We start from the raw sequence: 72089 nt of genomic DNA, 5'->3' as shown, positions 1-72089 counted from the left end.
ACATGTGAGTGGAATGAGAAATCCAGAGCCTCCCCATGAAACAACCTCCACCCTTCTATCAGACCCAATTCTTGAAACAACGAAGCAAAGGAAATTGTATTCTTGAAGTCTAGTCTTGATGCCAGCAGAGACTTATCCATTAAAGGGTTAGGCACCAGACTGTAATTCCCCCACACCCCCAATCACAATTTGACCCTCCACAAAAGCTGCTATTTGTGAGAGAAAACCCTGAAGGAAGCGATCCTGTCCTGCATTTGGAGCATATTGGGATATCAGCATAAACATGCGCTTCCACAGGACACCTTCGACACATCTGTATCTCCTTTTAGGGTCCCACAAAATCTTAACTCTAGTCATCGGTACATGATCCCCCACCAGTATCACCACTCCCCATTTTTTCTCCACCGCTGAAGCAGGTAAGCTCTACCATACAACTGCTTGTCCTCCTGCTGGAGAGCAGGTGGGTTTACAGAAGGAATGCAATGGAAAGGAAAGGGACATTTCCCCCAATTTCTTAAGAACCAACTTCCTCTTTACTGGGGAATTCAGCCCCTGGACATTCCTCACCCCCTTCAGAATATGATCCTCCCCCTTTGAATCCAACTCACCCCCCGTCATGGTACCCAAACAGCCTAGCTTGGCTCACCGAAGGCAACCCCTGCACCGCTCCCCCGCATATTGTAAATATGCACATAGTCTTCCCCACAGTAACATTTTGCATCTTACCCACCCCAAACCACTCCTACCCTCCTAACAACTAACCAATAAACAATCCCAAACTCGTGTCGTACGTCCACCCCATGGACTCATGGTATGGGAATTGAGACTTGGAGGGAACCTTACCTCCACATCAAGAAACTCCCCCTATGCCACCGCAACACATAATTCCGCCCCATTCATCACATATTACTGCCATTTTGCATGTTCAGCGTGCACAGGAGTGCCTAACACACCATATAGGAAAGCAACGTGGGCCCACAGCAGCTGCTGATCTGGCCCATCAGGTTTTCCGAGATGGGCCCATACTTTTCTTAACCCTTCCCACTTTCAACCATTTCTTCGACCCTGCTTCGCCTGGAGCTGAGCTCGGCCCCTCCTCTTCACCTCCCTTCCGCTTCACTTCCCTTCCGCTTCACCTCCCTTCCGCTTCACCTCCCTTCCGCTTCACCTCCCCTCCGCTTCACCTCCCCCTTCCACTTCCCCTCCCCTCAGTAAGCACTCCCCTTCCTTCAGGTTCCTGACATCCCAGAGCTTTTCTTGATATGAGAAATAGAGCGCCGTGAGAAACCCCCATCAGAGCTTTCTTCCTTGTTTCTCAATCATTCGGTCAAAGGCTGCAGTGCTCTTCAGTCTTGATACTGTGTAAGAGACATATTGCAAAAGGCGATTGTCAGAGACGTTCTAGCTGCAGCCATTATGTGCTCCTTCATCTTAAAGAAGTGTACCCGGAACAACACATCCGGGGGTCTGTCCTGGGGAGACGTAATCTGGCGTCACGTTCAATGTGTCCTGTCCAGTTCAATGGTCGAGTCATCAGGAAGGCCCAAGATGAATCAAAAAAGACTTGTAACAAACTCTGGAAGAACATCATCCTGCACTGCCTGTTACAGCTGTCCACTTGGATCCCGCTGCTCCTTGTCTCCAGGTTTCACTTCCCGCTGTTCGACTCGGAATTGGAACTTCCAACATGGAGGTACCCGAAACTGCAAGCAGAACACCAGTTGTTCGAGTTCACCGGACCGCGCGGGTAGCCCCGCCCCCGACTTCTGGAAAAGAATATCCGGCAGCTGGAGCTTCGGTCCTACGCGTTGCTTCTCTCCTTAGAGTCGCGCTGCGCATCGTGAGTTCGCTCTCTCCTATTTTCAGCTATCATAGATTACTGATTCCAACTTTCACTTTTACTTACTTCTTCCTTTGTTCTGAACTGTAGAAATCTTCATTGCTATCCTTGCCATCCGGATCGAGTAGACGAAACCTTCCTGTTTTCACAGCTACGTTTACCGGTAGTGATTCCTCTCTTTCTAACATTGAGTCCGGCTTTCTTGTGGCGGTCTCTCATTTTTCTAATCTTGTTGTTTGTATAAACGCCCATTAGGACACAACATTCTGCCTTCAGTTTCTACTAGTGTTAGCCTCTCATTCTGTGCTTATCTATATCTCCCTGGGGCTATTCCTGTGGGTAAGATCCATTCCAATTCTTTCAACTTCTATTCTGAACGGTATCTTATTACATTCTCTAAATCTGTTGTATTTGGCAATAGGAAACCGTTCTGCATTTCCCATCAGATAGAAATACAGAAGCCTAAAAAGGAATAGGTCTTCAGGGTAAGCCTCCTCCTCTTTAACTTCCCTTCTTCTGGATTGGAAATCTGGACCCAGACTTACCTTTACCTCTACTCTTCTTACCCAGAATCCTACCTGATAAGACTACAGACAACATTCCCAAAGGCGTGATCCTTCAGCTGTCGTTACAGGAATCCACGCTCTCCAGCAGCACATCACAGGGTTTTTTCCCTTCGGGGTTTCCCCTGGAGATTCCACTTCAGCCTAGCCTTTTGGCTGGGTTTAAGAGGGGGTTTCAGGTAATTCCCTCTAGCTTCTATCCCGAGAGGGCTGATTGAAGAGAAGATAGGTGTCATTCACAATTGCCAAAAGATAATCTGCTTTCAAGTGCTTTATTTTTATAGGGTTATTACACTGCCAGAGAGATCCCACATATGCGAATGTTGTTCCTGTGGGAACAATTTTCTCCATCCTCCTTTTTCTCCTCAAAGGCTTCACACTGGGCTTCCAGCACTTCTATTTTGTTGGAACATTCTCATACCTCGTACGATTGCTCACAGAGAGTATCTTCCACCTCCGAGACCCTGCGCTCTGCTTCACACACCCTCTTATAAAGCACCAACATTTTGTGGGACAGTTCCTTGGTACTCTTGTGAATTTCCTTCCTGATCTCAGCCAACAATTCTTGCAAGTCCGACTTAGCAGACATTTGAGTAAGCAGGGACGGGAGTGGGTCTGCTGCATGGATCTGGGCTGCCACCACTTTACCGTTTTTGGTCTTGTCCACTGACTGCAGCATCGCAGAGATATCACCCTGCTTCCCAGGTTTAGGTGTTTTCGCCATGGTGCTCAGTCCACGGCCGCAATTCAAAGTGAGTTAACAGGGTGCAGAGAGCTTAACTCCTATGGAGTATTTAGGAGAGGCCCTGCCAACTGCCTCTACCGCGACTAAGCAACTGGCTCCCACTCCCAGGGGACTTCTGAGTCGCTTCCCCAGGCTTGATGCTGCCTGGTAGCTACTGCCTCACCCTCCATGCTCTGGTCACCATACAGGTCACCATACAGGTCACCAACCTGCCCCCCACCCCCGCATGAGCACCTCTCTGGGCACCCTGACTTCAAAAGCGACCCGCTCGCTCGGGCCCGTCCGTGAGTCGCTGAAAACAAATGCAGCAGTTCCTCGGCTGGTCTCACTGGTCCTTCACCCTGCCTCCTAATCCAGTTGGCGGATCACCCCTCCATACGACGCGGCCCAAGCACATTCAGGCAGGACAATTCTGCTAGAAGTGACGTGCTGCTGGGTGATAGAGCGGCACTCTTTAATCCCCCGATGGCACGCACACAGCAAGGACAGGGCTCCGGCGAGGCTGCTGTCCACGCTTGCGCCTCCAGTCGGCCACTCGTTACGGGTCCCCTCCACTGCTGCACAAACTGCATTTACTGTGCCTTTGCCCACTGAGACGCTGCCGTGCCAATCCACACCCACCAGGCACTCAAATCCACATCCCGAGGGCAGGGGGTGCCTCACGACCTCCTCCATGCTGCAGCTCACCAGCATCCTCAGTGTGGGTTACCCCGCGCTAGTTACAGTGGGTGCCACCATTTTGGGACCCCTCCGCTGCTTATTTCTGATGTGCCAATACTCAGCGTCCGGGGATCATGGGAATCCAAAAAACACACCAGAGGCTCCCCACCACACTAGCAGGCACCCTCCAGTTGCATCTTGCAGGAAAGCCGTCAGGAGAGTAGGTTTTTCCCTTTTTCTGCCCTTTCCACGCTAGAGGCACTTAGGGAGCCATCTGCACCAATGGCACTCCTATCCAGGCCCCCTTCTAAATGGTCTTAACTACTAAAACTAGAGTTACAACTCTCCTTAAGAGATGCTATTTTTCTTTTTCAGTTTTTATGATTTATTTTTCAAGCTTTAGTCATAACTCCTAAAAAACATATACATATGTTCGGAGGCATGAACATGAAAGTGTTTGGCTTGGAGATATGCACTCCTCTTTCTCTCTTAGTACACGCTGGCGCAGGGAAGACATGGCACAGGATGTGCACTCACGCATGGTTACGGATATGCTACTCCTCCACTGAAGATGCTTCATGCTGACCCGCGGTAGGTCCGCTCTAAACCGTGCTCGCCTTGCTATGCAAATGCAGTAGAGCCTCAAAGTTCCCCAGTAGAACACTCCCCTCAACTGCTTGAGTCCTCAATGTGCTTTAGTATCACTCTTGAATCACATACTCCCAAGCTCCTGTAAGAAAATAAAGAGACAGATCCGATGTCTTGCGTCACTTTGATGGTGTTTAATTGAAAATGTGTTACAATACACAGATTTGTAAAACAAAATTGGCTGAATTTGAATGTGATTTCTCGATCCTGTTGTTGTGATAGCTCTTTTTTAATATTCTTGTGATAAGGATATGTCTCAATATTTCTAGATTCGGTCTTTGTTTAGAAATTGTTTCCCAATATATCTTCGTGAAATCCGTAATTAGCTTTTGATCTCTATATAAACCTTGATCTCTGAATCGACCTCTTAGGGTTCATAAATGCTCTTTAGTTCCCTCGACACGTGTTTCTCCGTCATGTAATTGTAGGTGGTTCATCAGGAGGGTTTATAATTGTCAATGGTATTGACTTAGTATGATGAGTGAACCAATCCAACTGTTGTGCTTTCTGCACTGTCCTCTTTCTAATTAGGTTAACACTCGATTATATACATGATGGAATCTTCTTTCTTGAATTTTTATTGCGTGTAAGGTTTCCCTTTTCTTTTTTTTATTTACATTTTTATTTTTGTCGGCAGAGGTTCACAAGGCACATACGTCAAGGCAACAAACAATTAAATCAAGCATAGCATAAAACATCGTAATGGTTACAGAGTACAGTTCCAACAGTGGATATAGAGCATCAACAATACAGAAGTACACAGCAAAAATCACGGTGCATGGATAGAGACCGGAGATGAGCCAGAACCGGGCGTGTTCTCACTTTGATTGTTGAGATATGTATTAAATTCGCTCCAGATGTTCCTGGGGCGAGATTGGGCGGGCAGCATTGTCAAGTATTCCTCCTCACAGTTCCGCGACCATGTGAGCATACCCAGCCATTTCTGAGAGGCCGGTGGGGAGGAGCGCTTCCAGTTCTGAAGTATACATTTTTTGGCAATCATGCAGCTTATATTCAAAAACTTTTTCAAGCGCTTAGTTTCGTCAGACCCCCAGACCCCAAACAGAACCGCCAAAGGATAGGGATCAATTACAGTTTCAGTTACCGCACTTAGTGTATGGAGGACACTGTCCCAGAAACTGGACAATTTGTTACAGGTCCAGAACATATGCAAGTGATCAGCATCCACCGCCCTACAGCGCGGGCAGAGGTGCACCTCAGAGCGAGCAAACCCCGATGTCCTGCGTGGTGTATAGTAAAGCCTATTGAGGAGCTTGTATTGCATGGCACGAAACCAGAAATTGAGAGACACTTTTTGTGTGTGGCAGCACATATCCTCCCACAATTCATCAGAAATTTCTAGACCCAGTTCAGCCGACCATCCGTCGCGCGCCCCAAGAGTAGGAATGGGGATGATATCTAGTAGGATTTGATACAGTGAAGAGACGACGCCACGTGCACCGCCCGAATTGGCGATGTAGGCTATCGCCGGGTTGTCTGGGGGCTCATCCGGAAAGGAGGGCCACATGGTGTGGAACGCGGCGCGAAGCCTGTAGTATTGGAGAGTCTCTAGGGGAGATCTGGTGTGCCCCGGTCTCCAGGTTTGGGGGCCTATGAATTTGCCCTCGGGATAGAAGTCGGACAGGGCCCGATACCCCAGTGCACCCCAGTGTCGAGCCAAAGCGGTATCAAGAGTGGGCTCCAGGCCCGGAAAGGCCCACACGGGAAGCTATTTGTAATATGGGGGAGGGCCCACTTGTCGAGTGTAGCAGACGTGAGCAGGCATACAGGGTCGCAGCAATAGGGTCAACAGGGAATCAGATGTGTAGCGTCAATGTAATATCAGGGACATTAAGTTGATACCAGCGGAGGCAAGCCATTCCAGTTTGACATGTGGCGCATTGGGGAACCCGGGTACCAATGAGTAGCATGCTGGGCCTGGGCCGCGATCCAGTATAGTTCTAGGTCCGGAGCAGCAATACCACCCCGTTTGTATGAAAGTGCCATGTCAGTCCACTTCTTGCGCACCGCACCGGAGTGCCAGAGAAATTGCGCTGAGAGCGTATGCAATTTAGTGAAGTAAGCCCTCCCGGGCCATATAGGAATGTTGCAAAAGGTGTATAAGAGCTTGGAGAGCAAGATCATTTTAATAAGGGATAGACGACCAGCGACGGACAACGGGAGGGTGCGCCAATGTGAAATTTTGGTCTCAACTGTTCGTGCTACAGCTGAGTAGTTATCGGCAAGCAGGGTGGGCTTAGTGAGGGACATCTGCACCCCAAGGTATCTCACACCCTCAGGGGCCCAGTGCAGGGGATACTCGGTGGTGGGCTGCAGGGTAGCTTTAGTGAGCGGGAAAATCTCCGATTTGGAATAATTAATCGTAAATCCGGAGTGGGTGCCGATCCGGGAGATGTCTCTCAGTATGGGATCCAGTTGGGTTGTGGGATCTCTGACGTATAATAGGACATCGTCAGCATATAGGGATATTATTTCAGGATCGTCAACCAATCGTACTCCTTTACGCGCGTGCCGTGCTCGGATAAAGTCTGCCATCGGTTCTATCACCAACGCGAAAAGGATCGGGGAGAAGGGGCAGCCCTGTCTGGTGCCTCTGAATAGAGTGAACATCTTGGATGTTAGTGAGTTGATACGTACCCGCGCAACGGGGGAAGTGTAAAAGAGTTTAATGAACCCTATCATGTCAGGGCCGACGCCCATTGTTTCGAGGACCAGCCACATATATTTCCAGGAGACCATGTCGAAGGCCTTCTGAGCGTCCAGCGTAACCGCTACGGCCTGGACGTCTTGGTCTATACTGGACATGACATTAAATAGTCTCCTGATGTTATGGGAGGTGGACTTGCCGGGGACAAAGCCTGCTTGGTCCTCTTGTACCAAGTGCGTCATGATGGGCAGAAAGCGGTTAGCAATGATCTTAGCAAAGATCTTTTTGTCTAGGTTCATGAGGGAGAGGGGTCTATAGGACCTGCACTCGTCCTCAGGTTTACCTGGTTTGAGCAGTACCGTGATGGCCGCTTCCCACATGGAAGGGGGAAGTATAGCGGCTCGGAGTGCCTTATTCCATACCTCCAACAGCCGGGGGGCCAGAATAGCCAAGTGCTCTCGATAGAAGTCCGCCATTAGGCCGTCAGGTCCCAGCGCCTTGCCTATGGGCAAGTCTGAGATAGCCGATACAATCTCGTCTAGCGTGAACGGGGTATCTAGCTGGTCTCGGGTCTGTGGGGAAATTTCCGTGGTGGGGATCTGGTCAAGGAGTTCTCGCATATGTTGTTCAGTGTGCTCTACGGGCTGGGAATAAAGGGATCTATAGAACTCGGTAAATATATCAAGTATTCGATGGTCCGCCCATTGAGCGTCGCCATTCTGATCTTTTATGGACGTGATCTGCGTACGGCCCAGTTCCCCCCTCACAAGTGTCGCAAGTGTCTTGCCGGGTCTGTCCCCCTCTCCATACTTCCTAGCGGCCTGCGGGCGACTGAAATAATGAACTTCACTGGTCACTAAAGTGTTAAACACCTGGAGCTCGTCAGAGATTTGGGCCAGAGTGGTGGGGTCAGACCCGGAGGAGCAACATTGCTCCAACCTTTTCAGTTTGGCCTCAGATCGCCCAAGGGCGGCTCTAATAGCCTTCAACACCTCTGCCTCTCGGGAAATAGACATGCCCCTAATGTAAGCCTTAAAAGCCTCCCATCTGACCGCGGCGGTTGTGTCTTCAAGAGAGTTAAGCTCAAAGAAGGACTCAATGTCCGCTAGAATCTCAGATTTAAACACAATGTCTTTTAGAGCTTCGGACTTAAAGCGCCAGGTGCAGAGTGTTGGGATGCGAATTCCCAGCCCCAAGGACAGTATGATCGGAGAATGATCCGAGAATGTGCGGGGCAAAATGCGTGTATCCTCCACCCTGCCCATAACCTCCCTCGAGACCAAAAACAGATCTATCCTGGGTGAACTATTGTGTACAGAAGAGTAATAAGTGTAGTCCCGCTGCTGGGGGTGAAGTGTCCTCCAGGCGTCACAAATATTGAGCGACTGCATGCGGCCATGCAGCCCGCGCGCCGCACCAGACAGGGCTCTGGGTGTAGTGGCAGTTCTGTCCAGGGCAGTGTCCAGTATAAGGTTCAGGTCCCCCCCATATGATCTGCACCCCCACGAAGCCCAGCAGTATGGTAGTTACAGTGTCAAAGAATTCCGGAGAGTCTACATTGGGACAGTAAGTGTTAACCAGCAAGTACTCTTTATTGACCAGTGTGCAGTGTATTATAACATAACGACCCTCAGGATCAACATAGCTTTTATGCAGCACAAACTTAATTGATTTGTGGATCATTGTGAGAATGCCCCTAGATTGTGTGGAGTAAGAAGTAAAGAACCCGGCAGAACCCCATGATGGGGCAACAGCCCTCGGAATGAGGCCATCGGAGTGTGTCTCTTGTAAAAGCAATATCTTGCAATTGTGTCTGTTAGCATATGCAATGATCTTGCGGGCCTTAGTGTGGTTGCTCAGCCCCCAAATGTTCCAGGACATTATGACTGTAGCCATTTCAGAGGTAGGTATCTACAGACACAGTACCCATAAATCAGTGAACATCCCAGCTCCTGTGATGGTATGAGCTCCCAGAGTTGGAACAGCAAGTGGGCATGGGGCCCTTCAGCATGCGCGCCGTGAAACCTCATGTGCCTTTTTGTAAAACAACCCCTTTCCCACCCCCACCCTCACCACTAACCATGGATCAGCAGTGTAAAGATCTCCCACCCCTAACAACGCACAGTTGGGCCGTCCCCAACCTGACCCAATCTTCCCTGAGGCCCAACTGGGGCCAACACACACCAAAGAATTGAGAAAAAACAGTGCAATCGCAATGGGGTGCGCCGTTGCCGTGCACCAGCACGCTTGGAGCCAAATGGCTCAGTTGCAAAACGAGCAGTGGTGGCGGACTCGCGGCGCAGGCCCCGCCCGCTAAGTGGGTAATCGGGGACCGCACACGAGCCCCTGCGGTTCCGAAATAGACCAAAACAGTTTCGACAGTCAAATATCGTACATCCCCTCAACTCAAATGCGGGGAACGGGGTATATAACTGAGAGATTAAGGACCTGAACAATAGGAGGACAGAAATTGAGGTAGGACAACAGAACAATGTGAGACCAGCTCTGTGGAGTGCGTGGTAAGGATGTGTGCACAAACGCTGGGACTGCAGGGGCAGAGCGTCGCAGTAAACAGAGCAGCCTTACCAGTACCACAGTGCAGATTGAGTAAACAAGTTCAATAAGTGTCCACAGTCCGTGCCAATCACAGTTGAGTAGCGTCCACTCAGCCTTCTCCAGAGCCCTGAAGCGGTATTTGCACCTCGATGATTTTCACCGCCTCGTCCGGGACTGTGAAAAAGTACAATTTGCCATTATGAGTGAGCTTGAGACGAGCCGGGAATAAGATGGCATACAGTACATTGCGTTCCCTGAGCATTTTCTTGACGCCAAGAAATTGGCGTTTCTCCTGCTGCACCGCCACAGAAAAGTCTGGGAAGAGCCTGATGACATGAGACTCCAGTCGCAGCTCCCGTTTCTCCCGCGACAGGCGAAGAATGAGGTCCCTGTCGCGATAATTAAGAATCTTGGCTATAATGGGTCTGGGGATGTCGCCAGGTCGGGGTCACAGGGCAAGGGCCCGGTGAGCCCGCTCCACCATGAAATAGGGGGAAAGGTCTGGATCCCCCAGCAAGTCCTTGATTAGTTGTCCGACTGCATCTTCCATGCGCCCCTTCAGGGCAGTTTCAGGGACCCCAATGATGCGAAGATTGTTTCTGCGGGAGCGGGACTCCAAGTCATCGCATTTTGCTTTAACACTCTTCATGTCGCGCGATAAGGTGGCTACTGTGTCCTGAAGTACGTGTATCGCATCTTCATTAGTGGAGATCCGGCTTTCGGCCTCAGTGATTCTCGATCCAGCCTGATCTACCCGGGTCTTGAGCGAGGCGACATTCGCATTGATATCGTCAAGCTTCTCATGAAAGGAGGCAAAGTTCTTAGCCATCGATTCCATCATGGCAGTAAGGTCCGGCGCCGCCGCCCCTGGATTAGGGTCATTGTCAAGTTCTTCCTGCGGAGGCGACGTGTGGCCCACCTCCGGTCGAGGGACCGTCTTAGTGAATTTGTCCATAGCACCCCCTCTAGCAGATCCTTTGGAGCGACTCGACATGGCCGGAACCAGAGGGCATGACAAAGCTCGGTCGATGAAGCCAGTGAGTCGGGTATAGAAGAGAACCCGTGAGGGCACAAAAGCAGTCCCCGCCGGCTCGCGCCAGGCAGCCCAGCCCAGGCCCCCCGCGGTCGCAGATGGGGCACTGGTGCGCCTCGGTCATCAGCGGCCTAGGCCCCTAGCGGAAAGGACCGTCCGGCGGGACCGGGGCAGGAGTAAGCCGGCCCACGAGTGTAGTGTGTGCCCCAAGTTACCAGGGGCAGAGCAGCCAGCAGCGAGTCCAACGGGGGGCTCCCGGTCAGGTCACGATGAGAGCAGGGCCCAGTGTAGGCCCAATGGTGGCGAGGCACAGCGGGACAAGGATCTCCAGTTCCGAGAGTCCGATTTCTCCCAGAACTCGACGTGCGGATAGAGCTCGATGGCCACAGTGCAGGGATCGTAGCAGGTACACAGGATCCAAGGCAGAACCGCAGATGTCAACGAATAAGAGGCGGCTAGGCACGGAGCTTTTACGCTAGGCAGCCATCTTGCAGGCTGCTCAACAGCACCCCCCCGGTTTCCCTTTTCTTTCAGAGTTTTGTAGTTTGCCTCAAAGTCCAGATACCAAACCCTGTTGCAGACCTCCAAAGTGAGTACTAGCACCAAGAGACTATCAAACTAGTATCCCGATTTTATGCAGGAAGGGGGGGGGGCTATGGATAAAGAGTACCAGTGATACTATGTTGAGTAACTTTTATGTACTCTTTAGTCCCATCCCCTGTAAAAGTACAGAAAAGTTACTCATCATAGTACCACTGGTATTCTTGGTCCACAGCTCCCTTTCCTGCATATGTACCCCCACCCCCCACCCCCCCTTGTATCCCGTCAGGTATGTATGTCTGTGAGAATAGGTTGGAGGAGAATTTATTAACAGGGGATGTTTAATTAACATTACTGTTCTAGTTTAGGTGAAATGATTGGTTGATTGAAAAGAGAACATATATTTAGTTTGTTGTACTTAACTACCTTTGAACAGAAGGAGAGTTGACCAAGCCATCATGGAGGAGATGGATCTGCACACTGATTGGTGGAGAGAAGGGCGTCAGGGCTTCACTAACATTCTAAACTGCCTTTCATTGTTCAATCCCAAGTATGAAAGGCCCTGTTTTAGTCAAGTTCCTGATTTTAGGCCCAACTTAGAGTTTCATGATAAGATTTGGCGGCGAAAACATTGAACCTGCTGTTCCAGTTGACCTATAGCGACGTGGGACCGGTTATGCTGGTTACTTGGTGGGAGCGCAGCGTTTTGTTCCAAGTGAAGAGAGAATGACCTCTTTCAAGTTTCTTTTGACTTCATTAGGTATTTAGAAAGTTAGTTATGTAGGTTGTTGCAGGAAGGTCTCTACTAAAGATTTCTTCATTTTTGTTTTTGCAGAAAATCAAGATTGATATTAAATTGGATGACACTCGTTTAAACACGTTGTGTATTTGAAACTCAAGCTGTTCCTGAGAGAGTTTTTAGTTACTACAGAAGCGCTAACTCATTCCAAGGCTGAGAGCTGTTCATGCTACTCTGTACTTCATAGAAGTTAATTTTGTTGAAGAAAATTTGAAAAGTTACGTTCACGTTGTGCCTGTTTGGGACTAGCGTCTCAATTCTGACTGAACGCTGCTTGCGCAACCGCGAGTGATTAGCATTTGACTTATCTGTTTTTTGATTGAGCTAGACTGCGCAGCTGCGAGCGAACAGTATGTAGTCATCTGTTTTCACGTTAACTGGAACCTCGCAACTGCGAGTGAACAGTATTTAGTATTTTTAGTTTCTTTTAAGTTAATCTGCCTCATGCAACTGTGAGCGAACAGTGTAAAAGATGTCTTTCCTGTGTAACATTTCTCCCGCAGTCGCGAGGGAACAAAGTCTGTTCCTTCTTTTGGCCTGAACATATCTGTATAGTTAATAGAGTTTGGCTTTCAGAAGAAATAATATCTGGCTGAACGCTAAGAGTAATTTCAGATTAACGTTTTGTTTGTTTCCTATGGTCTAATAGGTTTATACAGCTATGATGAATTAGTAATGACATTCTTACGCGCATGCGTAGACAAGCCAAGTCATTGCAAGGAGCATCAATGATTGTTAACACATAAAGAATCCAACTGCAATATCTTAAAAAGAAGTGAAAAGACCCTATGTCCTGATTTGATGCCAGTTTCTGAACTATTTAAGTCTCAATAGAAACTTAGACATTGCTGGTAGTGCATTCACACACAGGCAAGAATTGTTGATTCTAGAAATGCAATATTGTGATTCTTTTTGTGTAGTCAATCTCAATAGACTGACAAAATAATTCAGTCTTTTTGGATTCAGATTTCAATTTTGTATACAATTACTCTTTATTCAAGAGTTAATAAGCAGTGCCCCTTGCCGATGCATCAAGGACTTGACGTACTTCCTCAGGGCGGGCTCTAAAAAAACATTAACAGAAATGGGGTTAGCATCACCCCTTTCCTCATGGAATACAAATACATAACATGTCACTTTTTTTCAAATTAAACATACTTCTTCATATCATCAAGCCAAACATACCTGTCAACTTATTGGATGTTCTCGTGCCTATTATATCTTTAATTTCCCTTTAGACACATTTGACCAGTCTGCATGCCTGTAGCTCAAATATTTCTGGCACACATCTATTGTGTAGGTCCAATGCATGTGTTTTTTTTTTTTTTTTCTGCCCCCAGAAGGGTGAGAGGGCTGGAGCCCCTCATTGTCCTCTACGTCTACGACCGACGCGATCGATCCCCTGCAGCAGACAGCAGAGCAATCCATGATGCCTGACCTGCACACATCCTGCATCGAGCATGATTAATATATATGGTGAGGCTATTCACTTAACATCTAGCCCCTTCACGCCTGCAGTCCCTTCAACCTGTTTTGCTGTGGCCCCAGAAGCTCCGGTAGTGCATCTGCACACGTTGCCTCCTAAGCACCACCATCTTGTCCCGACTTCCGGCCTGACCCCAAAATGGCGGTCGCGATGCGGCACGAAAACGAGGCTGCCATGAGTTGCTAAGCAACTATCTCGATCTTCTATCAATCCTCGCCGCCGGTAGGCGGAAGCCGGCACTCGGAAGAAGGCCCGAAGAAAAAGGCCCTGTTCCACCCTGTGAGCTTCACTTCGTCTGCCCCCAGAAGGGTGAGAGGGCTGGAGCCCCTCACTGTCCTCTACGTCTACGACCGACGCGATCGATCCCCTGCAGCAGAGCAATCCATGATGCCTGACCTGCACACATCCTGCATCGTGCATGATTAATATATATGGTGAGGCTATTCACTTAACATCTAGCCCCTTCGACGCCTGCAGTCCCTTCAACCTGTTTTGCTGTGGCCCCAGAAGCTCCGGTAGTGCATCTGCACACGTTGCCTCCTAAGCACCACCATCTTGTCCCGACTTCCGGCCTGACCCAAAAATGGCGGTCGCGATGCGGCACGAAAACGAGGCTACCATGAGTTGCTAAGCAACTATCTCGATCTTCTACCAATCCTCGCCGCCGGTAGGCGGAAGCCGGCACTCGGAAGAAGGCCCGAAGAAAAAGGCCCTGTTCCACCCCTGTTCACCCCGGGACGCCAGGACTAGGCGACCTGATTACGCCAGGTGGCAGACCTGCTTAAACCACCTCCTACACTGCCTGAATGCCATATACTGCTGTCGCACCTCCCACACTGACCAATGATCGACACAACACTAACTCTGCGCGTCGCTCTCCACCGTCGGTAAGCTGCGTGCTAGGAACGGCACAGCCTACAAAATCTAGCATTGTTATACCCTTCCACATTACTGCCGATCGCTTTTAAGCGCAAGTCTATTTGGGTAAAGCGCATGCTTGAAAAAGAAATATAACGTTGCATACTTTCATGAACAATCCATTTGCTCTTAATGCTAAACTTCATCTGATAGTCACATGACCTGTATGCATGTGCACAACTTTAAAGTGATGACAATGTGTGAATGTACTCACTGCTCTTAAATCAGACAAAACCTACCTGCCGATGTGTATTTGCTAAAGGAGCGTGACCTACCCACATTTGATCATCGTGATGTCTACATAGTATGATGTATTATTTTATTGCTAAGAATTATCAAACAACTATTGTCACACTACACGGATCAACCAGTGGTCCCATTAGACCCTATATCCATAGTCATTAGACTCTAGGCTTACTACCTTTAGAACACACTTTAGCTTTGTAGCTTCAGGCACGACTCGGAACTCAGTTGCTGCCCTTTCTGCATTATTAGCTTAAGTGTCCTACCCGAACCAAGGCGATGCCTAACTCCTTTTCAGCTTACGCACTATTGTGCACTCTGATGCCACCACACTGCATCAGGTGTTGTGCCTTATGGTCGCCTACAAGACCACATTTGATTGATTAGTGTTGTGCCTTATGGTCGCCTACAAGACCACATTTGATTGATTAGTGTTGTGCCTTATGGTCGCCTACAAGACCACATTTGATTGATTAGTGTTGTGCCTTATGGTCGCCTTTAGACCACATTTGATTGATTTGTGTTGTGCCTTATGGTCGCCTACAAGACCACATTTGATTGATTTGTGTTGCGCCTTATGGTCACCTTTAGACCACATTTGATTGATTAGTGTTGTGCCTTGTGGTCGCCTTAGACCACATTTGATTGATTTGTGTTGCACCTTATGGTCACCTTTAGACCACATTTGATTGATTAGTGTTGTGCCTTGTGGTCGCCTTAGACCACATTTGATTGATTTGTGTTATGCCTTATGGTCGCCTTTAGACCACATTTGCAACCCCTGCTTACTAGCAACACTGCCCACATCATGTATTGGTGCCTATCTACTCTCATCCACCTACTGTATATCTACACTAGACGTCGTTGGACTAGTCAACCTAATCCATTTCCTAGTCAAGACACTTACACCTGCACACTCATGTTAACCACCACCCTCACCTCGTGGCCTATCACCATGACACCTGCTAACCCGTATTTGGATGATCCAGCACTCTGGATACGCCACTTTGCTACCAGACCAACACCCAACCAACCTTGTACTACGGCCGTTAGAAACACTAGATTGAATTCTAGAACTAGCCCACCTACCTACCCATGCTCCCACCACCCTAGCATTTCTAATAGAAACATTAGATTGAACTCTAAAACTAGCCCACCCACTTTTCCATGCTCCCACCACCCTAGCATTTTAACCAGAAACTTTAGATTAAGAGCCCGCAGTATGAAACACTCGCATACTGACCACAACCCTGCCAATTCGACCACTGACTCAGTCAAGTTAGCCCATACCCATTTGCACGACCTACCTGTACCACCTGAAAAATCTTCCCATAAAGACAAACTCATTAAAGCAGCCTTGGTGAATGCTAGGTCTCTTCCTGCCCATGCTCTCGACATCGCTGACCTTATATCTCACGAAAAGCTCGATTTCCTAGCAGTCACAGAAACTTGGCTTAATGCTGCCTCCGGTCCATCCCTGGCCCTTGCTATACCTAATGATTATGCTATTATTAGATGCGACAGAAACACCACTCAAACGAAGGGAGGTGGACTCGCCATCATATTCAGAAATACTTTCGACATCAAAGTCATCCAGGACGCTCAAATCCCCTCTGCTGAATCCTTGTCTATTAAGCTACCTCTATCACCTAACCACACGGCATCTTTGCACCTTATTTACCGACCACCAGGTCCCATCTCCTCCTTTATAGAGGACATTGCATCACTCATAACCACAGATACCAAACCCAACTCTCAAACGATCTTACTTGGGGACTTCAATCTTGGTTTTAACGACCCTAAGAACACTAACGCCCATGACCTAGCTAACACCTTATCGGATTTGGGTCACACGCACATTATTCACGAGCCCACTCACATCAAAGGCAGAACACTGGACTGGATCACTCACCTCAATTGCTCTATTGACCTTCTATCCAATGACCCATGCATTTGGTCGGATCATCACATAATAACCTTCTCTATCAAAGCCAATACACCTCACCTGGCGCCTATCATCGCCCCAGCCACCAGCACGAGAAATAAGAAAGATATCACACCTGACAAACTCTTACCCATACTACTCCCCATCCTGAACAATATCGACCCAGAGGTTGACCCCACAGTCTCAGTGGATATCTACAACCAGGCTATACTTAAAGCACTGAACACCATTGCCCCCCTAAAATTGCGGAAACCCAAACCACAGCGTCACCTCAACACTTGGTTTACGCCGCAGCTAAGAGAATTACGCAAAGCTAAGAGAACCGCAGAGTCACATTGGAAAAAACATCCCACAGAATCCAATAAGACTGAGCTAACCCTAGCCTCCTCTAGTTACAAAGAAGCCATCTTTATTGCTAAAAAGGACACATATAACAAAAGGATTACACAAGCGGAATCCAACACAAAGGAACTCTTTAAGATTTTGAAAGAACTAGAATCCCCCATTGCCCCTATAGACAAATGTGTTACAGATGCACTATGGTGTAGTAATATTCAGAAGGCCTTATTAGATAAAATAGCTCGCCTACAATCTAAAATCAACGCAAAAAAATCCCTGCTACTTGCTGACCCGGACTACAAACAATTACCTAACAAATCACCTACCTTCAAATCAACTTGTAAACCTTTCAGCTTCTCACCCCTCTCAATCTGGGAAGTAGAAAACATCATCAGGAAACTTAAGCCATCAAATTGCCAAGGTGATGCCTGCCCTGCCCCGATCATCAAAGCTGTTGCGCACGACCTGGCACCATTCATAACCAACCTCATCAATGCCTCCTTCAAAACTGGAGTAGTGCCTGATAACCTAAAAGATGCGTGGGTCATCCCACTCCTTAAAAAACCTACTCTTGACCCAGCCAACCCGTCTAACTATAGACCGATAACAACTGTACCTTTCTTATTAAAAATATTGGATAGAGCAGCTTACTTACAAATACAGGCCTACTTAGAATCAAACAATCTCCTAGGACTTAGGCAGTCAGGTTTCCGACCGAGACACGGTACGGAAACTGCATTAATAGATCTCACTACCCAGATCCAAATCCTGAAAGACAATGGTAAACTTGCACTCCTCTTATTGCTTGATTTGTCAGCAGCTTTCGACCTGGTCAACCATCAAACACTCTGTCACCACTTGAAAACTGCAGCACACTTCTCAGACGCAGCCACAGCCTGGATCAGCTCCTTCTTGGAGAACAGAACCATGAGGGTCTTCTCTCCCACTGATTCTGCTGAACCTTCACCAGTACCCTGCGGAGTCCCGCAAGGCTCTTGCGTGTCCCTGACACTCTATAATATATTCACAAAGCCCCTCTTTGATATCCTTGACTATCTGGGTGTCACGTATACCAATTACGCGGACGACACCCAGATACTCATTCCTATCTCGGGGAACTATGAAACAGACAGCAAAACCCTTAATGAAACCTACTCAGTAATTCAAGCATGGATAGCACACCATGGACTCTGTCTCAATGACGAAAAAACCGAGCTGATCATCCTTGGCACTCACGCCAAACTCAAAAATCTCAATCCCGCATTTAAATCCTTCACCATAGATGGCAATCTCATCCCCGTGTCAAATAACACCAAAACCCTTGGGGTTTACATCGATGCCACCTTATCCTTCTCCAAAAAAACTAATGCAGTAGCATCATCAGCCGCTTACACCTGCAAGCTGATCACTGCATGTAGGCCGTTCATCTCCTCACCCAATTGCATTACTCTTGCTAGAGCATTAGTCCTATCCAAGATAGACTATTGTAATGCCCTTTACTTAGGCACTAGCTACAAAAATATCAACAAACTGCAAGTAATTCAAAATAATGCCATCAGAGCTGCCCTCAACATCCCCAAAAAAATGCACATCTCGGAGACCAGACGCAAACTACGTTGGCTTCCAGTCAAGCACAGAATATCCCTTAAAACTCTGGCCCTTACACATAAAGCCAGGGCCAACCTTGCACCAGCCTACCTCACCAACCAACTTACACCTCACTCTTCTTCAAGACCACTTAGAGCAGCACAAGCTAACACTATGTCCATACCGAGATTTAAACTTCATAACTCGGGTGGTGCTAGCTTCCCTGTACAAGCCTCCAAATTATGGAACACAATACCTGCGCTTTTGCGAGCAGAACCTTCATTTAACCTATTTAAACATAACACGAAGTGTTGGCTTCACAACATGGACTCTATGACAGCCTAACTGCCTGATCCCAGCATGATCGACTGTCACTGGTACACTTTTGTAATTAATGTACTTATACTAGACTATGTATATATGCATTTGCATGACTAAGTTTGTACCCACCTGTAACTGCAATGTAACGGAACCCTCATTGACTGCTTTCAATTGCAACTGTAACCAGATCTAACTTATGCGCCCGTATGCCCCTGGGCCTGGCCGCGCTTTATAAATAAAATAAATACAAATAAATACAAAGTGTTGGCTTCACAACATGGACTCTATGACAGCCTAACTGCCTGATCCCAGCATGATCGACTGTCACTGGTACACTTTTGTAATTAATGTACTTATACTAGACTATGTATATATGCATTTGCATGACTAAGTTTGTACCCACCTGTAACTGCAATGTAACGGAACCCTCATTGACTGCTTTCAATTGCAACTGTAACCAGATCTAACTTATGCGCCCGTATGCCCCTGGGCCTGGCTGCGCTTTATAAATAAAATAAATACAAATAAATACAAAGTGTTGGCTTCACAACATGGACTCTATGACAGCCTAACTGCCTGATCCCAGCATGATCGACTGTCACTGGTACACTTTTGTAATTAATGTACTTATACTAGACTATGTATATATGCATTTGCATGACTAAGTTTGTACCCACCTGTAACTGCAATGTAACGGAACCCTCATTGACTGCTTTCAATTGCAACTGTAACCAGATCTAACTTATGCGCCCGTATGCCCCTGGGCCTGGCCGCGCTTTATAAATAAAATAAATACAAATAAATACAAATACAATGTTGGTTTATTTGGCAGGAATGTGCGTGTCACAATCTTAGGTTGTTCCCTGAAAAAAAAGGGAACATTCCCGCACTTACAACTATAATTAAATATGAAGTCACAATTTGCTGTTCACTTCTATTGTCTCTTCTTTAACTGTTTTATATAACCATGAGCGCTTACCTCTGCTGAGGAATATGCTGCATGGAATATGCTGCCAATTTGACACGATAATGGAGGCAATGATTTCGTCTGGGTCAAAAACGCGAGTCCTTTCAAGACAAGGAGAGGCGAGTTAGTGCTTGAATATGCGCATTTAACTGTATTTCTGAAAAGCTCACGCATTGCTTAAAAAAGCACTTACTTGGTATATATTGTTTATTCCTCGCATCTAAGGTCCGGCAGCGTTGCTGTGTCTACGGCAACAGCAGTTCCCCTTGACCACAGGACGCCTGGACCCTCGAGCGAGTTATTTATTGCTATGTCATCGCGCATGTGTGCGATGACATGTCTATGTATATCCCGTCTATCGGGAATTGTAGTTCCCAAGTATGACTAAACTCAAAATCACGATACTTTTCGTATAGTTATTTAATTGATTTTCTGTTTGGCGCAAATATACCATTCCTTTTTGAAACAAGATCTTCTAATGCGCAGTTACCTTCAGCAAAGCTTTTACTGATAAATGTCTATAAAACATGATTTGTGTAAACGTGTATTACTTATCGCTGAAAGTCAGATCGTTAGAATGAGTCATTACTTTCTCATGCACTAACTTATAATAGTAAATAATTTCAGTGTTAGGACGATTAGCAAGACAAGACATGGACATAGGCAAGACATGGATAAGTCCCCGTATGCTTGCTATGTTGTCTCTTTGGATGGTCTGGATGAGTTTTAACAAGAAGATCCTTAAGATTATGATTGTTTGGGAGTAGCATCTCAATTCTGATTGAACGCTGCTTGCGCAACCGCGAGTGATTAGCATTTGACTTATCTGTTGTTTGATTGAGCTAGACTGCGCAGCTGCGAGCGAACAGTATTTAGTATTTTTAGTTTCTTTTAAGTTAATCTGCCTTGCACAACTGCCAGCGAACAGTGTAAAGGATTTCTTTCCTGTTGAGTGTTTCTTGCGCAGTCGCTATTGAACTAAGTCTGTTCCTTCTTCCGGCCTGAACATATCTGTACAGTTAATAGAGTTCGGCGTTCAGAAGAAATAATATCTGGCTGAACGCTAAGAGTAATTTCAGATTAAGGTTTCATTTGTTTCCTATGGTCTGTATATGTGTGTACAGCTATGATGAATTAGTAATGACATTCTTACTCGCATGCGTAAAAAAGGCTTGTCATTGCAAGGATCATCAATGATTGTTAACACATAAAGTATCCAACTGCAATATCTTGAAAAGAAGTTAAAAGACGCTATGTCCTGATTTGATGCCAGTTTCTGAACTATTTATGTTTCAATAGAAACTTACACACGCGAAACTAAGTTGTCTTCTGTAACTGGGAACTTAACTATTCTACAAAGGAATTCAGGTCTAGTTACAAATCATCTAAAGTACCAATAAAGTTAATCATCATTTACTACAAGTGCTGAGTATCTTCCTCCAAGTTATCAATCGAGGATTAACAGGTACCTTTCCTCATGGAATAGATTTGGATTGTCAGAGTAATAAAAGTAAAATGTTATCTGATTAACCTTTTTCTTCTCCTCCGCAGATTCGCAGCTGTCCAGAAGTTGGAGTCTGTTGTTTTATCCACTTCCCCTTTCCCTTGAGAGTTTTTGTTTTTCAGCTGGTTATATGTGCAGTTGTTAATCAGACAGTCTTGAGGGATCTGTGTGGTTCAGCAGCTCCTGCGATCAAGAAAAGTCTGGACCGGGCACATCCCCACTAATAAGTGAGCAAGTCTGACTTGATCAAGGGTCGGACAGTTGTGCAGGGCGTGCATAGGTGTTAACTTAGCCAACAGTCCCGTTCCTCCATACTCTGGGCAGCTGGATTAAAATTGCAAACAGGTTCTCCAAGACTGCTTGTCCATTAAGCTGCATCTTTTCTTGTACTGTACCCTAGGGAGTTATGTTTACAGAATGAGTGTGTGGTTGCCCAAGTTGTCTTGTATCGACACATGTCTTTGGAAGGCCACAGACGTGGCTTTTCCCCTCACCTGATGCACATGAAGGCTTTTAGGTGGAGACTTTACTTGGATCTTTCCTCCAGCATGGTAGAGACCATCCAACCTGCTATGGATGCTTTCAATGCTGTGGTCCCGGGTGCATTTCCTCTGAATGTTACAACAAGATGTGTAACTTTGACAATGTCCTTAGTTCTGTCTAAGTAGAATTTGAGTGTCCTGGCCAAACACAATGCCCTTTCAGGATCCGTGCTGGGAGATGGAAAAAACAGCGAGAGATCTTCATTTAGGTGAAAACTGCTAACGACCTTTGGCAGGAAAGCAGGCTTTGTTTTCATAGCTCTCAACCATTTGAGTAGCAAAAGCGGGTGAAAACACCCGATTTTGTTTTTGGCGGGTGAGAGGCCCATTGAAATGAATGGGCATGCAGGAGGCTTGGCGGGTGAGTCCTCTCTTTACAAGGCGGGTGACACCCGTCAAAAGCGTGTGAGTTGAAAGCTATGTGTTTTCAGTACAACCGTCTCCCTGTGAAAGATGATGGGTCCTCCACAAATAAGGGAGGATTTCTTCGGAGGATAGCTCAGGGGCAATGAGCTTGCCTTGGAAGCAAGACAACGCTTAGCAAGACATGTTCAATCCCCGGGTCTGCACTTAGAAACTTCTTGGTATTAAGCGCATTATAAATAATCCATTATAATTATAAGGCCTGCAGTTTGGCGATCATCTAAGCAGATGTGACAGCCACAAGAAAGGCTGTTTTTCGAGTAAACAATTTCACCTCTATGGATTCCATTGGCTTATGCATGAGAACCGACAGTACTACGCTAAGACCCTATAGGGCTTTGAGGTTTTCTCCTAGGTTGATAGTTTCATCAGTCCATTGAAATGTCTTCTATCTCCATGCTTTGCTATTAAGCGCATTATAAATAATCCATTATAATTATAAGGCCTGCAGTTTGGCGATCATCTAAGCAGATGTGACAGCCACAAGAAAGGCTGTTTTTCGAGTAAACAATTTCACCTCTATGGATTCCATTGGCTTATGCATGAGAACCGACAGTACTACGCTAAGACCCTATAGGGCTTTGAGGTTTTCTCCTAGGTTGATAGTTTCATCAGTCCATTGAAATGTCTTCTATCTCCATGCTTTGACAATGAGACTACCTTATCATCCCAGTTTAGGTAAGCCCATATGGCCGCCAAATAGGTCCTATTATTATTATCTGTAATAAAAGTTAAGATGCCATCTTGCATAGCCTGCCAAGAGTTCTTTTCTGTTGCCAGACACCTATGGCAGAAACGTGTCCACTTACTTGTGTATTGCCAGATAGATGGCGGCCTGCATACCGAGTTCAGGAGTGCCTGAGGTGGTGGCTGTGATTGGTTGAGGGCGCTCATTTCACTGGCCTATCCGAAAGCCGGTAAGCTTGCTGGCCCCCATCCAAAGGCCCACTCCTGGCCCCTGTTTGCTCCCTGTCCGCTAGCGGAACGCTGCCTGCCTGTTCTTTTTCACTCCCCTCCCCCGGTTGTATGCATGTGATGTCTTTATGCCTGCCTGTTCTTTTACGCACACCCCGGTTGTATGCATGTGATGTCAGTATGCTTGCCTGTTCTTTTTTACTAACCCCCACCATCCCCCGGTTGTATGCATGTGATGTCTGTATGCCTGCCTGTTCTTTTTCGCTCCCCCCGATTTGTATGCATGTGATGTCTGTATGCCTGCCTGTTCTTTTTCACCCTCCCCACCCCCGGTGTATGCATGTGATGTCTTGAATACCCTTGTTTGTTTGGCTCCTCTATCTAGGTTTGCTTGCCCTCTGTGTTAGATATGTTTCTCAGCTTTGCCTATTGCCTGAGATGGGCGATACAGTAGAGGTAAATGACAACACAAATGTTTTCGGAGAGTCAAAACCCATGCGCCGTTGTCGCAGGGTGTGCCTTCTGAAAATTATTGCTGAACTACCTCCCTTAACAAAGGGACTGACCACCTACTTTCCCAGAGAGACCGTAATTAGCAAAGAGGATGAAATTAATTTTGTTAATGACATCATCGCAGACTTAAATCTTTCTTTAGGTTGTTTGGGCTCTAAACTAATTGACAGTGTAATTACAGTATCAAGCACGCCAGTGTCCCTTGAGCATGAAGCACCCGTGTCCAATCTGGTGAATTCTCCAAAGGTATCTCCTAGTATATGCTTTCCTGTCAGTGCACCATGTCCAGAAATCCCTCTGAATAGGACTGAAATGGAGGTAGTGCTTCCACCCACGATCGCTGAATCTGCCTTTACCACCATAACTGCTATGATACATGGGTCTGGTATTGACTGTCCACCGGTCTCCCTGACCTTAGAAATAACCTAGATATAAGCTCCGAAGTTCCTGAAGTAGAATACTTGGGTGCTACATGAACACTTACTTCACCCCCCCATCCTCCACACCCCGTCCCTTGAGTACACTGGTCCAGATGCTCCTCCCGATACCAGTAAAAACCTTGATATTAGCACGGTATTTCCTGAAATTAAGCCCTTGGGTGTGTTTCTTGACACGTGCTCTAGTTCCTGTATCAAGAGTGCAGATCGCCATTTCTCATATGACCCTCTACCTGTGCTCTCTGCCGGTATCGATAGTCCCCCTGTTGGGAGTGACCCCTCCAATGAGTTGGTGGTGGCCAGACCTGATGCCCTTGTGAAATTAAATGATCAAAATGCTCATATGTATATTCAAGAAATGGTGAATCCTGGCCTAAATGATACCAGAAATACGAGTATGACATCCAATGAGATGTTTATGGCATTTGAAGGTCTGCTGACATCTTTGGTAGACAAATGTGAGCGGCTGGAAAATAAACTTGATGTCCAGTCCCTCCTCTTTCACAAGACCATCAACTGCGGTAGGAAAACATTGGGAGACCAAGGCTTGAATACTGTTCTAAGTGGTTCTGATATGAATGGTCAGATTGAATACAATGTGGTGTCTTTGGTAGCCATTTTTAATGAAGCCATCTGTGTATCTCATATGGATGGCATAGAGAGGATTAGTTCTATTCCCAAAGGTGCCCCCTGTAAACGCAAAAAAAAAAATTAACATCACAAGTGTTCATGTACGCAAAGAGACCACAATTGTGTAAAAAAATGCATGTGTTATACCGGAGCAGAGCATGATTGGCACGCACATTGACTCTGATGTCACTGTGCCTGTGAATCTTACCCATTGTACAGCTTGTGTGGCTGATCACCCCCCCCCCCCCCTTTAGGTGCTGGAGGTTGTAGATCTGCCCTGTAGCGATTTGGTGTTGGTAGTATCTGCCCCACCCAAATCCCTCCACCCCCTTAACGGTAATGGTTCTGGATCAAGTGAAGCCCTGAACACTGCTACTCCTGCTGTAGCATTGAGTTCCTCCACTCAAACGGGGTTATTAGGTCAAGTTAAATTGACTGATATATGGGCTGTACCCTCCCGTAATTTTAATAATGCAGTACCAGGAAACCCTCAGAGTATCCCTGTCACTACAACAGGTCTGCTATTTAAAGCCCTCCAACTACAACCAGTATCTACAGAAGAATACCTTCCTCGACTAAATCGTGCGGCTGTATTTTTCACTCTGTCGTGCCTCTGAGAGTTATTACATCGGAAGATATTAAAATAGTAGATCAGGTGGAAAATATAGCCGCTAACATATCCAGCATCTGGTTTGATTCGGAGGCTACGCTAGACTACATACTGAGTTATGAGGTGGAGTTATACAGACTTGGCTATTCTTGTAAAACTGTGATGATGTCTCCCACCAAATCTAGACCGAGATCCGCTGCAAATATACCTGGTAAGAAAAAGAAGTGTATAGCTCCAACTAATAATAAGGAAATCACGGGAATAACATCTGCAATAGATACAGTTAGCAAACAGGCTTTAGGTGGCATTCTCCCACATAATGATGATGGCGTGTCCAAGCGACCACGCCCGAATCCTATGATTGGCAAACCCAGTAGAGAGGTAAATGGCCCCGGTGACGGATATTGGCAATGGCTCCCATCTGTATTTAAGTCTCACTTTGCCCCTCTGTCTCGATGACACTAATATCTTGGTCTCATGGAACACACGTGTATTCTCGCACCTCTTTAGTGAAGACTGTTTCTTGTTATATATGGACCCTTTTTCAATCATTGCTCTGCAGAAGACCTGGCTAACAGTGTTAATTCACTTTGATGGCCGGAAGACCCTGAGGAGATTGGCCACCAAAGGTCCCATTGGGCGTCCGAAGGGTGGACTGTTGATTTCTATTAGGCAACCACGGTCCATCAGTGAGGTAAAGGGGTCCACGTCTATGGTCCAGGTAGTAAAACTCTTGCATTTCCAGAAGGCCATTATCCTACTTAACATATATGATCCCCCAAATCGAATAGTGAGCAATAGTAACGTGAGAAAAGTGAAACAAATATTAGATGTTCATCATCGCAATCTACAGATATGGATAATGGGCGATTTCAATGTTTGCATTAATATGTTGCACAATGTGCAATCTAAGAGATTTGAGTCTGCTCCTGTTGGGGTGTCCATAACTAATTGTTCAAGGCAAAGCATGGACAAATCTACTTGAGGCATATGGTTTTACTTGACTCCGTGGCTATTGTAGAGTGGACTCACAGATGGCCCCCACACACACGTTAGTGGTAAAAGTGCCTCCACTATTGACAGTGGCCCTCATTAGGACCTTGGCGGAGGACCATGGCGCTATTAGCACCATGGTCCATGGCGCTAAGCTGCCAACTCCGCCATGGGGGTTGGCGGACTTACCGCCCCATTCCGAGGTTGGCGGGGCGGTAAGTCCCCAATCCCCATTTACCCTTCCCCATTCCCATTTCTGGCCCCATAGGGCATAATGGGAGTGGGGAAGCCGTTAATTACGCCACCGTAAATTACGGTGGCGTAATTAACAACAAGGTCCCTTAGCGCCATGGATTTTAACGCCTGCTAAAAGCAGGCGTTAAAATCACCATGGCGCTAAGGGAACTCGTACTCAGGCGGTAAGGGGCGCCATGGTTTACGCCGGCGTAAACCCCTTACCGCCTGGGTCCTAATGAGGCCCAGTGTCTTTGTGAACCAGCAGGGCATGTCCATGGTGGAGTTCATTTCCATCCTTCACCATGAGGAAAGTGATCATTTACTCCTATGTGTTCTCTGAAAGCCCTCAAATGAACCCTCTGTGATTACTTTATATGACCTAAATGGTGATATATACATAAACAACAATAGCAATCGCATCTGTTGGAATGCAATGAATCTTTCCAAAGCTGAAAATGCTCAGATAGCTTATTGCCTGCTTTTATAGAGCAATTTGATGTTTCTGATCTTCTGACCACATCAGATATTGTTACTGCCTTTTCAGATCTGACTGCCAATATTAAAGAAATCACAAATAAGCGTAGAACATACAAAAGCTCATACGAGCGTTGTGATAAGGCGTACAGTAAGCCCATCAATTTCGATGTTAGAATTGTGGCTGTTAAGAAGAAACTGCGGGCCGAAATATCTGATGCCTAATATCTTAGTTTGAATACATATACTCCGATTGAGGTTAATCACCAGGTCAAACTCGCCAAATTAAAATATCGGAAATGGCTAATAGAGCACAAATCAAGACGTGAAAAGGAAAAATGCCAAGAGATTGCATATCTAGCAACCTTGAAAAACAACAATGAAATATGGAAAGTGATTAGATGACTTATCAATAAACTGTGTTCCTGAACCGGCATGGGCCATTCATATTGCGTCAACTCTCTGGGCCACTGTCCCCGTAGATGCCAATGTAGCACTCCCTGATGTCTCATGGGTATGTAAGGCTATGATCCTTGACATTGCCTTAACATCAAGCACCTCAAAAAATTCACGTGCAGCAGTTCCGGACGGCATATGTAATAATCTCCTCAAATTGTTCGCGGGGATGTGGGCTCATGCGTTGCATCTCCTCTTCGCCCATATTGGAACCTTTGGTATGTTACCAGTAATAGGGCACGAGAGTCACATATTGCCAGTTTACAAAATGGATCCTTGGTATGTCCCTGCCAACTACCGTATGTTAGCAATGTTGGACATACCGGCAAAGATATTTGCGCAGGTGTCATTAGCCAAACTCAACCATTAGATTATAGAGAATGACATCCTGCCATCAAACCAGACTGGTTTTAGAATGAAAGCCTTTACTTCCCACAATCTATTAATACTGGTTTCCTCTGTGAAATGCATGAGAAGGGAGTGTCCAGTCTATTGCGCGTTCCTTGATTTCAGTGCCGCTTTCGACACTGGAATGCGGAACAGACTGTGGCAAAAACTGGTATCACGGAACATCCCATCCGGGTTACTAAAAATACTTATGTTATTACACACTGACACTAGCATTAGGGCACGGCTGGATGCTGAAGATAAACTGTCTGCCTGTATGGAAACCCATAGAGGTGTGAAACAAGGTTACATTGTCGCAGCAACCCTTTTTCAACCTCTATTTAGCAGACGTGCAAGTTGTATTCAGTCATTTGCAAAATTGTCCCGTAAAAGTTGGTTCCCAACACATTAGTTGGCTTGCATATGTTGATGATCTTCTCTTATTGGACCATGCACCCAGGGGCTTGCAAAGCATTATTACTGCTCTTGGGAAGTATGCTGACATTAACGGTCTTAAAGTAAATACTGAAAAAAGTAAGATCATGATGTTTTATGGGAAAAACAAACCGCGTAATAGAATGACAACCATACCATCCTTCTCAACCATCTCCGTGAAAACCTGGGTATCACTGATCAGGCGCTGGCCTGGCTGACCTCTTTCCTCTCAGATCGACCCCCCCAGGTCCAATTTGGGTCCTTCCTTTCATCTAGCTTCCTCTCTACCTGTGGTGTTCCCCAGGGGTCTAACCTCTCGCCCTGGCTTTTCAACCAATACCTGGCAACTCTCGCCCACTGCTTTCCACTTTCTGCTCAAATTTCCAGTGCTACGCTGACGACACTCAACTCATTTTCAGGCTGCCCTCTGCCACCTCCTCTCCCTCTCTCATCTCTGATTGTCTAACTGCCATTCAAGATTGGTGTGCCGCCAATGATCTTTGTCTGAATGCCAGCAAGACGGAGATCCTCCTCATCGGCACACCTTCACCATCCTTTCCCCTCACTCTCTGGCCGGCCTCCCTTGGCCCTCCTCCTACCCCCACCTGCGAGGCTAAGAACCTCGGGGCCATCTTTGACTCCACCCTTTCCTTCCCTGCCCACATCTCTGAGGTCACTAAAAAGTCACATTTACTACTGCACCTCCTCAGAGGTACTCTACCTTTCCGCTCCTTCACCCAGAAGCTTGTGGTATCCCAAGCTATGGTTCTCTCTAACTTGGACTATTGTAACAGCCTCTTTCTAAATCTACCTGCCTCTACTCTCCGCCCTCTGCAACCAATCCAGAACAGGACCGTGAGACTTGTCCTTGGCCTCAAGCCCATGGATTGTATCTCTCCAGGTCTGAAATCTCTCCATTGGCTCCCAGTGGATGCAAGGATTAAATTGAAAACCCTCTGCATTGACCACAAGGCTTTCTGGGGTCTGGGTCCAAAATACCTTCAGCTATACCTCTGCAAATAACTCCCCTCTCGAACTCTTCGCTCCTCTACCTCCAACTCCCTCAGGGTCAGTCATTTTTCAAAGAAATGAGCTGAGGGTAGATCTCTGTCTTCGGCTGGGGCCTCCCTCTGGAACAGCCTCACTGTCACTCTAAAACTTGAGGAGAACCATCTCCGGTTCCGCAAGCACCTCAAGACCTTCCTCTTTTCTTCTGCCTTCGCTCCCCCTCTCCCCTGCTGATCTGTTCTCTCTTGGCACCGTGCACCTGGCCACCCTCTGTCCTCCGGGCCCAGGTACCTGCTCACCCTGCCACCCTCCCGGCCACCCCTTGCACTGGGGTCTGTATCTGTAGCCATACAGCCCCCCCTTTTTCTTTCTGCACTTAACAGACCTACCCTGTCTGCTGCCTTAAACCTAGCACTTGCAAATTGCTGGCTGCACTACCACTGTTTGTTGCCTTTATTATTTATTTATTGCTATTTATCTGTTTCTCCTCTGCTTCGCACTTTCCACTTCTCTCCCCTTCCATGCACTTTTCCCCTCTCCCTCTCCCATCCACTTGCGCGTTCTCAATGTCACTGGGACTAGTAAGAACTTTGTCTTGTTCTCCCCTGTTCCCCTCCCATGCCTTGTCGCGTTCTGAAACACTTGTGTACGAGCGCGATAGAAATCAAATATCAATATCAATATACGAACGGCCTAGACTGTGGTGAGGGATTCTTCGCCATAGGAGGCAGTGTGGCATTTCGTAGCCTGATCATGTGTCTCCAAAGCTCCCTGGAAGGGTCAATGAACATGGCTTGTGGGCATGGCCAATGTTCAGCACACCCCCCCTGCCGCCAGTGCTTCTGGGATGGCTTTCTGTCAAGCCTTTGGCACTCCCAAGTCCACCGTAGTGGCCACTGGGGAAGACCAGTGACCATAACCAGTGGACACTTTGGCCCAGGCCCCCAGAAAGGTACTAGACTGGCCGTTGGCCATGGCCTGTAGGTATGGCCATTGGACATTGTGCCTGGGCCATGACTAAGAGCCATGCCCTGGGCCTCCATAAGCCACCCAAAATGCATTTAAATTGCAATCTACATTGCATTTAGATTTTTCATTTGTTGAGCAAACAGAGTGCAACTGTATTGATAAACTGGCATAATTTCATGGGTTTTTTTAATGACCGATATACTTTTATGTGCACTGGAACGATGCGACAGTCAGACCTGCATTGTTCTTGTCTCATGTGAATTGTTTCAGTACTAATGTCCCCAGGCGCTCTGCCTTAGCTCCCCCGACCCTGGCTATGGGAACAGAAACACGGACATGGGCATGCGTGGAGGTTGAGTGCACAATGGCCAAATTTGAGCAGGACCCAGAACGAAGAGCACCTTCCCACCACCAATACTGGAGGCTGCTTTTGGTGCGGGGATGGGGAGGAGGGGCAGATAATAGGGTGCCAGAGGGAGGATGGGTGGTGCACTGGGCCCCAGGGGGTGAGAAAGTGGGGAGGGCGCTGCCCTTCCCCCTGTGAAGTTACGTGCCGGTGCTGCCAACAGGGATCGGGGTGGATGCGCGTGGCGCATGGTAGGCCTCAGGTTGCGCTGCACAGCACAAATAACACGCATCACACCTGATGGCTGCTCACTGCCGAACTGCCGGCTTTCGGCGATCAGGCCCTTTATTATGCATCCACGTCACTGCGCATGCGGGACGTGAGGCGGATGTAACATTCCTCCTTTTTCCCCAAATAACAAAACATTAATCAGCCATTACAGCTACCTGTGCTATGTAGTCCCACACAGGTGTGTACAATGAAACAAAAGTCAAAACATGAGTCTCTGAGACCCTCACCACACATAGTCTCTCAACCTCCCCACGGCCTATGGGGCTGTGCCCAGATTGTACCCAGTGGGCCGCTGCCGAGGCATTGTATCTGTTTCTCCTCCCTCTCTGGCACACCTTCAGGACTGGGAGGCACTTTGTCACTTTTCCGACAGTTCCCCACGAGGCCAGAGCCTTGCACCCCGTCCTTTTCGGACTTTCATGTGGGGGTGTACGGCGTGTGGTCACCTTCCTCTTGCTGCTGGATATGTTCGTCAGTCCACATTCTTTTGGTACTTTCTTGAACCATGATTCATTTCTTGCAATGGTCTCTTGCCCTCGGCAAGCTGTTGCCATTGTTTCTTCTCTCCTGATTACCCTCCAGGGTGTGTGGTCATAACAGCTTTGACTTGGTGGGGTTCCGTAACAACAGCACTTGGTCGCCCACTTTGTGCCAGGATTCTCTTGCATTCCGTCTGTGGCTCATGTGTACATTTGCTGCTACTCGCTTGTGTGTGTTCTCTGTCCAGATCATCCACCTTCCTGCTGTGGTGGTGCGGTATTGATGAGTGGATTACTGTCCCATCCATGAGGTCTGCCAGGGGTATGTTCGTAGAGCTGTGAGGGGTTACCCTGTTATTTCGTAGGAATCGGTATAGGTTGAATCGCCATGGGCTGTTCTGGGCCTTGGATATGCAAAGAACTTTGTTTAGTGTTCTCAGGAAACGTTCTACATCTCTGTTGACTCGCGGCCACCTGGGGGTGATGTGGTGGTAGTGAATGTGCAGATCGTCCATGTACTTTAACTCTCTCCCTTGGAACAGTGGCAAGTTGTCGCTTTTGACGTACTTTGGCAGTCCATGTGTGGAAAACATATTTTCTAGTGCTGGGATAACTGTGTCGTCTGCTGTTGATGATGGTATTTCCACCTCTTGGTGTCGCGAATAGTCATTGATGGCAACCAGTAGGTACGTACCCTCCTGTACCATGCAGAAGTCAATGCTGATAGCTTCCCATTGTGATGTCTCTCGTTCCGGCGACTGAATTGGTTCCAGATTCGGCGGTGCCCCGTCACTTGGCATGAGGCATGAGTCAATTGTTGCTTCAACCTTGGCGTCGATCTGGGGAAACCCTACTTAGTGTTGTATCCTGGCTTTTGTTCTGACCATGCCTTGGTGTCCTTCGTGGACCAGTGTGACGATTCTGTCTTGTAGACTGATGGGGAGGACTATGCATGTGCCCCTTAGGATTAGTCCCTCGCTATTGACTGACAGTTCTTGGCGGACTGGGAACATCCCTGTGATGAATTCCTTGACCGTTGGTGTGCGATTGAGCATGTGACAGAGGAATGACTTCCATTCTCCTGCTATTATCGTGCTCTTTATATCACATCACAGCACGAGTCATCTTGAGTGGCTTCCAAGATGTCGGCAATACTGACTGCCTTGGGCTTCATTATGTAATGGATCTGACAAATGTGTTCTTTAGTCTCTTTCGACTCATCCACCTTGCGAGGTGTCATGGCCCTTGGGTGCCTGGATAAGATATCTGCCGGGTTGTCAGTTCCTGCTTGGTATGCTAGTTCAAACTCGTATTGTTGGAGGTCAGTGTATGCCTTGAACTTTCGCCCATATAGGTAGATGTGAACATTTCTACAGCCCCACAGGACTGCAATAGCCTCCTTCTCTATATGCGAGTACCATTGTTCGGTGGGTGTCACATATCGGGAGGCGCACACGATGGATTTGGTCTCCCCTGTGCATGCTTGCTGCACCAAAATCATTCCTACGCTGACAGGACTTGCATCCATGTATAGTTGGGCTGGCAGGGTTATGTTGCACTAGGCCATGGTTGTGTCTGACGATAGCAACGCTTTGATTCGTTCAAATTCTTCCTGACAGTTGGGGCTCCAGTCCCATTTGACTTTTGTTTTTGTTAGCTCTTACAATGGTTTGGACATGGTTGCGAGGCTGAGGATAAACCTTCCACAGTATGTGGCCATGCCCAGAAAACTGTGCACTTCTATCGGTGTAGTGGGCGGAGAGGCTCCTTTAATGTCTGCCATCTTGAGGGGGTCAGCGGACACCCCATTGCCGTTGAAGACGTATCCGAAGAACATAATTTCCTCCTTTAAGAATGCACATTTGTCACAGTGAATTGTGAGTCCATCTGTCTTTAACCTGTTGAGCACGATGTCTAGTCGACGTATGTGTTCCTCTCTGTCACTGGCATGGACAAGGATGTCATCGCTGACATTTAGTACTCCAGGTATTCCTTGGATGACCTCTTGGATGGCTTGTTGGAAAACCTCCGCAGCAGACGATATTCCGAAACTCAATCTCTTATATCGTCTCAGGCCCAAATGAGTCAAAAAAGTTGTGATGTATCTTGAATCACGGTGTAGCTTCAACTGTCGGTAACCAGCATTGAGGTCCAGCTTTGAGAAGACTTCCGGCGCTGTGTTTTCCGTTATGATTTTGTCCAGTGTCGGGGTAATGTGCCATTCTCTTTTTATGGCTGCATTGGGTAGGCACATGTCTATGCAGACTCAGACTTTCCCGAATTGTTTAGGCTTCTTCATGGCAACCATCGGAGACACCCACGGTGTTGGGCCGGACACTGGTTCGATGATGTTGGCTCTCTCTATTTCCTGTAGTTCTTTTGCCACGAAGTCTCGCATGTGGAATAAGTTCTCCGGTTTTGAACTGCTCGAGGCTGTGCTGTCGGATCGATATGTAGTTTAATGACTTTTCCTTTCAGAAATCCCATGTCATGGAGAAGACCAGGAAATTTTGCGAGGAGGTTGCTGATGTCTGTGGAGTCAGTGATGTCGCAGATTAATTTTATGAGTCCCAATTCCTCTGCTGACTCCCAGCTGAGTAGACATTCAATTCCTGCATTTACAACATACATTTTCGATGGGATTTCTTTTTCTCCTCTGCTTAGTACAGTTTGAAATCGTCCCACGACTGGCAATGGCGTTTTGCTGCCATATGCAAGCAGTAGTGTCTCTGTGTGTTTGATCTCTGGCTGACAATGTAGTCGTTGGAACATCCCGGCTGGCATTACATTCACTGACGCTTCAATGTCGATTGTCATCGTTTCCTGGCCTTGTATGTTAACGAGACATTTGGGTCTCCTCTTCTTCCTTTTTGATGTGTTTTCCCCTTGTTCCAAAGCTGAGATGAGGTGAATCTTGCCTTTTTTCCTTGTGCGTCCAGAGTCAACCACTGTTGCTGCTTCTTCGTGCTCATTTCCGGAGTCATCAGTGGAGGAACTGTCTCTAGTCACAACCAAGCGTGTGTTTGCTTGCTTCTTTTTCTTGGGAAATGGTTTTGGCGGTTGTGGTTGCGGGCGTTGTGGGGGGCATGACGAGCCACACACTCCTGCGTAATGATCTCGTCTGCCGCATGCTCAGCATGTGGTGCCTTGTGCTAGGCAGTTTCCTTTGTTGCGCTCCTCCACACGATCTGCAGTCAGTTGGCCCTGGGATTCTTTGCTGCCACCGTGATGTGGTGTGCGTTTCACTGTTCTTGTCCCTGGGTGCTTCGCGGTTTGTGACTTGTGCTACTGTTATCGTAGTAGGGGCTAGTTGTAACTTTTGCAGGGTGTTGCCCATTTGCACAGCCCTTGCTTCCTTTGGTGTCCGTACTTTAATAAAATCGCCAGGGTGATTCCTTTTTCACTCAATACTATCCTCTTCAGTTTTTCTGAGCTCATCCCATTAATAATTTGGCGCCCTATCTCCTTTTCGATATCATCAAATTCGCAGGACAATGCTAACTGCCGGAGTTTTGTGTGGTAGGCGTTGAGTGTTTTATCTTCTGTTTGTACTGTTGTGCAGAAGTTGAATGTCTCATAATCAGGGTTCAATTGCTACATGAAGTGTGATGCCAGTGCTTCTTTTGCTGATATACATCTGAGCCATCTCCCACTGCCAGAGAGTTGAAAATGTGGAGCACGTCATTGGCAACGTTGAGCAAAAGGTGCAATCTCATTTTCCTTGGTGTCGTCACATCTTTGCAGTCCATTGCCATCTCGAATTTTTGTATCAAGATCATCCATCTGGGCCCCACTGATGATGGGTCTGTGTATGGGTCAAAAGAGCCCAGTGCTGCCGTGGCACCCCCATGGTTTCGATGTAACAGGGCAGATGGCATCAGTGATGCTGCTATTCTCACTGGTGTGCTAGGCCTCAGTGTCGATAGCCCCCTGGCCATGTTGCTTTTCTGGAGTTACCAGTGTGTCCTTTTTATGGGTGGTTGGGACCACTCCTTCTCACCTGGTGTCTCGCTGTGGCGTGCCAGTGATATGGTGTGCTTCTGTTATGCCTGTAGCTCCACTATATCCTGATTAGGTTGTAGGTTGTGTGACTGGCAGTCTCTGTTGCTTGTATCATTTGCACGATTCCTCATGTGTTCCAAAATTTCTGATTGTTATTCCCTCAGAAGAGAGAAAATGCATGTTTTGTGGTGCGCGTGGGTTAATGTCCCATCCTCGTTGCCAGTGTGATGGTGCCTGCCGGTGCTGCCGATAGGGATCGGGGTGGAAGCGCGTGGCGCATGGCAGCCCTCAGGTCGCGCTGCGCAGTACTAATAACACATGTCACATGCGACGGCTGCTCACTCCTGAACTGCTGGCTTCCGGCAATAGGGCCCTTTATAGCGCCTCGATGTCACTGCGCATGCGGGACGTGAGGTGCATGTAACATCGGCCCCTGGCTCTGCCAGTGCAGCTTCATATCACAGACAAAATCAGGTTTATCCGTAGAATATAGAAACGCTACGAGTCCTTAGTCAGATAATTGTACATTGTATGTAGTAAATATTGCTGCATTTGCCCATGCTCTAGCGTGTTCATTACGAGGATACAAACCACCACAGCTGAATTGTTTTAATTATTTTTCTTAGGCTTTTGAAGGGGTGGTAGTGTCCAGTGGTTATATTGCCACAGGCCACCTGTAAATCATCTCCCTCTTTCTCGGAAAACATCTAGTGCGCTCACAACCGGGCATTAGCTGCTATTTCATTTTTATGGCGCTAAATTGTTGTGACACTAGCCCTGAAGTTTCACTTTAAAAAATGAAAGCTTGTAAGAAATTGCTCCTCGTGATGACTAGCCCCGTTTTTTTGTATTTGCGTTGTGTCCCACTTCCAGCTTTTGACGTAATCAGAGTGCTATATTGTTCGTATTGAAATGTGATTGTATTAAGGTGTCTGTAGCTCTGTGTAATACTTTTAAGTAGCCACAGGATGGCAGCATAGCCCCACATACACTCAATGAAAAGTCTCTAGGTGGACTTCAACATATAACATCTGAATTCTTTTTTTCACACGTTATTAATTATTCTTTATTTTGTAGTCGATCATATATATATATATATATATATATATATATATATATAGGGAATTAATTTCATGGATGGCCAGATGAAAATAAATAGCAAACACATTTTTAAAAAGGAGTAAAGCGTGTTTATCTACGGTTAAGTTGTATGGGGATAAACAGTGTACATGTGTCGGTTAGTATTGTGTGCATGAGGTTAAGTTCAGTGTGTGTGCATACCCGTAGTTTGTGGTGTGTACATGTGTGGGCGGTGTGCTTGTATTTAAGCGGTAAAGTAGTATGAGTTTGTGTAGTCTGTCATGTATTTGTAGGGTGTGAGTGTGGCCAAATCGCATCTCCTCTCAACTACATCATTTGTGGGCTACCTGTAGGCAGTGCTTTAAGTGGGGTAAGAAACTGAGGGGGGGCCCTTTATTATGCATCCACGTCACTGCGCATGCGGGACGTGAGGCGGATGTAACATTCCTCCTTTTTCCCCAATTGACAAAACATTAATCAGCCATTACAGCTACCTGTGCTATGTAGTCCCACACAGGTGTGTACAATGAAACAAAAGTCAAAACATGAGTCTCTGAGACCCTCACCCCACATAGTCTCTCAACCTCCCCAGGGCCTACGGGGCTGTGCTCAGATTGTACCCAGTGGGCCGCTGCCGAGGCATTGTATCTGTTTCTCCTCCCTCTCTGGCACACCTTCAGGACTGGGAGGCACTGTGTCACTTTTCCGACAGTTTCCCACGAGGCCAGAGCCTTGCACCCCATCCTTTTCGGACTTTCATGTGGGGGTGTACGGCGTGTGGTCACCTTCCTCTTGCTGCTGGATATGTTCGTCAGTCCACATTCTTTTGGTACTTTCGTGAACCATGATTCATTTCTTGCAATGGTCTCTTGCCCTCGGCAAGCTGTTGCCATTGTTTCTTCTCTCCTGATTACCCTCCAGGGTGTGTGGTCATAACAGCTTTGACTTGGTGGGGTTCCGTAACAACAGCACTTGGTCGCCCACTTTGTGCCAGGATTCTCTTGCATTCCGTCTGTGGCTCATGTGTACATTTGCTGCTACTCGCTTGTGTGTGTTCTCTGTCCAGATCATCCACCTTCCTGCTGTGGTGGTGCGGTATTGATGAGCGGATTACTGTCCCATCCATGAGGTCTGCCAGGGGTATGTTCGTAGAGCTGTGAGGGGTTACCCTGTTATTTCGTAGGAATCGGTATAGGTTGAATCGCCATGGGCTGTTCTGGGCCTTGGATATGCAAAGAACTTTGTTTAGTGTTCTCATGAAACGTTCTACATCTCTGTTGACTCGCGGCCACCTGGGGGTGATGTGGTGGTAGTGAATGTGCAGATCGTCCATGTACTTTAACTCTCTCCCTTGGAACAGTGGCAAGTTGTCGCTTTTGATGTACTTTGGCAGTCCATGTGTGGAAAACATATTTTCTAGTGCTGGGATAACTGTGTCGTCTGCTGTTGATGATAGTATTTCCACCTCTGGGTGTCGCGAATAGTCATTGATGGCAACCAGTAGGTACGTACCCTCCTGTACCATGCAGAAGTCAATGCTGATAGCTTCCCATTGTGATGTCTCTCGTTCCGGCGACTGAATTGGTTCCAGATTCGGCGGTGCCCCGTCACTTGGCATGAGTCAATTGTTGCTTCAACCTTGGCGTCGATCTGGGGAAACCCTACTTAGTGTTGTATCCTGTCTTTTGTTCTGACCATGCCTTGGTGTCCTTCGTGGACCAGTGTGACGATTCTGTCTTGTAGACTGATGGGAAGGACTATGCATGTGCCCCTTAGGATTAGTCCCTCTCTAGTGACTGACAGTTCTTGGCGGACTGGGAACATCCCTGTGATGAAGTCCTTGGCCGTTGGTGTGCGATTGAGCATGTGACAGAGGAATGACTTCCATTCTCCTGCTATTATCGTGTTCTTTATATCACATCACAGCACGAGTCATCTTGAGTGGCTTCCAAGATGTCGGCAATACTGACTGCCTTGGGCTTCATTGTGTTATGGATCTAACAAATGTGTTCTTTAGTCTCTTTCGACTCATCCACCTTGCGAGGTGTCATGGCCCTTGGGTGCCTGGATAAGAAATCTGCCGGGTTGTCAGTTCCTGCTTGGTATGCTAGTTCAAACTCGTATTGTTGGAGGTCAGTGTATGCCTTGAACTTTCGCCCATATAGGTAGATGTGAACATTTCTACAGCCCCACAGGACTGCAATAGCCTCCTTCTCTATATGCGAGTACCATTGTTCGGTGGGTGTCACATCTCGGGAGGCGCACATGATGGGTTTGGTCTCCCCTGTGCATGCTTGCTGCACCAAAATCACTCCTACGCTGACAGGACTTGCATCCATGTATAGTTGGGCTGGCAGGGTTATGTTGCAGTAGGCCATGGTTGTGTCTGACGATAGCAATGCTTTGATTCGTTCAAATGCTTCCTGACAGTTGGGGCTCCAGTCCCATTTGACTTTTGTTTTTGTTAGCTCTTACAATGGTTTGGACATGGTTGCGAGGTTGAGGATAAACCTTCCACAGTGTGTGGCCATGCCCAGAAAACTGTGCACTTCTATCGGTGTAGTGGGCGGAGAGGCTCCTTTAATGTCTGCCATCTTGAGGGGGTCAGCGGACACCCGATTGCCGTTGAAGACGTATCCGAAGAACATAATTTCCTCCTTTAAGAATGCACATTTGTCACAGTGAATTGTGAGTCCATCTGTCTTTAACCTGTTGAGCACGATGTCTAGTCGACGTATGTGTTCCTCTCTGTCACTGGCATGGACAAGGATGTCATCGCTGACATTTAGTACTCCAGGTATTCCTTGGATGACCTCTTGGATGGCTTGTTGGAACACCTCCGCAGCAGACGATATTCCGAAACTCAATCTCTTATATCGTCTCAGGCCCAAATGAGTCGAGAAAGTTGTGATGTATCTTGAATCACGGTGTAGCTTCAACTGTTGGTAACCAGCATTGAGGTCCAGCTTTGAGAAAACTTGCGGCGCTGTGTTTTCCGTTATGATTTTGTCCAATGTCGGGGTAATGTGCCATTCTCTTTTTATGGCTGCATTGGGTAGGCACATGTCTACGCAGACTCAGACTTCCCCGAATTGTTTAGGCTTCTTCATGGCAACCATCGGAGACACCCACGGTGTTGGGCCGGACACTGGTTCGATGATGTTGGCTCTCTCTAGTTCCTGTAGTTTTTTTGCCATGAAGTCTCGCATGTGGAATGGAGTTCTCCGGTTTCGAACTGCTCGAGGCTGGACTGTGGGATCGATATGTAGTTTAATGACTTTTCCTTTCAGAAATCCCATGTCATGGAGAAGACCAGGAAATTTTGTGAGGAGGTTGCTGATGTCTGTGGAGTCAGTGATGTCGCAGATTAATTTTGGGAGTCCCAATTCCTCTGCTGACTCCCAGCTGAGTAGACATTCAATTTCTGCATTTACAACATACATTTTCGATTGGATTTCTTTTTCTCCTCTGCTTAGTACAGTTTGAAATTGTCCCACGACTGGCAATGGCGTTTTGCTGCCATATGCAAGCAGTAGTGTCTCTGTTTGTTTGATCTCTGGCTGACAATGTAGTCGTTGGAACATCCCGGCTGGCATTACATTCACTGACGCTCCAGTGTCGATCGTCATCATTTCCTGGCCTTGTATGTTAACGAGACATTTGGGTCTCCTCTTCTTTCTTTTTGATGTGTTTTCCCCTTGTTCTAAAGCTGAGATGAGGTGATTCTTGCCTTTTTTCCTTGTGCGTCCAGAGTCAACCGCTGTTGCTGCTTCTTCGTGCTAATTTCCGGAGTCATCAGTGGAGGAACTGTCTCTAGTCACAACCAAGCGTGTGTCTGCTTGCTTCTTTTTCTTGGGAAATGGTTTTGGCGGTTGTGGTTGCGGGCGTTGTGGGGGGCATGACAAGCCACACACTCCTGCCTAATGATCTCGTCTGCCGCATGCTCAGCATGTGGTGCCTTGTGGTAGGCAGTTTCCTTTGTTGCGCTCCTCCACACGATCTGCAGTCAGTTGACCCTGGGATTCTTTGCTGCCACCGTGATGTGGTGTGCGTTTCACTGTTCTTGATCCTGGGTGCTTCGCGGTTTGTGACTTGTGCTACTGTTATCGTAGTAGGGGCTAGTTGTAACTTTTGCAGGGTGTTGCCCATTTGCACAGCCCTTGCTTCCTTTGGTGTCCGTACTTTAATATAATCGCCAGGTCCTTTTTCACTCAATACTATCCTCTTCAGTTTTTCTGAGCTCATCCCATTAATAATTTGGCGCCCTATCTCCTTTTCGATATCATCAAATTCGCAGGACAATGCTAACTGCCGGAGTTTTGTGTGGTAGGCGTTGAGTGTTTTATCTTCTGTTTGTACTGTTGTGCAGAAGTTGAATGTCTCAAAATCATGGTTCAATTGCGGCATGAAGTGTGATGCCAGTGCTTGTTTTGCTGATATACATCTGAGCCATCTCCCACTGCCAGAGAGTTGAAAATGTGGAGCACGTCGTCGGCAACTTTGAGCAGAAGGTGCAATCTCATTTTCCTTGGTGTTGTCACATCTTTGCAGTCCATTGCCATCTCGAATTTTTGTATCAAGATCATCCATCTGGGCCCCACTGATGATGGGTCTGTGTATGGGTCAAAAGAGCCCAGTGCTGCCGTGGCACCCCCATGGTTTTGATGTAACAGGGCAGATGGCATCAGTGATGCTGCTATTTTCACTGGTGTGCTAGGCCTCAGTGTCGATAGCCCCGTGGCCATGTTGCTTTTCTGGAGTTACCAGTGTGTCCTTTTTATGGGTGGTTGGGACCACTCCTTCTCACCTGGTGTCTCGCTGTGGCGTTCCAGTGATGTGGTGTGCTTCTCTTATGCATGTAGCTCCACTATATCCTGATTAGGTTGTAGGTTGTGTGACTGGCAGTCTCTGTTGCTTGTATCATTTGCACGATTCCTCATGCGTTCCAAAATTTCTGATTGTTATTCCCTCAGAAGAGAGAAAATGCATGTTTTGTGGTGCGCGTGGGTTAATATCCCATCCTCGTTGCCAGTGTGATGGTGCCTGCCGGTGCTGCCGACAGGGATCGGGGTGGATGCGCGTGGCGCATGGCAGCCCTCAGGTCGCGCTGCGCAGTACTAATAACACATGTCACACGCGACAGCTGCTCACTCCTGAACTGCTGGCTTCCGGCAATAGGGCCCTTTATAGCGCCTCGATGTCACTGCGCATGCGGGACGTGAGGTGGATGTAAAATCGCCCCCTGGCTCTGCCACTGCAGCTCCATATCACAGACAAAATCAGGTTTATCCGTAGAATATAGAAACGCTACGAGTCCTTAGTCAGATAATTGTACATTGTATGTAGTAAGTATCGCTGCATTTGCCCATGCTCTAGCGTGTTCATTACGAGGATACAAACCACCACAGCTGAAGTGTTTTAATTATTTTTCTTAGGCTTTTGAAGGGGTGGTAGTGTCCAGTGGTTATATTGCCACAGGCCACCTGTAAATCATCTCCCTCTTTCTCAGAAAACATCTAGTGCGCTCACAACCGGGCATTAGCTGCTATTTCATTTTTATGGCGCTAAATATAACATTGTTGTGACACTAGCCCTGAAGTTTCACTTTAAAAAATGAAAGCATGTAAGAAATTGCTCCTCGTGATGACTAGCCCCGGTTTTTTGTATTTGCGTTGTGTCCTACTTCCAGCTTTTGACTTAATCAGAGTGCTATATTGTTCGTATTGAAATGTGATTGTATTAAGGTCAAAATGTGTCTGTAGCTCTGTGTAATACTTTTAAGTAGCCACAAGATGGCAGCATAGCCCCACATACACTCAATGAAAAGTCTCTAGGTGGACTTCAACATATAACATCTGAATTCTTTTTTTCACACGTTATTAATTATTCTTTATTTTGTAGTCGATCATATATATATATATATATATATATATATATATATATATATAGGGAATTATTTTCATGGAGGGCCAGATGAAAATAAATAGCAAACACATTTTTAAAAAGGAGTAAATCGTGTTTATCTACGGTTACGTTGTATGGGGATAAACAGTGTACATGTGTCGGTTAGTATTGTGTGCATGAGGTTAAGTTCAGTGTGTGTGCATACCCGTAGTTTGTGGTGTGTACATGTGTGGGCGGTGTGCTTGTATTTAAGAGGTAAAGTAGTATGAGTTTGTGTAGTCTGTCATGTATTTGTAGGGTGTGAGTGTGGCCAAATCGCATCTCCTCGCAACTACATCATTTGTGGGCTACCTGTAGGGTTGCCACTTGGGTATCACTAGAAGTCAATACACATTATATGAGCCAGAGCCTTGCACGGCTTCAATATGGGGCATGCATATGGTCCTTTATTAAGGGGCTGCTTACAAGGTTGGGCAACTCAAATAGTATGGGATTTTCCCAAATAAACACAAGAGCAGGATGTTTACCTGCTCAGAACCTCCTCCCCCTTGGCCCACTGCCTCTTCTATGGTGTGCAGGCATCTGGCCCCCCCGGACTCCAAACCAAATGTCTGAGACCATGCGGTTCAAAAAGGAGACACCTCACCCATCTGATGTTGTGGGCTTTAGAGTGACCATGACCCTTCTTCTTGGTGTAAACATGGTGTGGTCCTCTAGCCCAAGGCTCAGTCTACCGTAGAGCCTTGTGAGCAGGCGCGTCAACTGATCTATCCGGCACGGGGAGGTAGAGAGAGGTCCTTGCGGTCTTCTACCTGGGCTACATCCTGATTTCCCGTTCACCAGCTCTCTGATCTCACCTCCTTGACCCTGTCTCGTTCCTCCTCCCACAGTCTGGTCCTGCCTCAGCCCGACCGGCCCAGCCAGAATCGGCTTCTTCTTTCGATCTAGGTGTTCTCCTGGGTTTACCGCGCCCCCGGATGTTCGTATCTTAACTTTCTTATCTCCCCCTTGGAGTTCTCCCTCCAACCCCCCCCCCCCCGTGCCAGCTTTGCTACCACCTTTTGTGTTGCATCTGCCCATGGAGTTCATTTTTCCACATCTCCTATATCAGTCTTTCCCCTGATGTACTGCCTGTGTATGACTTTAACTCTCCAATGTTACCACCTCCTTCTTGCACTTGGGTTTTACCACTTCTTCCTGCACCCCGTGTTTCACCCCCTCCTCCTGCAACTGCCTTTCTTCAGATATATCACTGGGCAAGCTTGTGGGATACATGTTTCACTGGGTGGGGAATCCTTAACAGTGTAACATTGTATCCTGGCATGAGAATCTCACCCCTGGGCATGCACTGGCTTTGGGTGGCACCCGGCACCCTAAGTCACCACTTTAATTGTCTCCAGACCCAGGCAGGGGACTTCATCACAGCTTCCGCATTCCAGAGATGGGTATACATCCTAGCTGCCGCAGATGTGCCCACCACTGGCACGGAGTTCCGACCACTTCCAGTCAAAGGCTTTTCTCCATTGTCTCCTGCTGAAAACCGGTCCTGGAATCAGAGGCGTAGCCAGGATGGTCTAACAAGAGGTGCCTGAAGCTAATGTAGTTGGGCCCATCCCAATCACATTAACATCTGCCCACACATTGCTGCTGAGTGGGTATTTACAGATTTTGGGTGGGCCTTGCCCGCTCAGGCCCTACCTTATCTATGCCTCTGCCTGGAAACCGCTAGGGTGTCTGGACTGTGTAGCTGCTTGCTCTCAAGGTTGCGCGACCTCCCGCAGGAAGAGCAGTGTCTTCTGCTAACCTGGCCGTAAGCGATGGGATGGGATTATCCCTTGTTCCCACCTGGTTCTTCATGAAGGAAGTTATTGGACAGTCTCTTTGGCCTGGTTGGTTGAAGTGTCTGATCCGAGGTTAAGATGCAGGACCAGGCCCTTCGACGGAAGGCAATCCCCTCTTTTGACTTCCGTGTGAAGGAGCCTTTGGCAGTGGCTGTCTATGGAGGCATGTACCACTTGACTCCTCTTGAGGTAATTCTCTTCCACTTAAGAATCAAGACCATGAGAAAAGGAAGATGATGGAGGCTCCATTCTTCTGGTAGGTTTCTGCTTGTTGCATCAGAATTCAATGGCTTTTGAAAAAGTACAAGCACCTGTGTTAGTTTTAAGATCATCAGTACTGGTCTTTCTCTCTCCACGCTCGGTACATTTGTACACCTTTGCCATCTCTCTCTCTTTGCCCCCTATACCTTTCTCTCTTTCCCTGTGCACTCTCTTTTCCTTCTCACACTCCCAGACCCTCTTCCCTCCTAGTCCCGTATTTTCTCTCTCTCTCTCTCTCTCTCTCTCTCTCTCTCTCTCTCTCTCTCTCTCTCTTTCTCTTTTTCTCTCTTTCTCCCTTTCTCTCTTTCTCTCTTTCTCCCTCTCCTCTCTCTCGTGCTTTCCACCCTGTATGCGTTCTCTCCCCCATGCTTGGGTATTCTGTCCCACCTGTGACTTGTGAATCTCTCTCTCTCTCCCTTGTGCACCTCTTACCAGTGCTGTCTAACTCTCTCTCGTGCTCTCTACCCTGTGTGCTTTCTCTCTCTCATGTGCATTCTGTTCCTCCTGTGACCAGGGTTGTAGTCAGGATTGTCTAACAAGGGGAGCCTGCAGCTAATGTAGTTGGGCCCACCACAGTGATGTCAACATCGGCCCACACATCGCTGCTGAGTGGGCATGTATTAGATTTTGGGTGAGTCTTGCCCGCTCAGGCCCTACCCTGCCTATGCCTCTGGCTGTGAATCAATTTCTCTCTCTCTTCCCATGCGTGCTCTCTCCCCCCCCTCTGTCTCTCTCTCTGTCTCTCAATGCAAATTTATTCTCAACCCAATTTATGCTCTCACGTCTCGCTAGTCTACCAGAGACCTGCGGCTGCTAGATGATTTCTCGTCGCACCCGGTGGGCTCACTTTCACCTCAGTGGGCGTGCTCACTCCCACCTGTGGCCCTCCCTCTACCCCTCTGTGCTCTCTCCTCCTGTTGTGCGTCCTCCTGCCTCACACTCATTTATCCATATATTCCAATCCTACCTCCATATTCAACTATCCATTCGCTCCTCCTTGTGCACACTCAGCTGCCCATCCTTCCTGGCACGCGCTATTGTATACCCTTACACTGCCATTCTTTCTCCACCCTGAGGTCTTTCTTCCCCCTCTCAGGGCAAATTATCTCTCCCTCTAGGGAGCTCCATGCTTTCTCTTTATCTTGCCCTCCATTGCCTTTCTCTTTTCCCTTGGTGTGCTCTCTCCTCCATGCGTTCTCTCCACCCATGCGCTCTCTCCCCCATGCGCTCTCTCCCCGTGTGCTCTCTCCCCCGTGCGCTCTCTCCCCCGTGCGCTCTCTCCCCCGTGTGCGCTCTCTCTTCCCCATGCGCACTCTCTTCCCCATGCGCGCTCTCTTCCCCATGCGCTCTCTCTTCCCCATGCGCTCTCTCTTCCCCATGCGCTCTCTCTTCCCCATGCGCTCTCTCTTCCCCATGCGCGCTCTCCTCTGTGTGCTCTCTCCCCCATGCGCTCTCTCTTCCCCGTGCGCTCTCTCTTCCCCGTGCGCTCTCTCTTCCCCGTGCGCTCTCTCTTCCCCGTGTGCTCTCTCTTCCCCGTGTGCTCTCTCTCCCCCGTGTGCTCTCTCTCCCCCGTGTGCTCTCTCTCCCCCGTGTGCTCTCTCTCCCCCGTGTGCTCTCTTGAGTAATGTATTTATTTTGTAGTACATTGATCACATGGGAGCAATGCTGATGAATTGTGATTTTTCGTGTTGCTATAATGTGCTGTACAGTCAAGGGTCAAGTCCTAAAAAAAGTTGGTGTATTCATTAACATACGCAAATATATAAATTAGCATATCAAGGTGAACTATGTAAATTTCATTCCATTGGCTTTGCATAACCACATAAATTGCACAGGACAAATGGCGTTTCTTTTCATAAAAGTTCAGGGGAGACTTTGAAACATAGCACAGATCAAAGATGTTCTCCCTTGTGAAGAATTTCTTAATAGAGGCACAGAAATCATGGCTAAGTTATGCAATGAACAGGCCCCTCTTCAACAAAAGAAAATAAAAAAAAATCGCTAACCTCTGGTTTTCACTAGATTTAGCGAAGAAAAGGGCACAACTCAGATCTTTAGAAAAAAAATGGAGGAAAAATCGTACACAGAGCTCCTTAGAACAAGTTAAAAGCTCACAAAGAACATATGGAAAAGCGATATTCGAAGCTAAAGCTAAATTCATAACTGAAAAGATTGATAAAGTCATGAATAGGCCACGGGAATTGTACACCACAATCTCCCATCTGGTCATTCCGGGGTGCGTGTCACCAGCACCAGAATCCTCACAAGTACAGGCAGACACCTTTAACAATTGTTTCATTAACAAAATAGAATTAATACAGGGCAAGATTAGGGAAATTAAACCATCAGACCCACATATGGTCTCAGAAGTACAGATGGAAGCTAGTCCTGAAACCCCAACCCAGGATGTGACAACTGAGATGAATGATAAGTTATTTATGTTTACTGAAGTTTCAGAAGAAAGGGTCTGTTCCCTGCTCTCTGCGCTGAAGGCAACTAATGATGCTCTCTTTGTTATCCCTTCCTCAGTAGCTAAACGAATAGCCTCAGATATTACACCATTTATCACTAAATTCATTAACAAATCCCTTACTTCAGAGGTGATACCAACGATTTTAAAGAAATCTGTGGTTACGCCGCTATTAAAAAAGAACAATCTGGACCCCAAAAATGTTCAGAACTACAGACCAGTAGCAGGGCTGTCATGGCCAGCCAACATTTTAGAGAAAATTGTGACAACACAATTACAAGAACATGTGCAACAGGAAAACTTGCTGGACCCCCTGCAATCGGGCTTTCGACCAGGTGTGGGGACAGAGACAGCACTGTTAACAGTTTGGGACAACCTACTGGAGACGGCGGACCAGGGGGACATGTCCCTGCTGGTCATGCTGGGATCTGTCCACAGCATTTGATAAGGTAAACCATGGGATTTTACTCAAACGATTGAGAGAAGTAGGATTGGTCGGGGGACGGCCCTGCGGTGGTTTGCATTGTTTCTCTCTAATAGAGAACAAAGAGTTTGTCTCGGAGATTTCCTATCGGACTCAGCACTACTAAATTGTGGGGTCCCACAGGGATCCTCCCTCTCACCTCTTCTCTTCAATTTATATGTTAAATTACTTATGAACATCCTTAGGAAGCATGGTATACCTTTCCACTCGTACGCAGATGACACCCAGGTATTTATGAGGACACAGAACCTCAAGGAGTCATATGAAAAAGTGGAACAATGCCTGCAGGAAATTCAGACCTGGATGTGTGCCAATCACCTACTGCTGAATGCTAGTAAGACTGAGGTGGCCACATTTGCATCTAAACACCGCTTATACAGAGACCAATTATACCCCCCATGCTTCCTGGGGACACAGCTTGCATTCTCTAAGAAAATCAAGAACCTAGGCTGTATCTGGGAAGATAACATGGGATGTGGAGCTCAGGTCAGTGCAAAGGTACAGGCAGCTTTCCACTCACTTCGACTGCTGAAACATATATTACCCTTCATTGCAATGGAGGATAGAGCAGTGGTCATTGGTACCCTGGTCAATTCTACACTGGATTATGGAAATGCATTACTATCAGGCATACCGAATTTACCAGCTACACAGACTACAGGTCACTCAAAACGCAGCAGTAAGGCTGGTATATAGGGTTAAAAAATCAGATCCGATTTCAGCGCTAAGGAGAGCCCTACACTGGCTGCCTATAAAGTAAAGAATTGATTTTAAGATTCTTTGCCTAATTTTCAAATGCGTAAATAATATTGGCACAGGATATCTATCGGACAAAATTAGGAAGTACACCCCCACTCGACAACTATGCTCAGCGGATAATAACCTGCTCCAGATTCCACGCACTAACTGTGTGAGTAAAGGGGATCGTCGATTTGGAGTATACTGTCCAAGAGGTTGGAATAATTTACCGAGAGAAATCCGCGGAATTAAAGGTCTTGTAGCATTCCGCAAGGCGGTAAAGACCTATTTGTTCTGCTAGACCTAAAACTGAACTCGATCTGAACTAGCTGCTGTATTAAGACTACACCTGCACCCAGATATGATTGAATTTGTCAGGTGCGCGTTTACAAATGAAAAAAATCAAAATAAAATCAATAAAATCAACACACACAAACAACCAAGAGAGGATATTTTCTTCCAACAGTGTTTTGAAAACGTTAAAAGGTGTGCATGCTGTAAACTCCAAGAATCATTAACAATGTTTCCTCATGCAGTCCCGAAATGCGACATTTCACCTTTAGTTGTTTGCTATTTTTCATCAGCTTGTCTGGTGCAGTGGTGCAGTGCCCTGCCTGCGAACCTGACGACGGCATACATTCATCATTTCAAAAAAGACAGCCAATGTTTTCCATTTTACACACACGCCTCTAAAATACCCATGGGTACGGGGTCCGCACTCTGTAAAAAGTGGCTGGACACCATCCACCTGTGTGTACCCTCGACTTGAGCCCTGTGTGCAGGTGTGTGTGTGTGTGTGTGTGTGTGTTAAGATGTTTCTTTTGCAGTGGGCGCACAACCTATTGTCATGCCTGTGCTTTGTGTTGATAACGGCCAGCCCTGCCAGTATGCGTTACCTGCCCAGTAAGCTCTAGCCTCTAGATTGCTCACCAAAAAACTACCTGGGTTCCCAGAGGTCTCTGAAGTCTGAAGGCCGGATTCTGAATCAGCGGGATCCTGTGGTAAACGCGAGATCTACATATGCCTCCCGCCCTCACCCTCTTCCATTTGTGGCCAGCAGGGGAGGAGAGTTCTGGGAATCCTACCTAACACTCTCCCATTACGCGGCCCAGTGGATCCTGATCAGGCAAGGTCCTGTGTCTTGTGTTCCAAAGGGCAGGATATTCTTAAGCAATAAGCCCCAATCTGGGAGGCGTTACCGCTTCAGGTAATGCCCCACAACCTCCAGCGAGGGCTTATTGCTATTAGGAGGCCAGCCCGCAAGACCGGGGTACTAATGGCATATTTTTTAAGTTGAGAGACACTCTTGTGTTTCGCAATCGAAAAAAGAAAAAGAAAAAAAAGAAAAAAGAGGATGGGCTCCATGGACCGGGAAACAAAGTCCGTTCTCTCTTTCCATGGTGGCCATTTAAAAGATTTTAAAAATGTAAACAAAGAAGATGGCTGCCATGGAACTGCAGAAGCGACTACGAGAGACAATCAAATTGTTACAAATGATGTGATTGGCCCTCATCGGGTACTTACCTGCCCGACAAGGCTCTGCTCACCGCCACGTCCCTGAAAAGACAGAAACAAACATTTAAACAAAGAAAATGGCTACCATGGAAAGGAGAGAAGGGACTACATGTGTCCCTTCTCTCTTTTCATGATGCCTAGTCGTGGAAGGAACCTTGAGGGACCTGGAAGGAACCTTGAGGGACGTGGAAGTGAGCGGAGCCTAGTCGGGTAGGTAAGGACATGGTGACGGCCAATCAGGTTGTTTGTAACAATCTGATTGTCCCTCACCGGGTACTAATTAAGAAAAATTGTTCTTTTTTTGGAGCACTTTCCTCCATGAAAGATGATGGGCGGCGTTCCCTTGTGGATGAATCATTACATTAAGTTTTCTTTGTATCCTGGATATTTTTCCCTACTGCTTTATATTTTTTTTCCCTTTTATCTGCTATCTTAAAATATATCCATCTCATTTGTCACATTTATTCCAAGTCCCATACGTGTCTGTCATAATGCACTTCTTTGGTCTTCATACTGGCCGCAGGCCATGTGATGGTGTTACCTCCTAACATATTAACATTTTGCGTCCCCACGGCATCCAATTTCTTTCAACATGCGAGTCCTGTATGTCCTGTTCGTAGCTTAGATATATTTTTGCCTCATGCTACCGGTTGTATTCTGAAAATATTTATTTCCTTAGTTTCTTTTTTACCCATCATTCTTGCCACACCTTAAGTATTTTCTTCCTCAAAATTGACCTCATTTCATTTTCACTTAGTGGTATGGTTATTGTATAACATTTTGCTTTCCATTCCAGCTTTTGCCACTTGGTTACCCTTTTAGTCCCCTTGAGTTCCCGGATGGCGCAGTATTAAGCCACGCCTATCTCTATCCCTTCCCTAGTGCCTCTGTAATGCCATCGTGTTATATCCAATAGTACATCTTCTCTGTCACTACCATTTTGTATTGGCCGCAGTGCACTCAATGAATCAGAAAATATAATATTTTTCTACCTGTCTATTTTCCTTATTTTTTTCCTTGCAATAGTTTTGCCAACAGTTAAAGCGTGTACATGCATGCATCATCTGCTTTGCATGTACGTGTCATTTTGCAAATGTTCAACAGAGGTACATTGGACCTCATCATGAGCTGGGCGGTGGCCCTTAAATGTGGAGGTAACGCTATTACCGCCGCATTTAAGGGTCCACCCAAACACGAGTATGGCAGCATTTACACCCAGCTCTTAAGCTGGGGGTAAATGTGCCGGGAAAAATGCTGATTTTTGGTGCAATTACCACACGGTAATACCACTGGGGGTAATTGTGGCAACAATTCCCATAACTGCCCAACCCTTGATCCGGCGCTAGTGGTGCCGGACGGGTGGGCGGTAACGCAAATACAGTTGGCCGGTATCCCAGTCGGGATACCATCCAACTCGTGATGAGGCCCATAATATGCTAATGCCACATGTCCCATGATGGGATTTTTGGAGACATCTGTGTAGGCTTGTGAAGTGGCTTCGTCTCTTTTAATGTCCCCCTCCCCCCACTCCCCATTCCTTTTCTTCTCCTTGCATAGTCATTCAGTTCGTCTGGAAGGATTGTGGAAACGGGCGGCCCGTACATGCCCATATCTGTATGTGTGTGTGGGAGGGGGTGGGATTTGCTTAAAAAACGAATTCATTAAAATGGCTTTCTGTTTGGGAGTTCGGACTCAATGTGAAACAAGACCTTGGGTTAAGTTCCATTTTGTCCCCACAAAGTCATCTACATTGGGGTGAGACATGATGATTTTAGTGCCAAAACAGCACACCCTGTGTCCCCTGTGTTGCCTGCGTACCATAGAACGGCCTAGAATTTTCTGATTGTAGCACCAGCACAGGACTGGAACGAAGGAAGAGGGATGTGGAGGCAATTAACTGTTTCCTGACCGGAGCTTCTTTCCAGCTGCCCTGAAAAAAATGTTCAAAGTGGCCCCATTTTACACATTTTCAGCAAGCCTAACCCTTTTCCTATGAGAACATTTGAAAATAAAATAGGTTACCACAGAGGCCCCGGGTGCAGAGGCCTACCAGGCAATCTCCACAGTCCACCGCTGCACACAAACACCCACCCTCCATAACCCCAATAGAGCAGTGACATTTTCCTATTTCAAATTAATGGTCTACATGGATGAAGCCTGTGCTCCGAAGCCGGCCTTACGGATTGTGGAAAATTTGGCACTGATACATTTTGCATAGTACACGCAGGTTTCAACCAAGAAGGAAACAAGCTGAACGAAACAAAGGGTAAAGTATGCACTTAAGTTCACGAGCACTGAGCTGCAGTGCCCTATTCCTACCTGCAGGTGGACCCACAGGGGGCGGAGCTGGAGGAGGGTGCTGGCCCGTCGGCGGAGATGGTGTGCGGGTGTGGCCGGAAGGTGGTGGAGCTTTGAGACTGTGAGGCATAAACATAAAAACAATTAGACCCAATTGCATGTCAAGGCAGTGCCTGCATTCCCATCAAGATCATGTGTTCATTGTAGTGTTGCCGTGGGCTGTCTGTATTGCTGAGGAGGGGGGGATGGGATGTGGGCGGGGCTTTAAGTGGGCCGGGGCTAGCTGGTGTCAAGCCCTGGCAGTCTTTGAGATGGGCTCCCAAGCTGTGGCCATGCCAGGGTTCTCCCGGACTAGCCACAGCCACGTCGATCTCTCAGGCAGCCGTTTAGCTGAACGCTGAACGGTTACACGGCTGCCTGCCGGTGTCAGCATTTCGGATTAGAAAAAAGAAAATGCGTTGGTTTTTTTCGAATCCGAAATGCTGACACCTGAAGTTAGCTGTGTAAAGGAGCAGGACTTCGGGTAAACCTGCTGCATGTTGTCTCTCTATTCGGAAACAGGAGGAGGGCGGGGTAACATGCAACAGGAAGCCCATTAACCGTGCTTGGTTAAAAGGCTTCCACTGCGTGTTAGCTCTTTACTCAGAAACAAAAGGAAAGGCTGGCCATTCCATTCAAGGAACTGAGTGGTTAAAGGGCTGCCTTGGAGGGTCAGTGACCCCGCAGGCATTTCTTTAAACACAGCTCCTAGAATGCAAGGGCCGGGGGGGGGTTCTTGTTGGGGTGTGTGGCCTAAGCACTCGTACAATTTAGGCCCTCTCAATTTACCACCACACTAAAAGCACTGGACTTGGGGTGGGAGGGCAGAGTGGAGCAGTGGAACGAGAGAATAAAGACATACATGTCCCCCCCTGACTATGTCCGTGCCTTCCCTGATGGAGGAGGCGCTCTGTGTGAACAGTGCGAGTCCATCGGACATCCCGTGGTCTTGGACCACAACATTAATTTTCTTATAGACAGACCTTCCAGCTTATAGCGATTTTGCGATCCCGCAAAATGCTGCGAAAATGGCTGTTTTTTTTTTAAAAAAAGGGACACAGTTCTCCAAACTTTTTTTGACGCAAGAAATGAAATGCGCAAGCACATCTCATCACTTGGGCCAAAAAAAAGCAGCCCAATCCACTATGGCATCTGAATGGGCACATCTTATATGCCCCCATTCAGATGGCCTTTTTCACCCCTTCGCGCACTTCAGGGGGTGTTTCTGCATATTTAAAAGCGCATCTCAAATTTACAAACAAGATGTGCTTTTAAATGTGCAAAAATTGTAGTAGGCAACCCTTTGCACCTACTTCGAATAGGCACACAGTGGGTGTCACTGCATGATAAGGTCTTTCTTGACTCTGTGATGCAATTTTTGTGTTCCTTTTTTTTTATTTAAGTGTGACAGCAAAGCTATGAACCGCTGTTGTCTCACTTCAAAAATTTAAAAATGGTCATAATATGAGAGGGACAGGAGGGAGAGGGGGTGATGGGTGAGATGTGGAGTGGTAGGCAAGAAAGCAGAGGGAGAGCAGTGGGTCAGAAGTGGAAGCAGTGGGCAAGAGAGCAGAGAGGAAGCAGTGGGGCGCTGGGACAGAAATCAAAGAGGGAGCGGACGTACAGAAAGTAGAGGTAGCGTGGGCTCAGGGGGATCAGTGAGCCAAAAAGCATAGAGGGAGTGGTTGGCCGGAAAGAGGCAGTGAGCTGCAGATTGGGAGAAAGGATGAGGGAAGAGTGCGATAGAATGGGAGAAAGTATGCACAATGCATACTTTAGCTACTGCACTTACCCATGCACTTGCCACATGCTGGCCGTGACTTTACTTATTGTTATTATCTATGCCCATGTACTGCACTATCCCTGCCCCCTTCTCACGCGCTTGCGCGATCTGAATGACACCTGGCCTAGTAGGATCGTTGTCCGTCCTCCCTTTGTTCGCCTCCCTTGCCTCGTCGCACCTTGAAACAGTTGTGTATAGGCGCGTTATAAATGCCATATCATATCACCAGTGGTCGAAGTGGGCGGGAGCGGACGGGAGCGGTGCTCCTCTACTTCTTTTAATGAAGTTTTACCGTTCCTATACTTTTATTTTAAAAAGAAACCGTTCCGGAACGGTTTTGTTTTAAAATAAAAGTGTAGGAAGCAGTTGAAACTTGCACTTTCAGTGCAGTGCACTGAACATTCCCTTAAATGGCAGGAGCATGCATTTGGGGGTTTATATTGTGCATGGGGAGGGGGTATGGCGATGGGGTTTGCGGGGAGTGGTGCAGACCAGTAGGGAACATAGCTCCACTACTTCTTTTCGTGCACTTCGACCACTGCATATCACGCAGAAGTAGCACAAGAAATGAAGGACTGTGTACTGCGGGAGGAATTGGGGAGGGTAATGTATGAGTTGGGAGTATGATTTGGAGTGTGGCAGGGACTGGGGAATGCAAATTGTGACTTAACAGTGTGACAGAACATGTGAGTATGTGTATGACAGAGTGAGAGATTCGGGAATGCAAGTTGTGATGGGGAATTGGTGAGATGTGCAGTGTGTTGGTGAGAGAGGTGTGTGGGTGTTTGGGGAGTGAAGAACATAGAAGGGTAATATTTTCAGCATATTTTCAGCATTACAATGGATAATGATCAATACTTTGAATAATATTAAATAAGCATGCACATTAAATCAAAAACATAGCCAAAACAAACACTATTCTGCCAAGCCAGAGATATCTGGGACTCTTCCTATTAAATTCATACAAAAGGTACTAATAATGACACCCTGGCTCTTGTGTAGCCTTGCACACTGCCTCTTTCCTGCAATGTGCCAATCTTACACTCTCCAGTCAATAATAAATGTGCTGCAAACATGCTGTAACAAAGGTTTGTGCTGCAAGATTTGCCATTTCATGCCACATAATTTGTCATTTCATGCCGCAATATCCTGGAGGATCTGTATAGTTGTGTGCACAGGCTGAGAGCCTGGGGCAGTCAAGAAACCACAAGTATAACATAGGGCGATCTGTAGCACCTCTACCTGCTCAGGTGCCACTGCTTATGGCGGGTGCAAAATTGAGGGCTTTTGACCTCATTACGAGGTAGGCAATAAGTGGTAAAATTGACGGTAGCGGAGTTACCGCCAATGTTACCACTACACCAAATCATGAGTTTTGGTTTCGAGTGAAGGATTTACCTCCAGCAAAACCCTAGAGGTAAGCAAAACCGTGGAGGTAAATCTTCCCACTCAATGCCGAAAAATAAGCAGAATTGGCAGAATTACCGCAGCGGTAATTCTGTTGCGGTATTTCTGCAAAAAAAGCCCCAATGGACCCAAAATAAATGGGGAATTACACCGCCACCACCACTTGTAATCAGGCAGAAATTCCACCTGTATGGAGATAAAGCAGGAAACCCAGTAGACATTGTGTAAGCACCTGCTGGTAGTGTCTGTTCTATCTATTCTGGGAAGAATTAAGTATAAAGTGTAAGGAAATAGAACTTAAAAGGACCGGTCAGTGAAAAAGTATTTTAACAATCAATAGTTTAATAATACAAAAACATTCATAAAAGAAGTATTAAATCAAATGTAATCAGAATAGGTTTTTCTGACACATAGCCATTCACAGGCTGACCCTCAATTTGGAGCATAGAAAAAAGGCATGAGATGATAAATCATGTTTCACAATCATTAGCAGCGTGACACTTGATGTCCCAATTATCACTCTGTTATTTTACAAAGATAACTAGTCTAGTTAGAAATTCCACCTGACCAAGTGGCAGTAACAGTAATTCTTCAGGGCTATTTTTTGGTGGATTTACCTCCAAATTTCCGCCTAACTCGTAATGAAGGCCTTTATAAGCTAAAGTCCATGGTGACCGTGCCAGCTCCTCACAATGTCTGCCCATGTTTCCCAATCTTCACGCACAACCTCTCCATGCGCGTCAAGCGCCTGATACCCCCCATTTACCCTCCGCATGTCATGGGGTCAGTGTGCCCCGAGGTACCTCATACTCTGTCCGCGTGCCCAGAGCTCCTTCACAATGGATGTCACTGGGGTCCCTTCAGCACCGGCTCAAGGTGCGCTCAGAGGGTGCAGCCGCACAAGGGCGCCCCTCGGCGTCGCACATAAAGGGCGCATTGCCTCCAGCTCAGTGTCATGCCAACAGTGCCTATTAAAGAATCACGGCGTGGCTCTTTAATGGGCACTGTTGGCACGACACTGAGTTGGATGTAAGGCGCCCTTAAACACACTTTACAAGAAAAGCAGAGGCTCAGTTCTGTTGTTCGGGCTGAAACAGCGAACAACAGAACTGAGCGCCCTGCTGTTCTGCATTTGGGGTGGGCGGTGCACAAATCTTGCCCAGGGCGCTGGCACACCTAGGGCTGGCACTGGGTCCATTCCTTGAACGTCTGTTCCAAGCTACCCAGCTCTTTCTGTCCATGCGACCAACGCTCCTCACACCTTCTGTCCACTGGCCCCATAATCCTCACACTTTATGCGCGCATGTGCTCCAAGCTCCTGACACCTCCTGACACCGTCAGGGGCCACATTATCCTTACACTGTGTGTGCGTGTGCTCCAAGCTCCTGGCACCGTCTGTCAGGGGCCACATTATCCTCACACTTTATGCATGCATGTGCGCCAAGCTCCTGGCGCCGTCTGTCAGGGGCCACATTATCCTCACACGTTATGCGTGCATGTGCTCCAAGCTCCTGACACCGTCTGTCAGGGGCCACATTATCCTCACACTGTGCGCTCCAAGCTCCTGACACCGCCTGTCAGGGGCCACATTATCCTCACACTTTATGCACGCATGTGCTCCAAGCTCCTGACACCGTCTGTCAGGGGCCACATTATCCTCACACTGTGTGCGCTCCAAGCTCCTGACACCGCCTGTCAGGGGCCACATTATCCTCACACTTTATGCGCGCGTGTGCGCCAAGCTCCTGACACCGCCTGTCTACTTGCTGTAAGTCTGTCGCAAAGCCAGTGTGCACCAAGGTACCTCACGGCTGGTGCTATTCCTAGCTTTTCCCTTTGCATGCTGGGATTTGTAGGCCTATACTTATGAGGGGAAAAACAATGAATCTATAAGTCTCTGCATGCAACAGGAAAAGCCAGGACTGGCCCAGGGTATCAAGCAGAGCATGGCGCTACTTGGCAGCTATTGCAACGTCAGCACACCTGCCCCAAGATACCCCACTCTTTCTGTCGCTGCACCCCAAGCTCCTCTCACTGAAGTTCATGGGCTACAAACTCCGCACAGTATAGTCTATGGCCTCAGGCGCCTCGCACTGTAGTCCATGCCCTCAGGCGCCTCACACTGTAGTCCATGCCCTCAGGCGCCTCGCACTGTAGTCCATGCCCTCAGGCGCCTCGCACTGTAGTCCATGCCCTCAGGCGCCTCACACTGTGTTCCAGGAACCCCCAGCTCCTCACACTGTCTGTCCAAGGGCCCCATATTCCACACGCTGTATGTGCATGGGCCCTGAGGTCCCCAAACTATTTGCCCAGGTGCACTAAGCGCCTCAAACTTCATTAGTTACGCCACAGGCGGTTTACTGTAATTTTAACGTTGAAAACATAAATAAAGAATGACATTTTAACGAATACAAAATAATTAGAAAATATCGATTTTGGGGGGCAGAGGGGCACACCCCCTGTTTCCCCATCTTTAAAATCCCCCCTCCCCCCAACAGATTTAACCCCTTTCCCCATCCCTACATATATTTAAAACAAATAATTTGGTATATTTTCGTTATTTTGTTTTCGTTATCATTTCATTCTCTATTTATTATTCGGTACATTAACTGGATACCGCCACAAGCACCTCACGCTGCATTAGTTAGGCACCAAGCTCCTGACACTCTAGTCCAGGGTCCCCAATGGGACCCCACTCTAGACGTTTTGTCCTCAAAACTGCGAGGCTGGGTGAAAACAGGCTGCGATGGGATTCTGGCAGGTAGAGCGCCCTGGCGGCCACCGTACCTCCTATCTCTAGAGGGGCGAGACGTGGGGGCCTTTCTCTTCTGCACCAATCAAGAAAGAGTATTGAATCCACCCCACTGTCCCGCCCCCATCCTCCCCCCTTGCATATGTCAAACACAAGACAGCCTTTCGCATGACATCTCTGTTAACAATAACATGCACCATCCAACATCCTGGAAGTTTCCTTCTTTTTCCTTCCACAGTAAAATAACAAACGTTGTTTTTACACGTTTCCAAAGGAATGTGAGCTAAGTATGACCTACCTTGCCAATGAATACCTGTCAGGAGACCTCTGGAAAGGAAACAGAAGGGCACATAGTTAGCATTCTTTGATACAGTCTGTGGATGTGGGGGGCCCTGTGTGGTGGGAGGCTCATCGTGGAGCATTCTGTGAAAGCATTCCAAGGTCCGAGCACGCGGAGGGTGCTGCATGCCCGAACACGCGCCACGCATAGGCCGTGCCGGGTGGGCGTGCAGCGGGAACAAGGGTCCACGCGGGCTATGGGACCTCCACAAAGTATGGCGCAAAAGCACTGCATTGGGCTGTGTAAGTTAAGCAGAGAGGTGCTTGCTGTACGGTACTAGGAGTCAGTGTAGGAACAGCGAGGGGCTCATGCTCAATGGGTGCGTAATGTTAATAGAAAGCATAAGGCTTTTATGCATTCCATTAAAGTCACTCTCTATTTTCATTCCTTTGTATGGCCGAGAGGAGGGACATAACGCAACTTGCGTTTTCGCCACATCCTTCCTCTCCAGCATTTGCCCAGGCATGGATTTCATGCCACCTCCAATGCTGGAAATACATATGGGGTCCACCAGGTTTATGCACCAGCATAAAGCAGGCAGAACCTGTAGGGATCCGTTGTAAACGAGCATGGCAGGCAGCGTTTACAATTACAAATAAACACTGTCCGACATGCTTGCATGTCAGGCAGCATTTATTTTTCATTGTGAACACTGCTTACCAAGAGCGCATGGCAAGGGGTGTCCACAAATGAAAATTAAATGCTCGCTGACATACCAGTACATCGGGCATGTAATTGTGAGTGCCGCTTGCTACGCGAGGATGGCAAGTGCCACTCACAATCAAAAGTAAATGCTGTCTGGCATGCCAGGCAGCGTTTACTAACTTTGCACTGTGGAGTGCAGATGTGAAGGGCAAAAGACGGCGTACACACTTGTACGTCCCCTTTTGCTCTTTACATTTGCCCCCACAGTGCAAATGACCAAGATTTGGCAGCGGGGACACGCTTGCGTTAAAGTATAAACATAACAGGTCCCTGCTGCCATATAATGGGAGACTCACAAATGAGATAAGGGGGCCGCCTGCAAAATGCAGCCAGGGGCCCTGAATGGCACTGTCACGCAACGGCATAAAGAGGCTTTGAGAATTGCTCCACTACACCACAGGGCCTGCTAGGGTGTGCGCGTAACCCACCCCATTCCCACCATCCCCAAGCTGGGGGTTACCCTTTAATGCCTTGCTATGCCTTGTTATGCCAAGTTATGTCCTTCCATATGCGACCTCACGATTGTCTGTACCCGCCACCAACCTGCATACGGAGCAGTCTCTGTTTTTCTCCCGTCTCTAGCATGCTCAAATTGTACGTTCCAACACGCAATATGCATACCAACTAAGCCACTCACACATGGCCATTCAACACCCCTCCCAACAGACAGCAAACATCATAGCACTGCACCTGTACAATCAACTTACAACCCGAGCAAATGCATCCTAGAACCATGGGCGCATGAGTAACCCCTTCGGACACAGACGCCTCTATGCTCACAAAACGCAGCATGTGGAGACTGACCTGCACACAGAGCTGAGGGTACTTCTGGCCTGCACGCATTAACGCAACAGCTAAGCTATCTTGCATTCTCCCTCTGTGTCCACTACCCTAACCCACCTCCCCTCTAATTCAGATACACCAGAGCTCCTAGAGACCACGCAAATGGCAACTGAGAAACATAACATAACCGGCTGCACACCATGCCACTCCTGGTGACAAGTGTAGTTACTGTTGTTCCGCACAAATCTTTGTAATAAAATGCACGTTTTTTTATTTTCTAAAAAGGTATTAAAATTTCGCTTTTGGGATTTCCACCTAAACGTTATTTTTAGCACAGTTTCGGAATTAATATTGGAGTTGGGTTCAGGGATCAGTTCAAGGTCTTTAAAGATGTCTGTTCGACAAATGGATTGTCCATAAATGTATCGAAGACAAAGGCACTGGTGTTTTAGGGGAATAGGAGGAAAAAGAGACCAGAGGTGGGTCTGGTATTGAATGGTCAATTGGTGGCGGCTATGATTCTCTTGGGCTAAGAGTCGCCGAGGACTGCGAATGGATGGCAACAATGGGAAGGTCGGAGGTAACTCTATCTGGATACAGTGGGGCACTGGCAAAGTGGACTAGAGAATTTGAGAATTTGGCACTTGCGGACACATTAGAGGCAGATAAGCTCCAGGCAAGGCATGCGTCCTTACCTTGCACTTGTCTGCACTTACCTTGCACTCGCCACCAGTTGGCTGTTTCTTATTTATCTTATTTATTCTAGTATCCCATGTACTGCACTTCCCCTCCCATGCACTTGCGCGACCTGAATGACACCTGGCCTAGCAAGATCGGTGTCTGTCTTCCCTCTGTTCCCCCTCCCTTGCCTCGTCGCGCCTTGAAACACTTGTGTATAGGCGCGTTATAAATGCCATATCATATCATCATATCATATATGGAGCTGAGTTGTGGGGAATAGAAAACTGTGATAGACTGTCTGTGAGAACATCTTAGGACTCCCAATTAGCACACCCAATCTGCCTGTGTACTTGGAGACGAACCTACGGAGAATAGACTCGATATGCAAACCCAAGCCAGTACTTCTGGGGTAAGGGTCTGGACCACCGCAGAACTATTAAAATATAGAGAAGCGTTAGTGGACATAATGGCCCAAGAAGGTGGCACATTGCTTCCCTGGTTTGCCCACATCACATAAAATAGAGCTTAATAGCCTGAGGATACGTGAATATTGGCAGACGCCGGAAAGTAGGGATGCCCCGTTGAAGCTACTCATAAATAAACGCTCCTGTTGCTAAAGTTGAAACGCAGGTGTTGAGGGAAATTGGCCAGTCAAAACAGCTCAGCAATTATCGGGACATCAATCAAGAATTTGCCTACAAGTCTTATTTAGATGACACACGTCTTAAGCCAATGAGAGAACTTCATGTCAAACTCCATCTTGACATCCTTTCCGGTATCACAACTGTTTCACAAATGGAATAGCACTGTCAGTGATAATTGCCCAGCGTGTCGGACTGTGACTGAAAGCACTGTTGATTTGCCCCTACAGCCTGGACTTCTGAAAAAGATACTTTAAACCCCTGCTTCACGCGAGATCTCTCATTATTATTATTTATTTATTTGTCGGTTTATAACGCGCCATAGCCCGCAGGCATTAGAACAACTATGCAGGCACTGATCCTGTGTCACTCCTCGAATGGTGGTTGGGCAGTCCATTCTGTAGCCAGCTATTTGCTCAAGCCATAGAGGAGAAGGGGGGGGGGAAGCTGAATAACAACATTGGAACAGGCCCCTCCGTAGACTGGATTCTTACGTAAGCCTAGCCTGGCAAGGAGTCTAAAATTGATATGTACATATTCACTGTTAGATGACATAGGCTAACGATGATACATCAAGTCACTCAAGCACTTTAAATTGTATCTTTATTACTGTATGCACTTTATTAAGTTCACAAGTCCTAATTACCAAAGTATATAGAATCAATAGATGCACTGTACATGCTGGGGATGGTAGCATATCAATATTTTATTTTACTTGTGGACGGAGGATAGCACAGGGGCAATGTGTTGGTCTTGGAAACAAGACCACGCAGAGCAACAGCGATTTGAATCCGCACATAGAAACCAAACTCAGCGTTATGAATGACAATAAATAAATAAGTGGTGTTAATCACATTGATCCCTTAGGCAAGATGGTGGATTGTGAATTTTTGAAATTGAAACTGCAAGACTAAGTTTTTAACATGTGGATAGAATATGAGGATTACTTTTATAATGTGATTGTGTTACTTGTGAATTTATGGTTCACGAACAAATGATAATTATATTAGCTCTCCATAGATATATCTACCAACCAACCGCGTTTTGGCCTTCATAGCACATCATTGTTGATGAACAAAAGCCGCTTCAGGTGTTGTAATTGTAATTGGTTATTTACACCGTGCTTAATACCCAGAGGTTTCTAAGCGCGGACCTGGGGGAGCCCTTTGCCCCTGAGCTAGCCTCCCGAGACACCTGTTGGTGTACAGGCGCAGATTTCAGGGTCCTGAAAAAGTTCCCATCTGTTGATGACATGCGGCGGGGGAGGACTTACCGCACGCAACTCCTGCAGTGTCTTGATCTCAAACTGCAGCCCAGCGATCTGCTCCTCGGCCCTTGTTTGCATTTCGTACCGGAACTGTTTCTCCTGCAAGAATGATGGTTTGTGAGAAAAGTACAAAATAACACCTGGCAAAAACCCCCCAAAAGATTAGATGCTGGAAACACAATACACCTAGTGGTAAGTGAAACATCACAGTGCATTGCTCTCTCTGCCGGACACTACACTCAACAGAAGCTTGCACTGCTATTGGCTTCCGTGATGGTGTGGTATCAGGTAATAATATCCCCATATATATGGTCGCCGTAAATAATATCGCCGGGAAAATGTCGTGGCGATATTATTTGGGTGACCATATATATGGGGACAGGGGCAAGAAAAAAAAAGTTTGGGGGTTTTGGGGGTGTCCCCCGCATGTTCCATGCAATAATGTTGCCACAAAAAACTGCCATTTTTCGGCAATATTTTTGCATGGCGAGATTTTTGTGGCGACATTATAACATGGAACCGATGGTGTTCGACCACAATTCTCCAAGTCCCAACCGCACCACACTCACTATGTAAATTAATCCTGTGCAGTGTTTTAAGTGGGATAAGAAATTGAGGGGGGGCTGAAAGAGCTGTGAAACAATGTAAGGGTGGGGCCTCAGAAGTGTCTGGCTCTGTCTAAGAATCGCAAGTCCCAAAGCAATCTTTATGCAGAGTGTGGCCTATGCACAGAGTTCTAATAAGGAACTAGAGCGTCAACATTCCACCAGAAACTGTGTCAGCCCAGGACGCCATGCTGGAGGGAATAACGCATCACTTTTCATTGTAACCTATGGCACATTTTGCAACAGCAGGGCGTTCAGTGCTGCCAACTGAATGGACAACGGCTACCCCACTTTTTGCTCCCATACAGTCTGGAATGTTAGCCCCCTAGTTCTATACTAGAACTGCGTGGGCCTATGGAATTTAAGGAGTGGTCTAACAGACCAGGGTCGGATTTTCCGCTCTGGTTAAACCTGTTTTAAAAGGTGTGTGAAATATAACAGTTCATCAGCAGTATAACAAATCTAAAAATAAAAAAAATATATATTCCAATATGAAAATGAAAGCAAATCAAAATAGGTTAATGCAGGTTCCAAGCCTTTGGTTTTTTGGAAAGAAATCTATAATTGATTTTATGTATGAATTAATTTTATTTAATGTTTTAAAGTAGGGATGGTGCAAACATTCACTCCCTTTCTAGGCGAGTTTTTAATAATCTTTCCGGGCTTCCTTTTCCCTTGCAACAAAGATGTACTGTTGTGCTTGCCCGGCAGTTATTCATATACAGTGAAGCAGTTAATGATCTTCGCTATTCATGCCTGAAGGATGACAATAGTGTTTCCGGTTATATTTTTGCACGTTTTCATTGTAAATCAGAACTTTGTCACATTCAGTTTTGACATTCTTATGCAGTTGCTGATTATTCCACCATTTTCAATTGTAAAAGACTTGAAACCTCGCTCAAAGAGAGAAGGAATGAGTCTCCCTGGCTGTTCATAAAATCTTCAAGCAACTGGGAATACTACCTGCTAAAATAGAAATCCAAATTAAGGATAACGAACGCCAAAAAATCAAGCAAAGTAAAAAACACTGTTAAGGCCATCAATTCTGACTTCAATAGCACTAACCTCCTGACGAGCCACATTCTAAGTGGTGAAAGACGTGTTGAGGTTTCAAGTGTTTTGCAATTGAAAAAGTAATTTTATTTAATGATTCTAATCCCAACACTTCTATATAAGAATGTTGCAAATGTCTGAAACTGATAAGACTCTAAACATGAGTGACAGTGACAACTCCTGGAGAAGAGCAGTGTTGGCACTCATCTTCTCATTGGCTTTTAGTGTGGGAGATTCAATTTGGGGATGTGGGGGTTCTGGCACTGCCCAAATCACGGGCAGTTTTTGGATTCTGCCAGCCGGGATGAGCGCCAGCAAGCTCTGGCCCACTGTGAACACCCTGCATCCCATTTAATTTCCCTGTATTCAAATGCATTTAGTGTGGCTATCCTAAAATCATGGAGTAGAGTTGGCTCTTGATTACATAGACAGTAGCCCCAGCTATCTCTTATTTGCTGCACAGAAGGTACCATGCCACAATAGGGTCTGTTGAGTATATCATATCTGTGCCTACTCAAGCATGGCACAACTACAGTCGAATACATATGGCTGGGCACTTTTTATTAACATTAAACAAGACCCCATCAATATGATGGTTGGTTTAGAAAATGCAATGAGAAAAACCTACTATACTATGTGACTGAACAGGTCATTTGAGTTAACAAGCCACCCATGCCAATGCGCAACATGGCGGTTCACTTCCTGTTCAGAGCCAGAGAGCAAGGCACTATGGGTATGCCACCATTAAAGGCAATACTTGCATGACTGCATATACAAGAACAGCATCTTTGACTTATGGGGCATCACTATTGTAAACATAGCTTTAAAAGCCCAAGACCAACAGCTCTCAAGCAACAATCAGGCTGTTGTTGAATGAACATGTATTCATTTAGATGAATAAGGACTTGGCTGCCATCTTCAAAGAGATGGAATAGCGCTGAGAAGGATTCAGCGAGACAGCCGAGTGGCATCAGGTGTACAATAAGGAACCAGGGGCATAAGGCAGAACCAGGAAGGACATTGCTGGATTATAGGTGGGCCTCAGGCGGGAAGAGGTCCACCTTCACTTCTGCTGTTTGGCTGTGAGAAGAAGGACGTCCATTCAAGCAAATGCCATCAAAACAATGGAGAAGCTGAAGGAAAGTGGTTTATATATATGGTTATATGTGATTTTACCTACCACAATTACAGAGTGGTACATTTAATCGCGGGCAAAACACTGAATTTTGGTATTTCTTTTAAAAAATGGCCCCCCCAGCCACTGTTTTTTTTACCCTTGCAACCTCACCTCAACCCCGTCCAACCCAACCAATTTTAAGCCCTTTACCCCACTACCTTTTATTTGTTTAATGAATGTTTGCAATGTTTTTCAGTCTTATTGTCCACTCTGTAATGTTTGCCGTAAAATGACTGGATGCCGTATATATCCACGTGCATACGTACTTGCCTACTTTTTAAATGTGAATTATGTATGTGGGCATAAATAATTCGGGCGCAACACAACCTTTCCCTTTGAATATAGGAAGTGTTGCCAATGTGTTGATATGCATCATTCTGGGACTATTTCAGTGTTTGGAATTTGATATCTGACTGCACATCATTTGGGAAATCCTCCAATGTTAACACGGGTGCATATTCACAACATTCACATGTGTGTGCAATTCAAAAAGTTAATTTATACTTGTGTATATATAAAATTAATTGCATCCCTTGTTCACATGGGTGGCTGGATATCATTGAGGAATTTGTCTAACGTTTTTGTGTGTGCCTATACCCAACTCAATAAAGTTGTTTACACGCTAGGTCTCTGAGTTCCACTTGTTAGTGTGTGACCTGCAGAACCTACCCATCAGCTAGGAGCAGATGCAATGATATGATATATGTTATGTATAACGCGCTTAATACCCAGAGGTTTCTAAGCGCGGACTCGGGATCAAACCTTTGTTGCTCCGTGTCGTCTTGTTTCCAAGGCGAGCACGTTGCCCCTGAGCTATCCTCCCAATGTAAAAGGTCCAGAATTAAAACAAGCATTGGCAATGTTAATATGTTTTGGGGCTGTCATCTGCCAAGTGCAGCCTCAAATGCCCAATTAAACTTCATGCCATGACTAAAGGCCAGCAACAAAATCCACACCATTACAAGTGACAGCAATCATTGAAATACCTAGCAGAAAAGGAAGCACACATGAAAAAGTAGAGTAAAACAAACACTTGTGTCAAGCCCGGACATCTGGGGCTCTTGCCATTAACTTGACGGCACTCAGCCAATTGCAACGAAGGCACACGCCAAATATTTACCTTTCGGGAAATCACAATGGCAGAAATTGAGCCCTTAGTAACTGAGCTCCTTCAGCAACAGACAATCGTTGTGGTGTGTTGTTTCTTCTCTGTTGGACCAACGTGAGAGGGGCAGACCTGTCTGCTGGCACTACTGGGGCATCATATGAAAAGAGAGGAGAGCCCAGCAGGGCCAGAGACGGAGGACTTCAATGGTTGGCATTCTGCTAAATTGAGGCAGAGTAGTACTTCAATAAACATTGGGTTCTACGTGTTAGCATCAGTGCAAAAAACTTTGTTGGGTTCAACAAAGTTTTTTTTTCTTTCCCAATCAGACTTCCCACATATTACATAAACAAGCTCTAATCCTATTGTATGTGGGAAAAGCGCTGGATAGTGGGAAGAAAACATAGTTTTTCAAACTATTGTTTGCTAACGCCGAAGTAATCACTTGATCCCATTTTCCCCAAGTAGTGTTTTCGATGAACCGTGCAGTTAGGGTTAAAATATAGGTGCACATAAGAAAAAGTTATTCCTGCGATTTCCTACTGAATAGAGATTCCAGCCCACACAGCTAGACTTCATTTTTTTCATGGTGGGTTTTTGTGAAAATGTGTAAAATGATGGGTTGAACATCCATGTCTGTGAGTTTCAATGTGCACATAAAAATGTGCTTTGGCCGTTAAATTGCAATTCTTATATTGTCGAATTGATGGTAGATGGGTGGTATAAGGAATGCCCAGAATATGGGGACTTTGCAATGGATTTGGTTCTATTTGACAAGCATGCGTTCCGTTGGTATCGCAGTCCTGGAGAAAGTCCATAGAATACTTTGGTGGCTGAAACACATACGTCGACATGTGGAGCAAGATGTGCTTGACTTTTGTAGTAGTGATGTTATTTTGCAGTGGTGCTGCAGCCAGTATTTAGTGAGCTTTACATTCTGTCTTAAAGTGTAGATGTGGACTGGGTAAGAGGCGGTTAACAGTTTTCTTCTTTATAAACTTTTATTTTTTCTATTCACATTATAAATACACTGACAAAGCTAAAAATGGGTATACAACTCCCAAAAAAAGGGGGAGCATAATTACCATGGAAGACAAACATTCTACGGAGCAAGTTTATTGAAAATAGTGAAGAAAGTGCATGAACCTTTTCCGACTTCCAGGGCCAGAGTTTGACATTGCTCCTTTATTTCATTAAGGGCCACCCCTTGCACTGGGGTCTGTATCTGTACCCATACAGCCCCCCACTTTTTCTTCCTGCACTTATCAGACCCACACTGTCTGCTGCCTTAAACCCAGCACTTGCCACTTGCTGGCTGCACTACCACTGTTTGTTGCCTTTATTATTTATTTATTATTATTAATCTGTTTCTCCTTTGCTCCGCACCTTCCACTTCTCCCCCTTCCATGCACTTTTCCCCTCTCCCTCTCCCATGCACTTGCGCGTTCTCAATGTCACTGGGACTAGTAAGAACTTTGTTTTGTTCTCCCCTGTTCCCCTCCCATGCCTTGTCGCGTTCTGAAACACTTGTGTACGAGCGCAATAGAAATCAAATATCAATATCAATATACGGGCGGCCTAGACTGTGGTGAGGGATTCTTCGCCATAGGAGGCAGTGTGGCATTTAGTAGCTGCGTTGCAGAAAATCACCCATTGTTGGGGAAAAAAAGGAGAGACAACAGCATGGACCAATGGAAGAAGGAGCGAATTACAGGATTTCCCAGTTGACAGGATTGTGGGTAAAAAGGTAACTGGAGACTGAGGGGAGTAGACTGGTTTCAGTTAAGAGGGGCTGGGGACTAATGGATCCCTCATTGTTGACTTTTGCTTTGGGATGACTCAGAATATTGATGCCTCAACTCTACAACTGTGACCTTTAAATACGGCTGGGGAACACTGGATGTATTTACCACCCGCTGTGGAGGCTGAGAAAACTCTATGGGAGCGTGGCTAGCTCTATAATCCTTATGAAAAACATAGACACAAAAGGCACCTTTTTATGGGAGATTGTAACCCAAAAACGGAAAAATCTCAGGGTCCAAACCCTGAGTGTCCAGAACTGCATGAAATCCTAAAGCCTGTTCCTCACTTAAATGTCAGAAGCGGACGGAAGAGGTCATCTGCTTGGAAATAACTGTATGCACAGGTGCTGTCTTACTCAACGGAACAGCGCCTTTCCGGCAGACGCCCCACCACACTTTCATTAGTGGGAAACACTTTTCAAGAATTGATTACATATTAACCAATATTTGTTATAGAAATCCTTTGACTGCTTCTCAGGTTAGTGACAGACTTGAAAGTGACCATAGCCCCTGTTATCTGCTCTACGGAATGACATGAGCAAAGCACTGCCGAGGAAAATCAGCTCTAATCAAGCTAACGCAGGTGACATAGAACATGCGCCTGCGAAGGTGGTGATGCTTGTGATCTTTTCTCCAAAGCTGAAACTCTGCTACATGAAAGTTTATACGCAGATATAAATAGCAAGGGACCTGGACTCCCGAAGAATTGCACCATCAATGCAGCGATTTTGCGCTTGCCAGCAATAGCGGAACCGGTAGTATAATGGCAACACGCTCGCCTTGGAAGCAAGTCGACTTAAAGCAACACAGGTTCGAATCCTGGGTCCGTGCTTAGAAATCTCTTTGGTATTTGAGCATCATATATAACCAATTATAACTATAGCCGTACACTTTCAAAAACTTCGTATCTGGCTTGACTGTAACTGGACAGGCAAAATCCTTCCTACACAACAATCTGAACTCCTACAATATTAGTAATTCTAGGAAAGCCGAACTACAAGGGCATAAACAAAAACAATGGGGTATGGTTTTTTGCAAGTGGTGAGGGACAAGGACGCCTGATTATTTTAGCAATTAGTTCCATGCAGGATAACCGGATCTCAATGGGCAATTGGATTTCACATTTCCAGAATGTGCTCTTTGCCACTGACGCTACAGAAATATCTCGCCTAGATGATCTGATCCAGGTACACCACTTGCACTTGCCGAAATTCAAACAAGACGCAAACTGTTGAGGACAGGAAAGGGCCCGGGCCCGATAGAATGAAACCAGAGATGTTCCTTGCTTATCAGGACTGGTGAGCTGACCTTCTGCTGCAGACGAACTTGCTCCCGGATTCCCAGTTGCATTTCATCATAGTGCTTATATTTCAAAAGGGGGATCCCGCAGACCCGAGTTGCTATTGACCTATAGCACTTCTGGACATTTCATGGAAACCTTCCTCAAGCTGGATTGCTAGCAGGCTTGAGCGATGGATACACTCCTCAAATATAATTCCAAGCAATCAAGCTGGTTTTTTCGGCTAAGATGCTCACCTATCGATCACTATATGCTAGTGGACCCTCTAGTTGACAAATAAACTAGAATTCAAAGTATGAGCTTATGTGTAGTCTTCCTTGATTTAAAATAGGCATTTGACATGGTCGATAGGAATACTTTAAGGTTCAAATTGGATAGGCTCAGGATCCCAGGGGGGCCTTCTTAAAATATTCCAACTGATATATGAAACAGATCGCTGAAGGTAAGGTGGGGGGGGGATCAAGCTCTTCTGCCCCCCATGACTTAACTAGGGGAGCCATACAGGGCTGGCCACTAGCTCCTCTACTATTTGTGTTAATGCTGGGAGATGTTGAGTCCTTTACTAATCGCAGACAGTATCCGTAAAAAAAAATTTGAATCAGAAAATACCAAGGCAAACAATGCAGAATTTCTTTATTGTAATTTCTCAATTATTTTGTATGAAAATCGGTGGGGAGTGGTGTAAGGGGATAGAGTGGGGTAAGGGGAAGGTCGGGGAGCTGTGGGTGTCTCCCCCCCACATTTCAAGTCGGAAAGAGAAATTCGGCATTCTCTGCCACAGTATTTTTTAATTGAACTTTTCACGTACATCCATCATAGACACGCAGCTCCTTCTTGTAATGGCAGGAAATGTTGCTCTTTATTGTATGCCGATGATACAATCTTGCTGGATCTAACCCTGATAGGCCGACAGCGAAGGCTTCAGGCGGCATCAGCGTATTTTAAATCTCTAAAGCTAGAGCTGAACCTGTACCGTTCGGAAGGAATATGTTTATCCAAATGGTTTATAGATAATACTAACATACAGGTGGTAAAAAAATGCATATATCTGGGCATGACCTATTCATATAACGGGTCCTCGATAGCACACAGATTGAGAATAAGAAACGTACTAAACTTAAGGCTGAGGGACTGCTGCAGTTTAAATATATGTTATGTTGTCTAGTACTGTGCTCCACGTTATCATTAATATGGTCTCCAGGCGCTCTTGTGGTTCTGTAACAGTTGGAGGAGAGGGAGTAGAATAGAAATTGTGCTTTTCTGTTGGTGCTTGTAGAACCAGGTAGAACTGGCTTCTAGCGCGGGCCAGGTTTCTAGGTCTGTTTGGATTGCGTGCACTGGGCTATTGTGTCCAGACGGGCAGCGTCCAGTGATTGAGGGTTTGTTTGCGATAGTAAATTTCGTGGTGCATGGATGGGCTGTGTGTATCAGTGCAGACTAGGCTAAACCACAGGATTGTGTGGGGTATGCTGGAGAGGAGTCAGAATCTGGAGGCTAATAGTTGGTGTTTCTTTGGGGGAGTTCGGTCCCTGTTGTGCCATTGGTTTGTCCACTTTGTGCTGGTCATTGGGAGTTGAACAGCCAAGTTTTCAGTCATTTCGTGAAGGTGAGATGGTTTTCTTTTGTCCTCATTTCCTATGGCATTGTGTTCCATAGATTGGCAATTATGCATGAGAATGCTGTTCCTCCGGATTTCCTTTTTTCGTATTGTTTCCTTATGATGTGTTGGTCGTCGCTGGATTGTAGGTCTATTCCTGGATGGTAGGGGTTGATTTTGGCCTGGAGGAATTCGGCTCCTTGTCAATGTAGTGATTTGTGGGCAATGCAGAGGGCTTTGACCTTAATTAGTTTTTTACTGGGAGTCAGTGAAGGTTTCTTAGCGCTAGCGTGATGTGGTCTCTTCTGTTTAGTCTCAGGAGCATCCTTGCTGCAGTGTTTTGGATGTGCTGGTGTTTTGTGGTGAGCAGTTCTGGCAACGTAGAGGCTGTTTGCGTAGTTGATTCTTGATAAAACCAGGGAAATGATTTATTTATTTTGTTAATTTTATAGCACACCTAACCGAAGGGCATCTGGGTGCTTTTCTTACAAGTAACGTTACAGTTGTTTACATGGTTACGTATGTACAAAGTCATGAACACTTATTAATACAGTTAATTGATTGTAATTGTTTACATCATTGCATAAAATAGAATCATGAACAGTTATAGGTACAGTTGAATAAATGTAATACATTATTTGCATAGGGGTGTCCCCTAAGGACTGGTGACGGTACATTATATACAGAGACTATGTGGATAGACTAGTTACCCAGACTTTGTGTAAAGAGATGGGTTTTCAATTGTTTGCGGAAGATCCAGATGGAATCTTGGGCTTTAAGTTTAACTGGCAAGGAGTTTCACTGTTTACTGGTAATCGTAGGGAAACTACTGCCACCTGCTTTCAGTAGCTTGAATCTCGGCGTGGCGAGAAGGTGCATGTAGACTGCTTTGGTGGGCCTTTCAAGATGGGGTTTTGAAATTTTGTCCCACAGGTATATCGGGACCGACCGA

This window comes from Ambystoma mexicanum, chromosome 9 (assembly GCF_040938575.1).
Source record: "Ambystoma mexicanum isolate Mex_15411 chromosome 9, UKY_AmexF1_1, whole genome shotgun sequence".
Classification (NCBI taxonomy): Eukaryota; Metazoa; Chordata; class Amphibia; order Caudata; family Ambystomatidae; genus Ambystoma; species Ambystoma mexicanum.
This window is presented reverse-complemented; position numbering follows the sequence as displayed.